Source organism: Rana temporaria, chromosome 10 (genome assembly GCF_905171775.1).
Source record: "Rana temporaria chromosome 10, aRanTem1.1, whole genome shotgun sequence".
NCBI classification, from domain to species: domain Eukaryota; kingdom Metazoa; phylum Chordata; class Amphibia; order Anura; family Ranidae; genus Rana; species Rana temporaria.
In genome coordinates, this window is record NC_053498.1 from 82,617,068 (window position 1) to 82,689,156 (window position 72,089).

At 43.2% G+C, this 72,089-nt stretch overlaps 1 protein-coding gene across 1 annotated transcript; it reads left to right on the top strand.

Annotated features, from left to right (window-relative positions):
* Positions 1-18,011: 18,011 nt before the first annotated feature.
* Positions 18,012-39,171, top strand: TMEM238 (transmembrane protein 238). The gene is made up of 2 exons (XM_040325627.1): positions 18,012-18,527; positions 38,978-39,171. Exon 1 carries the CDS (start codon positions 18,093-18,095, stop codon positions 18,522-18,524), a length of 432 nt encoding a protein of 143 aa, XP_040181561.1. The 5' UTR covers positions 18,012-18,092; the 3' UTR covers positions 18,525-18,527; positions 38,978-39,171.
* The last annotated feature ends 32,918 nt before the right edge of the window (positions 39,172-72,089 follow it).

Here is a 72,089-nt window from a genome sequence, read left to right on the forward strand (position 1 = left end):
GATCTCATGGTTAGTACAACCATGAGATCAAAATCCGCCAGAGGATTTATCCGCGGAAACGGACCTCCGGACCGTTTCCGCGGATCGATCCTCTCGGGTGTACTAGGCATAAGAGTTTGGAGGCTCTCCAGTTCCAGCAGTCAGAGGAGAATAAAAACTTCTCCTACAAGATTTAACCAGTGCTTGGCCACACACTTACAGAATTCACAAGACTGCTATATATTGCTGATGAGCAAAGATATTTAGCAAGTTATATTTACTAAAACAATTGCATTTTCATGTACTGTGGGAGACCAAATATAGTGAATGCAGGGTCCTGGGTTTAGTACAACTTTAATCACTTTTTATGTAGTTTTTACAACAAATTGTTCTAGTTGCTACATAAACATATGTTTGGTCTCGTAGTAGAGAAATCTCATTCTCTGCCATTGCTTCAGTTTGCCCCAGTGTGCATGTGCCAATGATATCGGCATATACAGGGGATATCTAAATCGTGCAGGTTTAGGAGATATCCTGGGTAGCTACAGGTAAGTCTTAATATAGGCTTACCTGTAGCATAAAGTGGTTGTAAAGGGTTTACAACTACTTTAAAGGCATGTCAAACAATTTACGGTTCTCCCTATGGATGGGGACAGAGCTGTCATCTATGACTACCTGTCATGTCTTGTCTCTCCTATTTCCTCAGTAGTCACTTGGGGCCAGATTCACAAAAGGGATACGATGGCGTATCTGCTGATACGCCGTCGTATCCCTGTTTCTATCTATGCGACTGATTCATAGAATCAGTTACGCATAGATATCCCTAAGATCCGACAGGTGTAATAGTTTTACACTGTCAGATCTTAGGATGCAGTACCGCGGCCGCCGCTGGGGGGATTTTGCGTCGTAAACCAGCGTCGGGTATGCAAATTAGCAGTTACGGCGATCCACAAAATGTTTTCCCGTCGTTACGTCGCCGCAAGTGTTAGTTTGCCGTCGCAAAGATAGGGCACCTTTTACAAAGTGTAAACTTAGTACACCATGTAAAAGTATACCCGTCTTTCCCGCGTCGCTTTCGATTTTATTTTTTATTTTTCCCGGCGCAAGTCTTTTTTACCCGTCGCGATTCACAAATCGTTGGCGCGTCGTAACTTCGCGCAAAGCACGTCGGGAAAATTTGCGACGGGAGCATGCGCAGTACGTCCGGCGCGGGAGCGCGCCTAATTTAAATGGGACTCGCCCCATTCGATTGGGCCCGCCTTGCGCCGGACGGATTTAGGATACACCGCCGCAAATTTCTAGGTAAGTGCTTTGTGGATCGGGCACTTAGCCAGAAAATTTGCGGCAGTGTAACCTAAATCGGTTACGTTACACTGCGCCGCCTGGCTGTGAATCTGGCCCTATGTTTTCACCCACCTTTTCTACCTTGCTGGATGGTAATTTTGGCTTTTTTTTTTAGGACTTCGGCCCTTAGGGAACAAGTTTCTCCTCTACCTGAAACTTTTCTCCCAAAGATAATGCAGGGCCTCCTCCTATTTCTCTTTTCATATTTCCAAAACGTTTCTTGACTGGTGGCTTTTTGAGCCTTTACTGATCAGAGTTGTCAAATGTCTTATGGGTCCATTGACCCTTCTCCCTTTTTTTCTGTGGGCCTGTTTGTTACCCATTTATATTACTATTTTATAATGTCCCATGATTTAAATCAATTCCTGTGTCCTGTACTTTATGATTAAGATATTAGGAGTTTTAATGTACCTGTAAATTCCATGTCTTGGAATACAGGACACGGGTCCTACTTGCTAAAAAACAACTGGAGCCTCATAGAGTGGGTGGGGTTATATAGGTACATTCAGGGGTGGTCCCAGCAAAGTTTTCCAGTCACCAGAACGTAGCGACATATAATCCATGGCCTAGGAATCCCTTTCTGTACTGTACTCCAAGATATGGAATTTATGGGTATGCCAAAATTTCTATTTTCTTTCATTCTCATTTTGGGGAAAATACATGTTGAGCTGAAATTGGTCTTGGCAAACACTCGCCTTCCACAAGTGTAAAAGTGGAGTAATGTCTTAAAATGCAATATAGCAAAACACAGAGAATACAGTAGGCCAACAAACTCGGTACAGAAACAAGAACTAAACACATTTATTTTTCCCTACAAGTCTGTACAGATTTGCTTGTGATGTATTTATTTATGACTTTTTATGCTATGCCATTTAATAATTAAGTGGTTGAAACTGAAATACTTTCTTCACAATCGATTAATCGTTGATTTTTTTGATTAATCAAAATTCTTTTGATTGGTACTCACCTCTCCGCCAGCTTCCGGGTCTTCAGGGAGTTCCGTCGGAGATCCGGTGATGTCACGGACACCGGCGGGGCTTGTCGTGTCCATCTGAAGGGCTCCTTTGCTGCCACACGCAAGGGCTGTTAGGCCTTGTACACACGGTCGGACCAAACCGATGTGACTGGTCCGTCGGACCGTTTTCATCGGTTCACCTCTGAAGTGGCCGTACGGCCTGATATGTGTACACACTGTCAGTCCAAAATCCGATCGGGTCAGAACGCGGTGACGTCAAACACACAACGTGCTGAATAAAACAAAGTGCAATGCTTCCAAGCATGCGTCGACTTGATTCTGAGCATGCGCGGGTTTTGAACCAATGCTTTTCTGTACTAACCATCGGTTTGGTCCGATGGGGCAGCGGCCCATCAGTTCGGTTTTGAAGCATGTTTTAAAATTTTGGACCGAAGGAAAACAGACAGATGGTCTATACACACGGTCGGTTTGGTCCGACCATGTGTATGGGGCCTAACGCTTCCCTCTATCACTTCCCTCTATCAACCTGGGATTCTACAGACATCCACTGGGAGTTGTGATAGTTCCCTTCAAGGGACATCTACATGCCGACGGACTGATGTTAACCCCTCTTCATCTGGATTCAGCAGTGGTATCGTTGTACACATTTTTATACCAGTATCATACTTGGCTACATGTTTTTTTTTTTTTTTTTTTTTAAATATGTTTATTAAGTTTTCACATTTATATAGGTACAAACATCTTCATGAAGGCATTACACATATTGCGATGTCATAAGAAACTTATTAAATAATAAACAACATAAATGCATGGAATAAATCATAACATGCAAAGTTAATCACCTCTATAAATAAAAGTAATGGAGGGGTGAGGAAGGGGAGAGAAAAAGGGGGGGGGAACTAAAGTGCACAAAGGGAGGGAATGTAATATAAAAGTTCAGGCATTAATAGATGTAGCAGAGCTTGCCTGGGTTTAGTAGACTAGGTGGTTAAAGATTAATAGTCTCCTTACCACTGTGAAAAGACCAATAAATAAGAGGATGTGACACAAATTCAGGATGTCATCAGCATATGATATTCTGTAGTATTCGTAAAATGCTTCCAGCATGACCACATATCATGATAGTCCTTGAAGGATTCATTTGATAGGTGTATTAGTTCTTCCATGTTGGCAATATGATTGATCCTGCGGAACCAATCTGAAATAGTCGGCGGGGAGGATTGTTTCCATTTAATGGGTATACATAGTCTCGCCGCGTTAACAAGGTGTATGACTATGGTGTTTTTGTAGGTTGAATGGGAGAGAGTAGAATGGTGTAACAAATATTGTCCCGGAGTGAAGTCTGGAGAGAAGGAAGTTATGTGTGTTATCAGCCTGTGGACTTCCGACCAAAATTTAGACAAAGCGGTGCAATTCCACCAGACGTGTAACAAAGTACCTTGTTCAATTCCACACCTCCAACACATGGGTGAAGTATCAGGGTTGTATTTATGGATGGTTGAAGGAGTTTTATACCACCTTGAGTAAATCTTGTATCCATTTTCTTGAGTTAATACATTTAGCGTGCCCTTATGTATTCTCTTGAAAATGGTAGCCCACTCTTCATTGGTTACAGATATACGTAATTCCCTTTCCCAAAATATACTGGCACTGTCCTTTTGGATATCAAAATTCGAGTTGAGAAGAGTGTACATCAAGGAAATCAAGTGTTTCTGGGGGGAATCCCTGAGGCATACAGATTCAAACAACGTCTTAGATCTACACCACCCTCCCATAGGATTGATTTTCTGGAGAAATCTAATGACCTTGTTAACATGTTTTTATGACTGCTTTTGCTACCGTTTGGTATTACTTGCACCATTTTTACAGTTTATGTAGCTACATAAATTTTTATCTCCAGTGCAATATTTATTTTGTTACCTACTTGAAGACTATAAAAGACTATGATGCCGCGTACAGACGGTCGTTTTTTGTGATTGAAAAAAACGATGTTTTATGTGATGAAAAAAAACGACGTTTTTCAAACTTCATTTTCAAAAACGATGTAGCATACACACCATCGTTTTTTCCAAAAGTTCTAGCAAAGTGCGGTTACGTTCAGCGCGTACGACGGCACTCTGTTCAATTCAAACTCGCGTCCTAACTTGCTTCTGAGCATGCGCGGGTTTAAAAACGTCGTTTTAAACGTCGTTTTAGCCTACACACAGTCATTTTTTATGACACAAAAAACAACGTTTGGAAAAACGACACAAAAAATTGAAGCATGCTTCAATTTTTTTTTTCGTTTTTTAAAAGACATAAAACGACGTTTTCCCCACACACGGTCATTTTGATTGAAGTTTTTAAAAACGTTGTTTTTTTTCATCACATAAAGTGATGGTGTGTACGCGGCATGACAGTTTTAATGCTATTCCCATCGAGCGCTGCCTTTGTGTGTTTTTTTTGTATCCTGCTATCAATTTTTCCAATGGTTGGTAGCTGCACTGAGAATCAGCCTGCAAGGAGATCAGCTAAAAGTAGTTGTATCTGTATGTGCGTTATAATTAATCAAAATTAGTCGAAAATTTTAATCAGTTACAGCCCTATTATTTCTATTTCAGTATTAGGTCCTTGAAGTTATCTTATTGCCTAGCTGTGAACATTGCTTGCAGCCAGGGCCGCTGATAGAAATCATGGGGCCCCGTACAGCCTACCTGACAGGGGCCCCCTTCAGCTCCACCCCTGGTCCCGCCTTTAGCTCCACCCCTGGCCCCGCCTTGAAACTGTCTCTGCAGCACGTTACGGATTGGCGGCATTGGTAGGCACCTGGAGCAGAGAACTGGGGGGGGGGGGGGGGGGGGCTGCCATCTGAAATTGAAATTGAGAAGCGGGAGGGGGGGCTGCCACGAATTGAGTAGCGGAGGGGGGCCCTTTACAAATTATTAAGAAAAATGAAAAAATAAAAATAAAAAAATATATTAAATAAATAAATAAACATTTATAAAAAAAAGGGGGGGGTTGCCATTCAGGGCCCTGGGGACCTCTGGGCCCTTTAATTAAAAAAAAAAAAAACATTTATAAAAAAAAGGGGGGGTTTGCCACATGGAGACCTCATGAGCCCTTTAATATATATATATATATATATATATATATATATACACATACATATATATATACACATACATATATATATATATATATATATATATATATATATATATATATATAAGGAATAAAAAGAAAAACAAACGAAATAAAATATGAAAAAAAAAAAATTATAAAAAAAGGGGGATTGCCATCCGCGGCCCTGGGGACCTTTAATAATATATATATTATTATTATTATTATTATTATTATTATTATACAGGATTTATATAGCGCCAACAGTTTACGCAGCGCTTTACAACATCAGGGAAGACATTATAGTTACAATACAATTTAATACAGGAATGATCATATATGAAATAAAAAAAATATATAAAAATGTATTTATTTTTTTATAAAAAAAGGGGTGTTTTCACCCCGGGCCCTGGGGATCTCCGGGCCCCTGGGGACCCCCGTACCCCTAAGAAAAAAAAATTGTCCCTTTAATAAAAAATAAAGAAATATATATATTAGAAAAAATATATATTTTTTTATAAAAAATAAATAAAAAAAATGGGGGGGGCCTTCGGACCCCTGGAGACCCCTGGACCTCTAAAAAAAAAAAATAGCCCTTTAATACAAATTAAAATAAAAATATATTAAAAAATATATATATATTTTTTATAAAAAATAAATAAAAAAAAGGGGAGTTGTCATCTGGGACCCTGTGGGCCTCCGGACCCCTAAAAAAATTTTTTTTTTTTTTTTTTTTAAAGGGGGTTGCCATCCGGGCCCCCCTACAACAGGGCCAATTGTACTGGCTTATCAGCGGCCCTGCTTGCAGCCCATACAAATAATTACTAGATTGAGATTAAAATGACCTACAGTATTTCTAGACACAATTCTGCATTAGTATATATCATATTTTATTTATACATTTGAAAAAAAAAAAAAAAAACACAATAGGCGTAAAGTAGAGGGAAAGGCAATACAAGCAGTTTTTACATGCTTCCTTCCACATTCTTATTTTTGCTTCTTACATTTGACAATATATCTAATTGAAAATAACTTTGGTCTCTATTTACAAGTGGTTAGATGCTTTCATGTACGTGAATGCTTTAGAGTGGTGATATGATATCACCGCTCTAAGGATTCGGCATTGTTGGCCTTTCACGCTCCCCAGAGCTTTTACGGTCATGTGACCACTTGTGTAAAAAAATAATAAACTGTATGCAGGAAAGAGAAGTAAGGAGGCACTACTGGGTGGTTGTATTGCCCTTCCTTCTACTTTAAGTCACTATGTTGTCATACTAGGATAAATTTCCCTTTTTCAAACAATGACAGTTGGCTCTTATTAGCAGGGCCCTCCTTACTGTCTTGTCCTGAATTGTATTGTAACTGTACTGTCTGCTTTTATTTTGTAACGTGCTGCACAAACTCTAAAAGCTATATCAACCCTGCATGATACTATAATTTTTCAGCCTAATGTTCGATGATTAGAATTTTATTAATTGAGCTTAATGCCTTTTTATCTATTTCAAACAGCCGTATCATAGGTTTTGATGTGGTTTACAAATACTAATAGGTATCATTCTTGTTCCTTATGTCACCTCTTCTTTTTCCTCTTTGCTGTCTCTTCTCACTATCTCTTCTCTTTCTGTCCCCTTTCCAGCTTCTCTTCCATCTAGCTGAACCTTTAAGCCTGCCATACAGTTCTGTAGGAAGCTGCCAAATTTTTATCCATGTGTGGAGACAGCGTTTGTCCAGAAGACATTTTACAGATTAACTTCTGTACAACTAGCCTGTCAGTTAAATGCCATTCGACTATAGCCGGCAGCACTGATCAGTGTATGCTGATGGTATGGAAGTACCAGGCCAGAGAAGAAAAGCTGGCCATACATAGATCGCAATTTGACTGGTTCAGCAGGGAGCGGACGGATTTCGACCCATATATGGGCATGTTGGTTGTACAGAAGTCGATCTACTTGTCAACTACTGTACAACCAGGCTATCAGATTTTCCCTGATAGATCAGGCTATAGCAGGCAATGTATTTTGTTGGGATTTTATGTGATAGACCAACACAAAGTGGCACATAATTGTGAAGTGTAAGGAAAACGATCTTTTTACAAATAAATATCTGAAAAGCGTGGCGTGCATTTATATTCAGCACCCTTTACTCTGGTACCCCTAACTAAAATCTGGTGGAACCGATTGCGTTCATTTTGAAAGTGACTAGGAGAAGCAGGTCTTACAGATTTGGCTGTTATGAAGTTAATCTAAAGTAGCAGTGGATTGGCACAAGAAGAACATCAAAGGATCGGGTGAGGTGAGCTGCAGATGTCTCCTTATGCAGGCTTGTGTCTAAACTGAGTGACAGTCAGTGTATACATCTCCTCCCACTCTGCTCCTCTTATCTGTGCACTGCTATCACTGGCCAGTCACTGTTTGCTCCCAGTACACTGATCTATTTAACCCTTGATACACCAACCAGTTTTACAGTTCGAGTTTAATGCTCCACGGATTAAAATACTGTACTGGCTCCAGAGCTTATACAGTGGCTGACAGACATACAGTATATTTATTCTCCCAGTCTCATGAAGGGAGATGAGCTGCTCAAACATGCATTTTCTGTTTACTAACCTGCTTACCTGCTAACTCCTTCTGACCCAGCAATATACTTCAGCTTTTGATTTATGTTGGTACTTCTGTCCTCTGCCACAATCTGATCAATACCTCCATGCTAACTACTGCAAATGCTGTTAAATACAACAGAGCATGCACTTATTGCTTGCACCTCTGCATATTGCTGCAATTTCCTTATCTCTGTGATCTACAGTATATGGCAGAATGCACTAAAATGCCACGTGACATCTATTTTGATCATTCCTGCTTGAAATTCTCATTCATAGCAAAGGTGTTCACATAATGTTTTCCTCATATAACTGGACATTAATACTCTGTATACCATATATGCCACATCAGTCTTCAGTGAATGAACTTCATGACACCTTCAGTTTGAGTTTGTTATTACAGTCATTCAAATTCCTATAGGCGCACTGTTACCAGGGAGCATTCGGTGCGCAAATATTTTGGAGTAATAAGAAGGAATTCCCTTTTTTTATTATCCATGATTAGTGTTGCTCACGAATATTCGTATTGCGAATATTCGGCTCGAATATGGCATATTCGAGTATTTGCGATATATTTCGAATTTCGCAATGAATATTCGCAATTCCGAATATTCGCATTTTTTCTATTTTATTTTTAAAACAGATCACATCCTATCGACGTCTAAAAGCATTGCTGGTATGATTAGAGACCCTGGGCTGAGTAGCTAAGCTGAGGCGATCCTTTTATGTTGCCGAATATAAAAAAAAAAAAATTGCGAATTTTCGCTAATGCGAATGCGAAAATGATTGCGAATTTTCGATAACTGTGGTAGGAGAACTCTGATTGTCTCTGATGCAAAAGGGGGGGGGCTTTGTGTATGTTTCTGTTATGAATATTTGTATGTTTGATATTATTTTTTTTTGTAAGAAGGAAAAAATTGCGCATACCTTAAAAAAAGGGGAGAATACAGCAGCAACTCAAAAATGTTATACAACATAAATTAATACAAGACAGAAAATGGAGTCGCTCTACAAGAATAAAAAATATGTCTAGTGACAAGACATGTGGGCAAATTATAAAATAAGCAAGCGCAAATAACTTGTGAAATACACAGTGAAACAAATATATAAAGAAATATAGTCCCAATAGTAGAAAAATAATCTTTCATAAAAATGTCTTTGATATGTGAAGTGAAAAAAAGTCCAAAGCATGCAGCATGAACGTGTTCAATCTTCAAGGTGTTTGATTGACAAACGGCTGTGACAGATGGATAGAGTAAAGAATCACCACCAATGCAAAACACTTTTTATTTTCTATTGTAAAATATCAAGAATATTCTGAGCCAATCAGAGTGCTCCTTCCGCATTTGCCGAATATTCGCAATTATTTTGTATTGTAAAATATCAAGAATATTCTGAGCCAATCAGAGTGCTCCTTCCGCATTTGCCGAATATTCGCAATTATTTTGTATTGTAAAATATCAAGAATATTCTGAGCCAATCAGAGTGCTCCTTCCGCATTTGCCGAATATTCGCAATTATTTTGTATTGTAAAATAACAAGAATATTCTGAGCCAATCAGAGTGCTCCTTCCGCATTTGCCGAATATTCGCAATTATTTTGTATTGTAAAATATCAAGAATATTCTGAGCCAATCAGAGTGCTCCTTCCGCATTTGCCGAATATTCGCAATTATTTTGTATTGTAAAATATCAAGAATATTCTGAGCCAATCAGAGTGCTCCTTCCGCATTTGCCGAATATTCGCAATTATTTTGTATTGTAAAATATCAAGAATATTCTGAGCCAATCAGAGTGCTCCTTCCGCATTTGCCGAATATTCGCAATTATTTTGTATTGTAAAATATCACGAATATTCTGAGCCAATCAGAGTGCTCCTACCGCAGTTATCGAAAATCGCAATTATTTTCGCATTCGCAATAGCGAAAATTCGCAATTATTTCATTTCGATAAAATATCACGAATGTTCGAATTTAGCGAATATATCTTGAATATTCGACTATATATTCGAGATATATCGCGAAATCGAATATGGCGTATTCTGCTCAACACTATCCATGATATGCATTGGTATATCTGGTTACAGCGACCACACATACATTTTGAGTTGGTGCTTAAAGTCAATATTGGAACGCTACTTACTGTATCATTATTGTTTTTCTGTATGTATCCTCCTGTAGGGGACCCAGGCACAGGAGGGGGACCAGACAGCAAGGGAATCAGTGCAGCAGACAGTTGAGGGTTGAGGGCCAATTACAGTACGATGCCCTGTGCAGCTCTCTGCAGCAGCTAAAAGCAAGCTTTTTACCATCTCCCTCTTATCAGCTTTCAGCTGCTGTAGGGAGAGACACATATGTAGAGAATTGTTCCTGTAACTGCCCCCCGCCACACTGATCCCCCTCTTTGTCCTACCCACATGTGATTCCCCCTGCTGTATGCCTCCTGTGTGCCCTGCATCCATTCCCCTTTCCTACAGGCTTCCCTGTCCCGCTGACTTATGCAGGTAACATGGGGATGTTTAGGGTGGAGAACAGAGAAAGATATGTCATTTACCGGGCTCTTCCTTTTCCGAATGGACACAGTGAGTGATCTGTACTGATCACTATCTGTGTTCATTCAACAAAAAGTTATTACCAGCGTTTTTTATCCAGCCTTTATTCCAACGTTTTTTTAGCTTAAAAATATGTTCATGGAGCGTAATACAGTTTTATCTTTTTGATTTAGTTAGACTTTTGTAAGGTATGTTATGTTTGTGTCTGCTAATAATGATTTTATTGTATTTTTTTTTTTTATTATTTTAAGTCCCTGGCTCTCTGGGCACTCTGCCTCCTCAGCCCCACCTCGTCCACCTCAGCCTATCACAAATCACCCAGTTCTGGTCCCTCGGATGGCCTGCCTGTGCAGTGCATGCCGGGAGAGGCCAATATGGCGCCGCCCATAGACTGTCTATAAGGAGAGGCGGCAGAGTATCCAGGGGAAGATGGAGCACAAGAGCCCGGTCTTAGCAGGATTCTGAGCTCAGTTCTTGGAGCCTACTGGCTGCCTTCATGATGAATAGTATCACTGAGAAGATGGGGGGCTGCAAATTCCTTGCCCAGAGCTGGAGGATGAAGGATTGGGTGAGAGAGTCACCGGGGACATCACTGGGGGAAGGAGGGGATACTTGGGGTGAGAGAAACCAAGGGTAGGGGAGATTGGGATACCTGGCAAGGCGGGGGCAGTGCAATATGTAGGTGGGGCTATGTTTGAGTGTAGTTTGAGCATGGGCGGGGACACAGGGTGCCCCATGATCTCCTATTGAACAGGGGCCCCATGAGTTGTCAGTCCGCCCCTGGTCGTAGCTGTACATCGGCCCTTTAAGACGCCTGTGGCATGCGCCTGAAGTGTGTCCCCAGAGCCGATGCGGACACCCACGATTACTCGTTACAGAACGAGAACAGGGATGTTAGTGTGTGCTTATTGCGATTTTTTTTAACTAAAAGTAGTAGAATAAATATCAGCCTAAACTGAGGAAACATTTTTTATATTTATTATAGCAAAAAGTACAAGATATTGTGTTTTTTTTCCATAATTGTCACTCTTCTTTTGTTTATAGCACAAAAAATAAACCAGGGAGCTTTATTTGTGGGGGAAAAAAGGACGTCAATTTTGTTTGGGTACAGCGTCGCATGACCGTGCAATTGTCAGTTAAAGCAACGCAGTGTCGTATCGCAAAGAATGGCCTGGTCATTGAGCAGCTAAATCTTCCGGGGCTGAAGTGGTTAAAGCAGGGTTAGCTTATAAAAAAAAATCCCAAGCTTTGAACATCTCACGGAGCACTGTTCAATCCATCATCTGAAAATGGAAAGAGTATGGCACAACTGAAAACCTACTAAGACATGGTCGTCCATCTAAACTGATAGGCCGGGCAAGGAGAGCAATAATCAGAGAAGCAGCCAAGAGGCCCATGGTAACTCTGGAGGAGCTGCAGAGATCCACAGCTCAGGTGGGAGAATCTATCCACAGGACATCTTAGGTCACAAATTTGGCCTTTATGGAAGAGTGGCAAGAAGAAAGCCATTGTTGAATGAAAACCACAAGAAGACCTATTTGCAGTTTGTGAGAAGCCATATGGGGGACACAGCAAACATGTGGAAGAAGGTTCTCTGGTCAGATGAGACCAAAAATTTAACTTTTTGGCCTAAAAGCAAAACGCTATGTGTGGTGGAAAACTAATATTGCACATCACCCTCTACACACCATCCCCACCGTGAAACATGGGGATGCTTTTCTTCAGCAGGGACAGGGAAGCTGGTCAGATTTTATAAGAAGATGGATGGAGCCAAATACTGGGAAATCTTAGAATAAAACCTGTTGGTCTGCAAAAGACTTAAAACTGGGGCGGAGGTTCACCTTGCAGCAGGACAACAACCCTAAACATACAGCCAACGCTACAATCAAAAGGTTTAGATCAAAGAATATTCATGTGTTAGAATGGCCCAGTCAAAGTCCAGACCTAAATCCAATTGAGAATCTGTGGGAACACTTAGAAATTTCTGCTCACATATGCTCTTCATCCAATCTGACAGAGCTTGAGCTATTTTGCAAAGAAGAATGGGCAAAAATATCACTCTCTAGATGTTCAAAGCTGGTAGAGACATACCCAAAGAGACTTGCAGCTGTAATTGCAGCGAAAGGTGGTTTCACAAAGTATTGATTCAGGGGCGCTGAGGACAAATGCACGCCACTCTTTTCACGAATTTATTTGTAAAAAAAAAAGAAAACCATTTATCATTTTCTTTCCACTTCTCAATTATGTGCCACTTTGTGTTGGTCTATCATATAATCCCAATAAAATACATTTATGTTTTTGATTGTAACATGACAAAATGGAAAATTTCAAGGGGTATGAATACCTTTTCAAGGCACTGTATGGGTGTTACATCTATTGTCAAATTCTTTTATTTTTATTTTTATAAATCTCTTTATTTGTTTTCCAATATACATTCACAAATTTCATCATCTACTCTCGCATGAGCTTCAATATATTTCATTAATAATTTCTATAATAAGAACAGATACCAACCGTACATTTATTCTTCCCCTTACCCCCTTATTCTATTGGTGTGGTTTTTCCCCTCTCTGTACCCTCTCTGTCCTTAGGCCGTTATAGGATTCTATATCCAACTTGCCCTTATTCTTCCATATTTTTCCTCATGTCCTCTATTACAGTACATCTCTCTGGATAATGGTAAATTACTGTTTACTAAATTTTTCCAATGGACCAATGAGGGAGCCTCTGCCTTCTTCCAGTTTAACACTATCATCTTTCTTGCATAAAAAAGCAGTAAGCCCAACTCTGTTCTTTTTGCTATATAAACAATATCCTTTCCTATTAATCTTAATAAGCAAATCTCTGCCTTTTGATCTAATGAAACTGTTGTTGTTATGGCAATTACTCTCAAAACCTCCATCCAGAATATCACTATCCTCGGACAGGACTAAAATATGTGAATAAAATTTCCCGGGATGTCAACACATCTCCAGCAATTTTGGGAATTTGATGGGAATATCCTATCCTATTATATGGTGTGTGGTAGCTCCTATGCATTATCTTATTCCTTAATTCTCCAAATCTCCCCCCAGTTCTCTACCAATTCAGGGATATCTCTTCTCCAACATTCCCACAGTTTACTCATATCTGATGATGTTGTTTTTGATAAATGTGTATACAAAACTGAAATTGAATTTCTTTTGCATTTTTTCCTGACCGTTTGCTCTAAATCTGATTCCATTAATTGTGGAATACCCTCAGGAAACTGAGCAGATAGAGCATGTATAAGCTGCCTATATCGGAATATATAACTCTCAGGTATGTTCCAGCCTTGCTTTATCTCTACAAATTAGATAATTTTATCTTCCTCTATTATGTGGGATAATTTTTTTACCCCAAATTTAGTCCAAGCCCCAGGATTCAAAATGGAATCCAAGTGTGCAATCCATGGATTCATCCATAAAGGAGTATTTAGAGATAAACCAGTATCCAAGTGTCCCTCTTTTGCTAGCCACACTCTCCATATCTTTACTGTTGTTCTCATTGAGGGGGTCAGTTCATACCTGGATTTTAACCCAGGAAATGGCAGTGCTTGGAGTGCTTCTACCGAGCCCAATACTGCGGCCTCCAGCATCGTAGCACAGTTGTATTTATCCAGGTTCAACAAACCCCTCACTACTACTAACTGTGCTGCTAGAAAATATCCATACAGGTCTGGGAAAGCCAGTCCCCCCTGTATTGTAGGTATCATCAGTTTGGTTAATTTAATTATAGCTGGTTTAGTCTTCCGTATAAATGTAGAAAAAAGGCCCTGCAGCTGTAAAAAAAAACCCGTTTAGGTAACCATTGTGGAGATTTTCTAAATAAGTATAAAAATTTGGGAAGAGTCTTAATTTTTATTAAATGTATACGTCCCAGGAAGGATAGGGGTAGTGCCCCACAGACCCTTAGTTTTTTCTTAACCACTTAACCCCCGGACCATATTGCTGGCCAAAGACCAGAGCACTTTTTGCGATTCGGGACTGCGTCGCTTTAACTGACAATTGCGCGGTCGTGCGACGTGGCTCCCAAACAAAATTGGCGTCCTTTTTTTCCCACAAATAGAGCTTTCTTTTGGTGGTATTTGATCACCTCTGCGGTTTTTATTTTTTGCGCTATAAACAAAAATAGAGCGACATTTTTAAAAAAAAATAATATTTTTTACTTTTTGCTATAATAAATATCCCCCAAAAATATATATATATAAAAAAAAAAATCTTTCCTCAGTTTAGGCCGATACGTATTCTTCTACATATTTTTCGTAAAAAAAAATCGCAATAAGCGTTTATTGATTGGTTTGCGCAAAAGTTATAGCGTTTACAAAATAGGGGGTATTTTTATGGCATTTTTATTAATATATTTTTTTTACTAGTAATGGCGGCGATCAGCGATTTTTTTTCGGTACTGCGACATTATGGCGGACACTTCGGACACTTTTGACACATTTTTGGGACCATTGGCATTTTTATAGCGATCAGTGCTATAAAAATGCACTGGCAGTGAAGGGGTTAACACTAGGGGGCGGGGAAGGGGTTAAGTATGTCCCTGGGTGTGTTCTTACTGTGGGGGGGTGGCCTCACTAGGGGAAACACTGATCTTCTGTTCATACATTGTATGAACAGAAGATCAGCATTTCCCCCGCTGACAGGACCGAGAGCTGTGTGTTTACACACACAGCTCCCGTTCCCCGCTCTGTAACGAGCAATCGCGGGTGCCCGGCGGCGATCGAGCCCGCCGGGCACATGCACGGGAGCGCCCCTAGTGGCCGCTCAAAGAGCCGCCGTATAGCTACGGGCTCTCGCCCAGGAGAGCCGACCTGCCACCATATAATGACGGTGGCTGGTCGGCTAGTAGTTAAACCCCTGTATTACTGGGTCTAAATTCAGCATTCGAAATTCTTCATCCCGTCAAGATATTATTATGCCGAGATATTTAAAGCGGATGTGCCACGGGAAAAATATATTAAAAGCCAGCAGATACAAATACTGCAGCTGCTGACTTTTAATATAAGGACACTTACCTGTCCTGGAGTCCAGCGCCGATCGCAGCAGGTGACGAGCCGATCGCTCGTCACCCTGCTGCTCCCCCCTCCATCCTCGGTGAGGGAACCAGGAAGTGAAGCGCTCCGGCTTCACTGCCCGGTTCCCTACGGCGCATGCGCGAGTCGCGCTGCGCCCGCCGATTGGCTCCCGCTGTGTGCTGGGAGCCGAGTGTTCCCAGCATACAACGGGGGACGGACGGGAAGGAAGGAAAAAACCCGTCCTTTGCCCGTATCGTAGGGCCGGAAGTGGGTGCAGATACCTGTCTGTAGACAGGTATCTGCACCCCCCTCCCCCCTGAAAGGTGTCAAATGTGACACCGGAGGGGGGGAGGGTTCCGATCAGCGGGACTCCACTTTAGAGTGGAGATCCGCTTTAAATTCTGTTACTAATTTTAATGGTATATTTATAGCAGCTGTTTCTCGTGCACCTTGATCTATGGGGAATAGTATGGACTTACCCCAGTTTACTTTAAGCCCTGTAAATATTGAGAAAGTATTTAGTAATTCTAGAGCTCCCTCCAGTGATGGACCTGCATCTCTCAAAACAGCATATCGTCGGCATAGAGGGCTGCCCTCTCCTCTAGCCCTCCTATGCGTAATTCTTGGATATTTGGGGATATCCTTAGTGCCTCTGCCACCTGCTCTATCCCTATCGCAAAAAGAGCCGGAGACAGAGGACAACCTTGTCTCATTCCTCTATGTAGCTGAAAAAAATCTGAAAGTCTTCCTCCCAATTTAACTGCTGACATGGGTTTATTATATATGGTTTGGATTCAGTTAATAAACATAGAAAAGGCCATTCGATAGTATCAAAGCCCTTCTCTATATCTAGGGAGGCAACCGTCCTAGATCCCTCATGTACGTGACGAGTATGTATATTTGTATACAATCTACGTAGGTTAACATCTGTCATTCTCCCTGGCATAAATCCTGTCTGATCTGAATCTGTAATGGTTTCCAATAGGGGCTGTAATCTCAGTGTTAATGTTTTTGTCAGCATTATTAAACAAAGATTTTAAGATACTATCGGCCTATATGATGAACATAATTTTGGATCCTTCATTTCTTTATATATAAGAGTTATATGTGCCTGTCTCATTGAATCTGGTAAGGTCTCTTTTAAAGCGGATCTCCCACGGCCATACAACATTTTTTATTTTTTGGTCATTAATTTCTTTGTAGCATACTATAAAACTACTCACGAGTTAGCTGTGCTAAGTCCCCCGCTTTCCGATTCCGTCTCTGATAAAAAGTTATATTATGCTAGTAGAGCGGATTCCATTTTGCTTGTGGGCATGAGATGCTGACAAGCAGCCACTTCTTTGTTGCCGTGAATGCGATCCCGCGCCCTCCACAGTTTGTTTATGTGATGGCGTCACTTCCGGGTTTCCGAAATACCGCGATACTTCATAGCAAGGCTCTGCAATGAATACTGGAAGCTCCCAGGGCACACTGTGGGTACGGGAAGTGACGCACTGCCCGCAAAATACCTGAAGCTTGGCTAGACAGGAAGCAATGTCTAAACAAAGGTATTGTACCGATTAAAAAAAAAAAAAAACTTCCATTTTAACTTGTGTGACAGGCAGCAGTAATAATGAGCTCATGTCTTAAATAGGGTGGAGCTCCGCTTTAATAACCCGTTCGTATATACTTCTGCAAGCTTTGGAGCTAATACAGATCCATATTTTTTATAAAATTCTACAGGGAATTCCATCTGGACCAGGCAATTTCTCCCCTGGAAACATATGTATAGTCTTCATAATCTCCTCACTTGTAACCGGGCGAGCCAATGCCTCTCTCTCCCTATCCGACAACCACCCAAGGGCTACCCGGTCCAATAGGTTACTCATAATCCCCTGGTGGAAGTTGGAGGGGAGAGAAGAGGCATATAGCGAGCTATAGTACTATCTGAAAGCTTCCTCTGGTTCTTTACCTTCCCTCCCCCTATAGTCTCTATTTGTCAAATTCAAATTTTAATCATTATAAATTTAACTCAATAAAATTATTATAACATGAGAATACGCCAGTTTCTCAAAACTAATTTAATGATCAACAGCGCAAGTGTGAGAACAGAATTATAAAATACAATAAACCTCAAAATCAAAGTTTGCCGAAGACTGAGATATGGTATCATAACAGCAGCAACTGCAAAACAGACCCAGGCAGTCAGTAAAAAAAACTGGGGAATGTGTCCTGGGTGACTTTCGTTTTATTGTGCCACTAAACATTTATTTGCAGTACACATCTACAGTTGTGCTGTCTCTATTAGATAGGAGCCAAGGCATGATTAACATAGGTGTGTCCACTATGCTAGGAAAAGGTTAAACAAAGACAGAATGAAAACTGATCCTTTTCACCTCCTCCCCTGCTTTTCTAAACCAGTCCAACCAGTTTCTACTTCCTTTTCTCAATCCATTGGCTTTTTTGTCTTGCATTAACACACCAACCTATGCAGCACCTAGTTTGAGTATTCTGTGACAGTACTAATGGCTGCAAATGGTTTAGACCGTTGTCGGCTTGCACTCCTTTTTGCTATTTTAATGGACTTGATTGGATTGGCCTCTCTACTTGTTGGGATCTTTGCAGAGCTACAGCTAAATGGTCAGGATTTTGGTGATTTGTTGATTTACACAGGAGCAATCATTGTTTTCTTGAGTTTAATAGGCTGGATCTTCTGGTACACGGGCAATATTGAAATATCAATGGAGGAACTACAGCAAGACTACATGATCAAAGATGGAACACTTGCTCGTCTGGCACGTAAAATCTCCCGTCACATTTCTCACCGTGATGTTAGCCATGGAACAAGAAGATGGAGGAATGATGGACAGCGTGGATCAGAAAAGCCAGACACACTACAGTTATCTAAACCAAAGTTCCCAAAACAGGATCTGTTGACAGAAGGAATTGAACCTTGACAAGTAAGTTGGAGATTTACATAAAAGAAAAAGGATACATGAAAAATATATGGTATTTAAGGTCTGTATACATGTCCTGCTTATTAGGCAACATGGAGCAGTGCCAGGTAGCAAGTCTGCCTGATGTTCACATTCATAGTACATACTTAGTAATGTTCATACAGATGTAGGAAGACTACACAAGCATATATATGTGGCCCTTGTATGACTGCTTACACTTTTACAAGTTGACACATGCCCAATGTCTGAACTAGTAAAATTGGAGAGCGTCATTGATTGCCAAAGCTATTACTGATTGGGCCAGGTTAGATGGCCGACTGCACACATACTATGAATACCCACAGACCCTATGAATACCCTATGAATACCCACAGACCTAAGAATTTTTTTTCCACAAACATGCATAATCGTTGTGTTGTTGTGTTGTCATTGCCTGAGTGTACATATTTAATGTACTGTTCAAACACCTCCGGTGAGTAGCTGGCAAACATCCATCCTTACTGAATGATAGTTCTAATAAGATTAATCAACACATGTATTTGGTGCAGAGCCCATAGATATATGATCAGTTTTCAATCTAACAATTTCAGCCAGTTCAGTTGAGGACTATTACATGTGTGTCGGTGCTTTGAGAAATACATATATTAACAATTGCTGTTGGTAGTTATGAAATATGCATACACTTGATCTGACTCCTGTGTGTCCTAAAATTAATATTACCATTTCTAAAAGCTGCATGTTGCTTATTCAAACTTAAAATTTTCTATGTATCACAAATGATACCAACTAAAAGTATGGGTATTTAATTATATTATTTTATGATAGATTACAATATTAATAAAAATATTGCAACAATATCAATAATATGCATAACCCCAAATGACCAGTCCTTAGTTACATTTTATTTGTATCACTAAATTAAAAATTGTTTTAAGGAAACCTTCGAGAAGAAAAGATTGCTAAATTGTGAAAATGCTAACCACCTATGTGTCTTCGACTTCAATACTATCTATTTAAAAAAAAAAGTCAATCGTTGCAACTTTCATTACATTTTTTAAGCTTTTATCCCATTATTTTCACCTGGTTATCCTGCCAGTAACACACTTCTCATCCCTTGCACTCACCGTACTGTATGGAGCATCACCCTAGCACAGGATTACAGAACACACCCCTATCTCTTCTCCACAACATAATATGGGTCTGTAATTTGTATTTTAAAATGGTGGGAACATTTTAATTATGTAAAATAAGGATTGAGGTGTCACTCCCATATAGATTAGGGATGAGCTAATGCACCAGAACCTTCGAACGGACCGAACGTTCGCACGAACATTTAGAACCCCATTAAAGTCTATGGGACTTGAACGTTCGAATTCAAAAGTGCTCATTTTAAAGCCTAATATGCAAGTTATTGTCCTAAAACAGGTTTGAGAACCCGGGTCTTGCCCCAGGGAACATGTATTAATGTAAAAACAAGTTTTAAAAACGTTTTTTTTTCTGGAGCAGTGATTTTAAAGATGCTTAAAGTGAAAAAAAAATTGAAAAATTCCTTTAAATATCGTACCTTCTGGGTGTCTATAATATGCCTGTGAAGTGGCACGTGTTTAGAACTGTCCCTGCACAAAATGAGATTACTATAAGAAAAAAGTAATTTAAAACTGCTCGGCTTTAATGTAATGTCTGGTCCCTGCAATATGGATGAAAATCATTGAGAAAAATAGCATGGGTTTCCCCCTCCTCCCCCCAGTTCATTACAAGCCCCTTTGGCCCTATATACTTTGAACAGCAGTATACAGGCGGTGCAAACAAGACAGGGACTGTAGGTTTGTTAAGTAGAATCTGTTTGTAATTTTTAACTGGTACTTTTTTAAAGTGTAGCTCTAGCCATAAAATCTATTTTTAAGCTTTTCTGAAAACATAGAGAAGGGTTATCACCCCTGTAACAACATTTTTTTTTGCTGTCTGTGTGCATCTGTTCAGAAGATTTCAATTCACTTTCTGTCCCAATGACAAATGATTTTTTGAAAAACATTTTTTTTTAGTGAAACAAGGATTGGTGATAAAACATCAGTGGACAGAAGACACCTCTTACAGAAGAGAATTTCCCTTTCTAGGGGTAGATTTTCTCCCACTTCCTGTTGTCTCCTTCCGTTTGCAAGTAGGAGTCATTTGTAAGTTGGATGTTTGAAAGTAGGGGCCTACCGTATATACTATGCATAAATTTGGGCCCTAGGTGTTGGTGTTGCCACAACACTGTAAGCCCTCACAGTTAGTCTTGGTGGGCGCTGGAACGCCCTGCTGTGTGAACTATTATATCAAGAATTGTAATTACATGCCATTGTTGAACAGTGGTAGAAAAATTTGGCCTTTGGTGCTGGTGCTGGTGCCACAACACTGTAATGCCCCGTACACACCATCACTTTATGTGATGAAAAAAAAACGACGTTTTTAAAAACGTCACTTTAATTGACCGTGTGTGGGGGGAAAACGTTGTTTTATGTCTTGTAAAAAACGACCCAAAAAAATTGAAGCATGCTTCAATTTTATGTGTCGTTTTTTACTTCACAGAAATTGACCGTGTGTAGCAAAAAACGTTGTTTAAAAAGAAGTTTTTACACCCGCGCATGTCCAGAAGCTAGTTATGAAGCGAGCTTCAATGGAAAAACGTGGTGGAACGTAACCTCACTTTGCTAGAACATTGTGAGAAAAACGATGGTGTGTAGGCAACTTCGTCTTTGAAAATTGAAGTTTTAAAAAGGTCACTTTTTACTTCACAGAAAATGTCGTTTTTTTCATCACATAAAGTGATGGTGTGTATGCGGCATAAGTCCTCACAGTTACTCTTGGTGGGCGCAGGAATGGGCCGTGCTGTGAAATTAGATCAAGAATTGTTATTACATGCCCCTGTTGAAAAGGGGCAGAACAATTGGGCCTTTGATGGTGGTGGTGGTGGTGCTGGTGCCACAACTCTGTAAGCCCTGACAGTTACTCTTGGTGGGCACAGGAATGGACCCTGCTGTGAAATATTAGATCAAGAATTGTAATTACATGCCCCTGTTGAACAGGGGCAGAAAAATTGGGCCTTTGGTGGTGGTGGTGGTGGTGGTGCTGGTGCCACAACACTGCAACTCCTCACAGATACTCTAGTTGGAGTGCAGGAATGAGCCGCTGCAAAGTATTGCATCAACAATTGTAATTACACGCCCCTGTTAAACAGGGGCAGAAAAATTGGGCCTTAGGCACTGGTGCTGGTGCCACAACACTGCAACCCCTCACAGATACTCTAGTTGGAGCGCAGGAATGAACCCGCTGCAAAGTATTGCATCAAAAATTGTAATTACACGCCCCTGTTAAACAGGGGCAGACAAATTGGGCCTTAGGCACTGGTGCCAAAACACTGCAACCCCTCACAGATACTCTAGTTGGAGCACAGGAATGAACCCGCTGCAAAGTATTGCATCAAAAATTGTAATTACTCGCCCCTGTTAAACAGGGGCAGAAAAATTGGGCCTTAGCCACTAGTGGCGGTGCCCAGAACCAAAAATGTTCTTACAAGCTATCAGCATGATCATTGAGGAGGAAAAGGATAGTCACTCAGCATAACAGGATAGTCACTCAGCATCAGCATAGGCAGTCTTGAAGGGATCTGACATTTAAAAAAAAAAATATTCAGTTACATCAGCATCAGGTGCTTGGTAGCTGGTGGTGATCCAAGCCTCATTCATTTTTATGAAGGTCAGTCGATCGACCGAGTCGTGAAGAGGCGCACCATGTGATCGGTTACAAAGCCTCCAGCAGCAGTGAATGTGCGTTCTGAAAGAACGCTGGATGCAGGACAAGCCAGTAGCTCAATTGCGTACTGTGCAAGCTCTGGCCAGTGATCCATCCTCAAGACCCAGTAAGCCAGAGGATTTTCGGTGGGAAAGGTGTCCAAGTCTGATCTTGCCCCTAGGTATTCACGCACCATGTAAAACAGACGCTGGCGATGGTTGCTGGAACCGGTCATACCTTGGGGCTGCGGACTAAAAAAATTGTCTGAACGCATAGGTCAGACGACCACCTTCTCCACCACTCCTTCTGCCAGCAGAGTCACCCAATGGGTAATGTCCCTGTCCATGCCTGCTGGACCATGAGTCAGTGGTAATATGCACCTTACCACTGACCACCCTGTCCAGCTTCCACATGCCGGTAGAGAGCCGGAATCGCCTTCCGTGAGAAAAAGTGGCGTTTGGGAACTTGCCACTGAGGTACCGCACATTCCACAAACTCACGGAAGGGGGCAGAATCTACCAACTGAAAAGGCAGAAGTTAAAGTGCTAGCATTTTAGCTAAGCTAGCATTCAACCGCTGGGCATATGGATGGCTGGGAGAGAACTTCTTTCGGCGCTGCAGCAGCTGGGGCAGGGAAATTTGCCTGGTACAATCTGCCATCGGTGTACCGATAGTAGATTGCCTGCATGTACTAGGCTGTGACACACCTAATTCTACACCTTCAGTCCTATCAGTGCAGGCTTCAGAGAGGACTGAGGCTATAGTGGGGTTGGAGATCCCAGCTGATGAGGGGCAAGGGGAGGTCCGCTTTGTTCTTTGGTGTGGGTCTTTGAGGTACGCTTGCCAACAAACTGCATGGCAGGTCGACATATGTCTGGTCAAGCATGTGGTGCCCAAGCGGGTGATGTTTTGGCCACGCATGATACGCTTGAGACATATGCAAATAGCAGCGGTGCGATCTGATGCACTTGTCTCAAAAAAGGCCCATGCCAAAGAACTTTTAGAATAACGCTGAGACACAGCAGCGCCCTGCAAATGCGAAGCTCTGCGTTGTGATGCAGTCGGTGTGCTGCCCTTAAGCTTGCCCCTGGAGGGCATCCTGCTTCATTGGAGATGTGCCTGTGCCTCCTCCGTCTCCCTCCTATCAGGCACCCACGTAGAGTCAGTGACCTCATCATCCCCTCCCTCCTCATCACTGTAGAAAACCTGGCAGTATGCTGCAGCTGGGGGAACATGACTGCCAGATTGCTGTCTTTCTTGGGCACCCCCTCTCTCTGGGCTCACGTCACTGCCTTCCTCTAGCTGTGTACCATCATCGGAGCCTTCAAAACGCTGCGCATTCTCATGCAGCATGTACCCAACACTGTGTTCAAACAGTTCGGGGGACTCCTCAGAAGGACATAGTGGGGCTAGGGAAGGAGTGACTGATGCGCCATTGAGCAGAGGGAAGAGGCCGCGTTGGCAGCTGCTTTGCCAGACAAAGTACCCTGAGCCTGGGTGAGAGAGGATGAGGAGGATGAGGACAGCTTGGTCATCCACTCTACCAAGTCTTCGGCATGTTGCGGCTCAACACGGCCAGCTGCCAAAAAAAAGGACGAGCGTGTCCCACGGCCACGTGCTGATGAGGATGCACCGTGTCCACGACCAGCACTGTTGCCTCTAGACGCAGAGCCTGCTTGCCCTCTTTTATCGGCTCATGACTCTCTGCCTCTCCTTGTTGTTCTTCCAGACATACTAATGGCCTGCAGAGGACACAGACAGTACACCACGTGAAAGTACTTGCAGCAATATACCCTGCCTGTAGTATTAATATGAGCAGATCCCTGCTTCTAGGAGTAAATATGAGAAACACCAGCTTTACGTTAGGTGCACACTGCAGAGGACACAGACAGTACACACACCATGTAGCTTTAGGTGCACACTGCAGAGGACACAGACAGTACACACACCACGTAGCTTTAGGTGCACACTGCAGAGGACACAGACAGTACACACACCACGTAGCTTTAGGTGCACACTGCAGAGGACACAGACAGTACACACACCACGTAGCTTTAGGTGCACACTGCAGAGGACACAGACAGTACACACACCACGTAGCTTTAGGTGCACACTGCAGAGGACACAGACAGTACACCACGTGAAAGTACTTGCAGCAATATACCCTGCCTGTAGTATTAATATGAGAAGATCTCTGCTTCTAGGAGTAAATATGAGAAACACCAGCTTTACATTAGGTGCACAATGTGCAGAGGATACGGACAGTACACACACCACGTAGCTTTAGGTGCACACTGCAGAGGAAACAGAGTACACCACGTGAAAGTACTTGCAGCAATATACCCTGCCTGTAGTATTAATATGAGCAGATCCCTGCTTCTAGGAGTAAATATGAGAAACACCAGCTTTACTTTAGGTGCACAATCTGCAGAGGACACAGACAGTACAGACACTACATAGCTTTAGGTGCACACTGCAGAGGACACAGACAGTACACACACCACGTAGCTTTAGGTGCACACTACAGAGGACACAGAGAGTACACCACGTGAAAGTACTTGCAGCAATATACCCTGCCTGTAGTATTAATATGAGAAGTTCTCTGCTTCAAGGAGTAAATATGAGAAACAACAGCTTTACGTTAGGTGCACAATGTGCAGAGGACACAGACAGTACACACACCACGTAGCTTTAGGTGCACACTGGAGAGGACACAGACAGTACACCACCTGAAAGTACTTGCAGCAATATATCCTGCCTGTAGTATTAATATGAGAAGATCTCTGCTTCTAGGAGTAAATATGAGAAACACCAGCTTTACGTTAGGTGCACAATGTGCAGAGGACACGGACAGTACACACTAAGTAGCTTTAGGTGCACACTGCAGAGGACACAGACAGTACACCACGTGAGAATACTGCAGCTAGCACAATCACCTGCCTGCCTGTCAGTAAATTAGGAAGAGCGGATCTAGCTAAACTATACAGTGTATAAATATATATACAACACCTGGGATGCATATATATCCTCAACACACTGTAACTTTAACTGACTAGCCTGCCAGCCTGCCTGCCTGCTCTATCTACCTACAAAAAATGACACTCTCTCTCTCTGTCTTCTCTTAACCATCGCAATACACTACACAAGGCCGACCTGCAGGCGGCCTTTTATAGTGTGGGGCGTGTACTAAACCCCCTGAGCCATAATTGGCCAAAGCCACCCTGGCTTTGGCCAATTATGGCTCTCCGTTTTTTGCAAGCTGTGATTGGCCAAGCATGCGGGTCATAGTGCATGCTTGGCCAATCATCAGCCAGCAATGCACTGCAATGCCACAGTGAATTATGGGCCGTGACACGCCACTCGAATTTGGCGCGAACGGCCCGTAACGTTCGTATTTCGAATGAAAAAATGCCTCTTAGCAAATAAATGAATAATAATAATAATAGAATTGGTCGTACCATCATCCAGGAGATTTAGTATATCGAGATCGGAGCAATGGTCCCCGAATCAAAACTCCAAAAAATGGGGGGAGTTTACGGGCAGTTGGACTATCACGGTACAGATAAACAAATAAAGTAAGGTATAAATGCACATATGTAAAAAGAATAGCTCAATTTTATTAACCACTTGCTGACGGCCGTACGACTTTGTACGGCCTCAGCGTGGCTCCCAATCTCTAACAGGCCGTCTTTTTACGGCCGCCCCTTTGCACGTTCCCCGCGCGCGCTCCCGAGCGCGCAGCGGGGAACTGCTGTGCTGGCCGTGTCCCTTGGACACAGCCAGTCACAGATCGCCGTGAACGGCCAATCGGAGCGGCCGTTTCCTAGGCGATCTGTGCGGCCAATGAGAGATGATCTCATATGTTTACATATGAGATCATCTCTCATTCCCGGCTCTCGCAGACAGCGGTGCTGTCAGGGGAGAGAGGAGACGGATCTGTGTCTCTTGTACATAGAGACACAGATCGGTCACCCCCCCCCAGTCACCCCCCTTCCCCCACAGTTAGAACACTAATTAGGGTACACATTTAACCCCTTCCTCACCCCCTAGTGTTAACCCCTTCCCTGCCAGTCACATTTATACAGTAATTAGTGCATATTTATAGCACTGATTGCAGTATAAATGTGAATGGCGCCAAAAATGTGTCAAAAGTGTCCGATGTGTCCGCCATAACGTCGCAGTCCCAATAAAAATCGCAGATCGCCGCCATTACTAGTAAAAAAAAAAAAAAATAATAATAATTCTGTCCCTTATTTTGTAGGCGCTATAACTTTTGCGCAAACCAGTCGCTTATTGCGATTTTTTTAATTTTTTTTACTAAAAATATGTAGAATACGTATCGGCCTAGACTGAGGATAAAAAAAAACGTAAATTGTCGCTCTATTTTTGTTTATAGCGCAAAAAATAAAAACCGCAGAGGTGATCAAATACCACCAAAAGAAAGCTCTATTTGTGGGAAAAAAAAGGACGTTAATTTTGTTTGGGAGCCACGTCGCACGACCGCGCAATTGTCAGTTAAAGCGACGCAGTGCCGAATCGCAAAAAGTCCTCTGGTCAGGAAGGGGTTTAAGTGCCCAGTAAGGAAGTGGTTAATATACAATTAATAAAAGACAATACATTCATATAAAATTAAAAGCATTTAGTGGCAGACCACACATATCACCAATAGACAAATCCCCAGGTGGGGGAAAAGTCCCAAATGGGACATGGGTCACGGTGGGCATCTCGACTAGTTTTGCGGTCTGAACCGCTTCGTCAGGAGAATGTCTGCAAATGATTGATAATTTAATCAGAGAACTATACAATGAACAAATTCAGAGGTACAATCTCATACATAAAAACAAGAAACAATGTATAATGGGGGGAAAGATTAGATCAAAGCTGCTTACCTAAAGCCCCTAATAGACCCGGGACACTGATGGTACCACAAATGAGGGGTCCCCAGCGGCGGACATGGGGGGACGTGCCATGGATGGACTAACTGTCCAAATGGTAAAAAAGGATGACAAAAATTATTATTAGGACAATTGATATAAATGACCCAAGGATAAGGGAAAGTGGGAGTGGGTAAGGGGAAGTGAAGTGTATTGTGGTTGGGACATGTGAGGGTGATACAAGGGGCATGTTCGTGTTCTTTCGGAAACGCCGTGACTCGTGACGCGCCTACGCAATACTGGGGGCGGGGCCTTATCCGCCGGGGGGAACTTTTTCTGAAAGGACGTCAATCATCTGGGCGACCTCCCAGATGAAATTCCTCCTCAGCATAGAAACGCCTACTTTTCCCGGAAGCCGGATTGCAAATATAGATTATAAGGTATGTACAGCCTAAAAAAAAAAAAAATGCGGACTGTACATGTTAGAAGTATAAAGAAGTTGGTCTGATATAGATGTTATTTGGGTGAACCTCCGCTTTAACTTCCATTATACAAGATCAGTGACTTAAATCCTCTTTCCTGGCCATCAGTTTTTTAAATTCCCTATTGTAGTACTTTGGTCAGCAAGCATTGACACAAATACATCTTAGCTAACTGTAATGGGTGGATCCAGGAGTCTTAAAGGGGAGTTCCAGTCAATATTTATGTTTATTAAAAGTCAGCAGCTACAAAAAGTGTAGCTGCTGGCTTTTAATAAACAGACACTTACCTGCTCCAGCGTTCCAGCGACGCGCCGGCCGGGGCTCCGCTCCTCTCCCCCCCTCCCCGGCCGGCGTCTTCATTGTCACTGTGGGCACCCGGCCGTGACAGCTTTCGGCTTCACGGCCGGGCACCCACTGCGCATGCGTGAACGGCACTGCGCATGCGCGAGCGGCGCGGCCCAGCGCTGCACTGTTTGATTGGACAGGCGATCGCCTAGGACCTGTCACGTGTCCTAGGCGATCGCCTACAGGGAGGGGCTGCCAAAAGGCGATTAAGCTTAATCGCCTTTGCAGCCCCTCGGCGGAAGGAGGAAGTGGGACAGGAAGTCCCCTTCTCCTGAAGCCCCCACTCCCCCCCAAAAAAAATTACATGCCAAATGTGGCATGTAAGGGGGTGAGGAGTGGGATAAGCGGAAGTTTCATTTTTGGGTGGAACTCCGCTTTAAGCCCCATACTAGTTTTTTTTTTGCATTCATCCCAGCAGGCTGAATTGAAAAAAAAACCTGAGAGCTCAGGCCAGAGCCAGTGTACTAAAAATCCGATGTTAATACCGTGATCTCCCCTACTGTGCTATTGTGTTATGATAGGGGGACTGCCCCCCCTTCCTGCCAGAACACTCCCAGCTATTGGCAGACAGCACCTCCACGGAGCCAGTCAGCAGACCTAGCAGACCTATTTTCGTCTACACATGCAGGCCAAACGTCAGACGGTTTCTATTGAACCGTCTAATGTCTGTGCTGCCCACTGTACCTAAATCCATTTTCTGCTACACCTGCACATACGCCCAAAGCCCTTATTTCTGCCCTCTTCTTTACCCACATATGCGCCCACCGTGTCCTTATTATTATTAAATTATTATTTGTTATTATTTATTGTATTATAATTTCTGATTTTGTGTTTCAAACTTTATCATACCCGAGATGTCTACTAGACTCTTGTTTGGACAGATTTAAGTGAGTTATTCCTCAGAATTACAGGCCTACAATGTAAAACGCCAAATTTCCATGCAAAATAATTGCACCGCTTTCAGCACCCAAAATCTGAAATAACCTCCCTGGCTGTATGATTAACTTTTATTTTTTTTCAAAGATGGGTTTCTAAAGAGGAATCACTCCTGAACGTTTCCTCGCTACAATTTTTCCTGTTTTACCACTTTTTTTCCTTCACTTCATCATCACAACTTTCCTTGTCAACCATTTATAAATTGGTATAAAAACATACAAAATGTTTTGGTAAAATGAAGAGCTACATGTCTGATATTTAAAAATGGGTATCTTTTTAAAACAAAGAAAAAAAGAAGACACTAAAATATTTATTGTTTACAACTATATATACAGTACTGTGCAAAAGTTTTAGGAAGGTGTAAAAAAAAAATGCTATCCTGACCAAATCACCAACCTTATTTGCCCCAAACTTACAGGAAATCTCCACCATGCTTGCTGACACTCATTGTACCGCTCTCCTGCCCTTCTGCAAACAAACTGCCTCCTGCTACAGCCAAATATTTAACTTTTTGACTCATCAGTCCCCAGAGCATCTTCTGCCATGTTTCTGAACCCCAGGTCCTATGTTTTTTGCATAGTTGAGTTGCTTAGCCTTGATTCAATGTCGGAGATATTGCTTTTTTGGCTGCAATTCTTCCATAAAGACCACTTCTGGGCAGATTTCTCTGAACAGTAGATAGGTGTTCCTGGGTCCCACGGGTTTCTGCCAGTTCTGTGCTATTGGCACTGCTGAACATCTTTCGAAGTCGAAGGGAAGTAATCGTGATGTGTCTTTCATCTGCTGCATTAAAGCCTGGTACACACGATGAGCTTATCAGACGGATGAGTGTCCATTTTTCTTTTTTTTTACAGTTAGTCTTCATAACAAAAATGAAGAGGTTACTAAAGTTACACAAATCCTTCTTATGACATGATAACAATTTGGAAGTGAAGTGAGAGAGAGGGAGAGAGAGATTGATTCCCAACTCACTTGCCAGCCTGCAACAAACTGAATTGACCTTGTCTAATAGTTCACATGAAAACCAATTTGTTTGTACTGTTGGTAATGGATGAGGGGTGGGCATCCTCCAGACATACCTTCCCTTAATTTATCCATCAAATCCATTTGTTCGTATTGTTTTATTACCTGCTACATTCCTGTTACAAGAAATGTACTTTGTAAGGAAGATGGGAGGCTAGGCATTTCTAGCCCGACACTAAGGTTGCCACCTCATCCCTTTAAACACAAACACATATGAATTACATGCTAATTTAATGCACACAAGGTACCAAGTGAGTTTAATTACCACCTTAATCAGCCACAGAACCTGTGTAATTAATATGTGTTTGGTTTTAAAGGGATGAGGTGGCAACCCTACCCGACACACACCCTTAGGCTTGTCTTTCTGTTGGAGAATGCAGCTCACCCCTTGTGACACTGCCATAAACATCAGAGGATGTAGACACGGTGCCTGCACCACAGGCCTCGCATATGGAAGAATTATTTTTGGCTGCATACATTTGCAGCCAATCACATGCTTAAAATGCTATATTTTCTGTGAAAAATCTGCAACAAGTCCTGTTAGAAACCTTCTGTTTTTTGGAGCCTCTGTGCTCCAATATGGCCCTTTAGAGCCGGTTTACACAGGGCGACTAGTCAGGCGACTTAGCCGCCTGACAAGTAGCTATCCGTTCTGTACTATGGAACCGTACTAAGAGGAGCGACTCAAGTCGCTCCGACTTAGAAAAAGGTTCCTGTACTACTTTGGGACGACTTCAGGGCGACTTGCATTGACTTCAATACAGAAGTCATTTTGAAAGTCGCCTCTGAAGTCGTGGGCAGATCACCTTGCCGAGTCGCTCGGCAAGTCATGCTGCTCCAGTGTGAACCGGCTCTTAGTCTACATGGTAAGTTTGTTTTGAAAGAAGTCCTGCCAACAACAGCAAATATGCAGCAAAGCTGTTCATTTAAGTTGGTAATGTTTGTTGGCAGAAATCCCAGTTCTGGCAGCCAACTTGTATGGGACTCACAAGGTATTTACTGGCCAGCTGACAATAATGTCTAGCATTACACTCAACTCCCCTGTCTTCCTCTGGATTCCCCTATTCACACTAAATACTGTGCCAGCTCTCTACAGACCTATTTTATAGCAGTATATAATTTGCCCATAACTGGACTGCGTTTTCTTCTTTTAAATTCATTATCTTTTAGAGCAGGGATATGCAATTAGCAGATCTACAGCTGTTGCAGAACTACAAGTCCCATTAAGCAAAGCAAGATTCTGACAGCCACAAGAATTACACCCAGATGCAGAGGCATGATGGGACTTGTAGTTTTGCAACAGTTGGAGGTCCGCTAATTGCATATCCCTGTTTTAGAGCATACAGTCAAAGATTGGGCTTAAATTGTACAGAAATGCATGAACTATTTGATGTCATGTAAAAGCGGTTTAACCACTTAAGGACCGAGCCTCTTTCTGGGATTTGTTGTTTACAAGTTAAAATGGCGGTCGTTGCAATACTTTATGTCACACCGTATTTGCACAGCGGTCTTACAAGCGCACCTTTTTTGGAAAAAATACACTTTTTATGTAAAAAAATAAGACAATAGTAAAGTTAGCCCAATTTTTTTTATATATTGTGAAAGATAATGTTTCACCGAGTAAATTGATACCCAACATGTCACGCTTCAAAATTACACCCGCTCGTGGAACTTTTACCCTTAAAAATCACCATAGGCTACGTTTAAAAAATTATACAGGTTGCATATTTTAAGTTACAGGGGAGGTCTAGGGCTAGAATTACTGCACTTGCTCTACTGATCACGGTGATACCTCACATGTGTGGTTTGAACACCGGGTTCATATGTTATCCTCTATGTTATTTTATCAGTATATGTACACTGGTTTGTTTATAGTCATTTCTAGGCAGTTGTGTTTAAAGGGTTTTTCTTGAATCCCAAAAAATCTGTGTTTGGAGGCAGTTGAAGCGCTAAGCACGGCTAAACAAGGCAACTCATGTTTAGCAGCGTTTCGTTTACAGACATTTTTCATTTTAACAAACGCTAAACGCGGCACGTAAACACGACTAAATGGCCGTTTTTAGACACTGGTTTCTGTTAGGAAAGACCGAGCCCTTCATAGGGTCCTGGCTGGTCACTTGTAGTCCCTGTGTGGACTTCTGTCTCTACCTGTCCGATGTTAAGGTTTGTCAGTCAACGTCATCGCTGTTATCTTCCCTTGACATGCGCATGGAGAATTCAAAACACCACAGGAGACAAGTATGATGCTAGAATTCTGCCTGTATTGTATTTTTGCTACAGCATATATAATAAATCACATCATCTGAGGCCTGTTATGGGGCCATGTCTTTAGACCAATTAGAATACAGATCATTTGGAAACTCCCAAAACTTTACTGATTAATTATCCGTGACTTCACTTAGATTCCTGTTTGTTAATTCTGCTTATTTATTCAAAGTGGGCTGTTTAAAAATGCCACGCTACCCCTGAAAATCCTAAGTCCTTATCTAGAAGTAAATAGACAAGTATGTCATCGGTATGAAAGTCCCTTCTAAATATTTTTACCTCTAAACAGATTTTCACTATAATTTCTAAGATAGATGCTGTATAATCAAAATGAAGTAGGTATTGTCAATTATAATCCAACCGTTTCTAGCTGTCAAGTTAAATTGTTTAGGAGAGGTTGAACAACGTCCCGTGTACACAAAGCCTTAAAGTATTGGTACTGGGGGGAGGGTTTCACATCTTCAGATCCAAAGGGGTTCACGCTTGGACCTGTAGCCAGTCACTTTATTTTGAGGGGGTGGTTGTCACATCCCCCAAAAGTGATGGACTACAAGTCCCAGCATGAACCCCTGGTATCTAAGGATGTGACCCCATAGATTTCACAGGTTCATGCTGGGACCTGTAGTCCTTCACTTTAGGGGAGGGGTCACATGCCCCAAAATTTAAGGACTACAAGTCCCAGCATGAGCCCCTGTGATTTAAGGGTGTGACTCCACAGATTTCACGGGTTCATGCTGGGACCTGTAGTTCTTCACTAGTTGGGGCAGTGGGGGGGGGGGGGGTCATATCTTCAGCTCTGAGGGGTTCATGCTGGGACCTGTAGTCCTTCACTTTGGGGGGTTTTATACCCCCAAAGTGAAGGACTGCAAGTTCCAGCATGAACCTCTGATATCTAAGGATGTGACCCCCCCCAAAATTGAAGAATGACAATTTACAGCATGAACCCCTGGGATTTAAGGGTGTGACCCCCATAGATTTCACAGATTCATGCTGGGACCATAGTTCTTTACTAGTTGGGGGGGGTATCACATCTTCAGCTCTGAGGGGGTTCATGCTGGGACCTGTAGTCCTTCATTTTTGGGGGGTTAACACACAGCGGGCGGCCCCTCAGCCTCATCTCCAGTGACAGCTCGGATCTCCACTGTATTCCGGGACACTATATTGTCCTGGAATGAAGGTGCCCGGGTCCTGGGACAGACCTGCAAAATGCGGGACTGTCACGGGCAATCCGGGATATGTGGTCACCCTAGGAGGGGGGGGGGGTATAGAGCTGCACTGCGTTTTATTTCCTTTAATATCACGCTATGCAGATTTCACATATACAGTATATATAATGTTTTCAGCATTTTCCACATTATTTTTGTTCTCTTTTTCTTAAATGTTCTTCTGCATTGTTTATCTTTGTCTTTTTACCCTCTCTCTGTCTCTCTCTTATACTTTCAATGCCAATAAGGAAGGGAAAGGGACTTTAAATTCTTTATACCTACGTGCTTTATTCAGTTTATTATATCAATTAACTTACAAACGCATATTCATGAATGAGTGTATATCCAATGCAATTCAAAAACTGGTACAATTCATACCTCAGTTTCTGGTAGAGGTGCCCCCCTTTGGGGGTCCCCGATCTACAGTGCCATACTTTTAATATATAAAAAAGAGAAATAGAGCAGAGTGGGACTTTAACCACTTCCATACCGGGCCTATTCTGGCACTTCTTTCCTACATGTAAAAATCATAATTTATTTGCTAGAAAATTACTCAGAACCCCCAAACATTATATATATATATATATATATATTTTAGCAGACACCCTAGGGAATAAAATGGTGGTCATTGCAACTTTTTATTTTGCACAGTATTTGCGCAATAATTTTTCAAACGCCTTTTTTTTTCCATGAATTAAAAAATAACAAAATAGTAAAGTTAGCCCAATTTTTATGTATAATGTCAAAGATGATGTTACGCTGAGTAGATAGATACCTAACATGTCACGCTTTAAAATTATGCACACTCACGGAATGGCACCAAACTTCGATACTTAAAAATCTCCATAGGCAACGCTTTTTTTTTTTTTTTTAACAGTTTACCAGTTTAGAGTTACAGTACAGAGGAGGTGCTAGAATTGTTGCTTGCGCTCTAATGCACGCGGCGATACCTCACCTGTGTGGTTTGAACAGCGTTTACATATGTGGACGGGACTTGCGTGTGTGTTCGCTTTTAAACGCATGCTACCGGGGACTGGGGCGTTTTTTAAATTTATTTTACTTTTTTTGTTAAACACTTTTATTCCTATTGCATGGAATGTAAACATCCCTTGTAATAGGAATCTATCATGACAAGTCCTCTTTATGGAGAGATGCAGTGTCAGCAAGACCCCACATCTCTCCTCCAGGCTGTAAAGCATGAGATCGAGAAAAATGTACAGATATACTGTACATTTTTATGGATTGTACCAGTTCTTTGAATTGTGTTGGATATACACTCATTCGTGATTATGCGTTTGTATGTTAATTTATATAATACACTGAATTCTTTATACCTATGTGCTTCATTCAAAGTCCCAATCCCCTTTCCCCTCCTTTTAGACATAAAGATAAGGATAGAGGCAATTGACCTTACCAGGTCACCGCCTCATATAAAATCCCAATTGTTCTCCTTTCTCCTATACTTTCAATGCCTTCCTCTCTCTTTGCCTCTCTGCTTTATTCTCTCTTATTTTTCCTGTTCTCTCTCTCTACTTGTTTCTTCTTGATTTTGTTCCTCCTCTCAGATGCTTTCTTTCTCCTACTCTTTCTCTTGGTGATTGAAAAAAGTCAAAGACCTTGTGGAACTCCATTAATGTCATGTATGTATTTTACCATCTAATAAAATTTGAATGATGCCATTATTCTGTGTTTTGTTTGCAAGCAGTCTAGAATTACCACATTAGCTCAACAACCACAGCGGTCAGTTTCATTTAGTTGATGCCAAAAGGCTGAAGAGAAGTCAAACTTTAGAAGTGTATTCAGTAGAGCAGTGCAAAGTACAAATACAATATGTAAAGAACAGTAACCCACAGAGAACACAAATTGTATTTACAAGAATTACATCATTGTTAGGAGAATGTTGATTTGCTGCTTCTTGCCTTATTTATCAAGGCTATGTATAACACATCTTCTTGACCAGTGCCTGTAGTGTCCACAGGTTTATAGCTGGATTCAGGTAGGGCGGCTCACTTTTGAGGCGGCGTAGCGTATCGCATATACGCTACGCCGCCGTAAGTCAGAGAGGCAAGTGCTGTATTCACAAAGCACTTGCCTCCTAAGTTACGGCGGCGTAGCGTAAATGGTCCGGCGTAAGCGCGCCTAATTCAAATGAGGATGAGGGGGGCATGTTTTATGTAAATTACTCATGACCCGACGTGATTGACATTTTTTACGAACGGCGCATGCGCCGTCCGTGGACATATCCCAGTGTGCATTGCTCCAAAGTACGCCGTTCCGATGTGAACGTAAATTACGTACAGCCCGATTCGCGTACGACTTACGCAAACGACGTAAAAAAATAGGCCTGTTCCGACGTCCATACCTTGCATGGGCTGCGCTGCCTAGGGAGCAGCTTTATCTTTACGCCGGCGACAGGCGCACGCACGTTTCTGAATCGTCGTATCTAGTCATTTGCATATTCTACGCCGAACTCAACGGAAACGCCACCTAGCGGCCAGCGTAAATATGCACCCTAAGATACGACTTGGTAGGAGACTTACGCCCCTCGTATCTTAGCCTAATTTAAGCGTATCTGGTTTCCAGAATACGCTTAAATTTACGACGGCGTAGATTCAGAGTTACGACAGCGTATCTACTGATACGCCAGCGTAACTCTTTGTGAATCTACCTAATAGACAACAATCAGACAGTCTGCAGGGTACAAATGGCTGCAATGGAAAACCTTTGCTTTACTCTGTAAAAGTGTGTCAGCTAGGTTGGACCTTTTTCTCTAACTCCTTATTGCCTTCCAATGTTAGTGCAAGATACATTAGTACTCGTTTAAATCATTATTGTTAGACAGAATTTAGCTACAACAAAACTCGGTGAAAAAAAATCAAAGGCAAGCCTTCATACAGTGCCTTGCAAAAGTATTCACCCCCCCCCATAGGGGCAGCTGAGTGTTGTAGTCCAGCTGACACCCTGCCCAGCCAGGGCAGGAATTAACTTGGATGGGATAAGGGAATATGGGATGCCCAATGAATTGCAGAATATTTACATGGGATTAACTATATACACTTCTTGTATATACACTCCAGTCTCCCAGCACAACACTTGCTTGCAGACTATTCCTCGTTAACACCTCCAGCATATCACTTGCTTGTACTTCCAGGACTAACTAGCACAGGATTAGGCCTGATACTGGCTCAGCCAGGCCTTGCAACTTCCCTTTGCGGGTAGGGACCTGGGATCCCTATGGTGTAGCAAATAGCAAAAATTTGACAGTCCTTGGTGCTAGTTGTCCTAAATATGGCTACTGCCCCCAGTACCACCTCTTCAGGCCCTGCCAACCAGCATGGTTGCAGCTGCTTGTCTCTCCTGCTCATTCTTCCACAGTCAACTCTTCTGTTTCTGCACCCATTCCAGACTGCTAACTCCCAGTCCTCTCAGGCATGCCTCCCCAGTTCTCCTAACTGTGCATTACTCACCAACCCTCCCGGGTGCGACCTGTTGTTTCTCCCTGGAGACTTGCCTGGCAGTGCTCTCTCCCACTGTCCTCTCCTTGCTCCTGTGCCTCCAGTCCAGTGTTTCTCAACTCTAGTCCTCAAAGCGCCCCAACAGGTCATGTTTTCAGGTTTTCCATTGTTTTGCACAGATGATTTGATTTTTCACTGCCTTAGTAATTACCACAGCCGTTTCATCTGCGGAAAATCCTGAAAACATGACTTGTTGGGGGGCGCCTTGAGGACTGGAGTTGAGAAACACTGCTCCAGTCCAGGACACCTCCACCTGTTCTCAGAGGGTCCTGTCTGCACCCAAGCTCAGGCCCAAGGTCACCCCCCCCCCCCAGACTGGGGAGGTCTCTCAAAGGCCACCGACAGCCTAACACTCCCATCTCCTCATGAACAACTCTCCCTCAGTGTCATAAACTACGGTGAACGAGAGTGAACCACAACTGCGGGTTGGGAGAGATTTCAATGCACCTCTCTATGTGATGTGAATTTCAGTACTGGACCCCAGACGTCACTCCAATCAGAGAATAGGAGTTTGGGGTTCACTACATCATCTCTGTCACATACAAGAATGCGTTGAGCTACTAAGGGTGCAGGTATTACCACATACCTTCAACCCTTAGCCTTAAAAGGTTACGATAAACGTGAGTGAAGCACAACTACATTAAAGATTTCAATGCACTTCTCTATGTTAAGTGATTATCAGTACCGGACCCCATGCGTCACTCTAATCAGAGAAAAAAATTTGGGGGTTCTCCACATCATATCACTCATATAGAGGAATGCATTGAGCTACTATGGGAGGAGGTAACATACCTTCATTCCTTAGCCAAAAAAAGGTGCAGCGAACATGTTCAGTATTTAAGGGCAGAAGCCCGTATACAAGTAACAACGAATGTCAAGCACGTAGCAAATGAAAATACTGTATGCAATTAGCAATTACTTGAGAGAGGCAACTTTAGCTTAATTGTTGTGAGAGTGTATGTCCCTTTAAGATATTCCACAGCTGTCACCTAAAGACACACTAAGTAATCCCAAGCAGCAGGATAGTATTAATAAAGCCAGATTTAAATACAGTACTTTGTAAAGGCTATATGTGAAGCAGGTAGTTCTAGAGCAGTAAATGTAACGTAGTGATGGTACTTATCCGTTTGCAGAGGATGAGTGTTCTCCAGTAAGCAAAGTATTGTAGCAGCAATGGGATTCTGTAGTGCAGGGTCTCCTGGTGGAAGATATCTTAGGGTGTCCCCGTCAACAGCAGTAAGAAAGGCAGGCTGGATGTAGGTAGTGGATAAGTTAGGGATGGCATAAATCTGGGCTGTAGTGACATCCAGGTTGAGGGGATATTGCCTGTAATTTGATTGTAGCGGGGTCTGGCTACGGCCGACAATAATAGAACAGCTTGTATAACACACGCTGTTCTGTTTATAGGAGCCAGGCATGTGTGCAGAGTGAGCGGTGATTACGCTGGCAATTCCGCGTTCCACGCTGGAACGCACGTGGCGCCGGGCGATGATGTCAGTGCGTGGTCGCTGTATGCGTTCCAGCGTGGAACGCCATATGGCCAAGAGAGCGCCGATTACACTCAGCTGGGCTGACCCTAGGTATTTAAGGATCTTAGGTATTTAAGGAGGCCTGCCAATCCAAGTTGAGGATTGGTCAGGGCTCCTTAAAATACCACAAGCAGCTCCACCTCCTCTTCCAGAGAACACCAGAACATTCCAGACAGAAGTGGGAGGTCCTGGTGATGCTTCTTGTGAATCACCCAGCTCTACCCTGAGTCACTCCCAGACCCAGATCAAAACACACCCAGAGTTGGCTGGCAGCCAAGCCTGGAAATTTACCTGCTTAAAAAAACATAGAACTACACTTTTAGCACACTATAGGGTGCTACATAATAATAATAATAATAATAATAATAATAATAATTCCAGGTACCTAGTGAAGGTTAGGAATTAAGGGAAATAAAAACAGAACAAAAATTATCTTTTCATTTTTAGATTTTTTTAAATCATTTTTACATCCCTCATTATATTCAAATTTTTTTTCTTCTTTTTTTAGATTGCACAGAGATTCCAGCCTGTTAAAACTACAATGCGGAGACGTATTATGACTATTGGAGAACATTTTACGGAAGAAGAACTGGACCAAAACAGATATACAGATAGATTTTTAAATAATCTATGTAAAATGGAAGAATGTTATATTTCCGTATATATACTTCAAGTCTATTAAAAGGCTGCATTATCTTTTCATTGCATGTAAAAAATATAGATAATATATTGACATAGTAAGACGGACAAAACCAGTTAAAGCTGAAGTTTAATCTGAGTATATTTTGCCTTTTCCAATCCCTTCTGCCCTCATTAATTTGCTAATGATTAAAAAAAAAAAAAATCACTAGTAAAGATGGCGTGGCTGATACCCGGAAGAATAGAAGTTTTACAAAAGCAAAAAAAGGTATTTCAAAACCTTGTTTTAGTCACCTTTCAATGTGTAAGGCTTACAAATACATTGTTGGATCATAATATTTTAAAAAATATAAAAAAGTCCCGGGTTTACTTTCTCTTTAAAAGGGGCTTTCAGATTCCGATAACCCCCCCCCCCCCGCCCGCAGACCCCCACAACCACTGGGCAAGGGTTGTGGGGATGAGGCCCTTGCCTGTGCCCCCCACCCCAAAGCACCCATCCCCCCATGTTGAGGGCATGTGGCCTCTTATGGTTCTGGACGGGAGGTGCTCTCTCGTCCCCCTTCTTTTCCTGCGGCCTGCCAGGTTGCGTGCTTGAGTTAAAGGTCTGGTATGGATTTTTGGGGGGACCCCTATGTCATTTAAAAAAAAACTTTGCCACAGGGTTCCCCTTAAAATCCATACCAGACCTAAAGTGTCTGGTATGGATTTTGAGGGGGACTACTATGCCATTTTTAAAAAACAAATTGGCACAGGGTTCCCCTTAATATCCATACCAGACCTGAAGGGCCTGGTATGGAATTTGGGGGGACCCACACACATTTTTTTTTATTTTGGTTCAGGTAATGGACTGGGGGGGGGGACCCATGCTGTTTTTTTCAATGGCTTTTATCTGTATTGCCGAGATCCGACAATTCATTACAGCCATGAGTCGTTTTAACCACTTACCCCCCGGAACATATTGCTGCCTAAAGACCAGAGTACTTTTTGCGATTCGGGACTGCGTCGCTTTAACAGACAATTGCGCGGTCGTGCGACGTGGCTCCCAAACAAAATTGGCGTCCTTTTTTTCCCACAAATAGAGCTTTCTTTTGGTGGTATTTGATCACCTCTGCGTTTTTTATTTTTTGCGCTATAAACAAAAATAGAGCGACAATTTTGAAAAAAATGAATATTTTTTACTTTTTGCTGTAATAAATATCCCCCAAAAATATATAAAAAAACATTTTTTTTCCTCAGTTTAGGCCGATACGTATTCTTCTACATATTTTTCGTAAAAAAAATCGCAATAAGCGTTTATTGATTGGTTTGCGCAAAAGTTATAGCGTTTACAAAATAGGGGGTATTTTTATGGCATTTTTATTAATATTTTTTTTACTAGTAATGGCGGCGATCAGCGATTTTTTTTTCGGTATTGCGACATTATGGCGGACACTTCGGACATTTTTGACACATTTTTGGGACCATTGGCATTTTTATAGCGATCAGTGCTATAAAAATGCATTAGATTACTATAAAAATGCCACTGGCAGTGAAGGGGTTAACACTAGGGGGCGGGGAAGGGGTTAAGTATGCCTGGGTGTGTTCTTACTGTGGGGGGGGGGGGGTGGCCTCACTAGGGGAAACACTGATTTTCTGTTCATACATTGTATGAACAGAAAATCAGCATTTCCCCTGCTGACAGGAACGAGAGCTGTGTGTTTACACACACAGCTCCCGTTCCCCGCTCTGTACCGAGCGATCGCGTGTGCCCGGCGGCGATCGCGCCCGCCGGGCACACGCACGGGAGTCGGGGGCGAGCGGGGAGCGCGCGCGCGCGCCTCCGGCGGCGCGCACGCGCCCCCTAGTGGCGGCTATACGATAGGACGTATAGCTACGGGCTCTCGCCCAGGAGAGCCGACCTGCCGCCGTATAATGACGGTGGCTGGTCGGCTACTAGTTAAATTACTTTTTTTCCTTTAGAAATGTAATTTTGCTGCGGGGCTGGTCTACACACGGGAACAATTTGCTACTTTACAGGCATACTATAGACACCCCCTAGGCACGAAATTTAAAGGAATATTTCACTTTTATTGTTTCACTTTAAGCATTATTAAAATCACTGCTCCCAAAAAAACTGATGTTTTTAAAACTTTTTTTGCATTGATACATGTCCCCTGGGGCAGGTCCCGGGTCCCCAAAAACGTTTTATGACAATACCATGCCTTTAAAATGAGCACTTTTGAGTTTTCATGTTAATCTCCCATAGACTTTTAAACGGTGTTCTGCAAATTGTTCGCAAATTGTTCACTATTCGGCGAACAGGCAAACACCCGATGTTCGAGTCGAACTTACATTTGACTAGAACATCAGGCTCATTCTTAATTACAATTACTGAAATTCAATGAATGATAGGCTAGGGACAGTTAAGCTGGGAAAGAAAGTACTAGATGTTGCTGAATGTTTCCCAAACAAAAAAATGAGGTAGGCTCTATCTGACTTGCTGCACTTTCTATTGCACACTGTGGGAGGTTCAACGTGTACAGTGAAATCTGATTAAGTCATTTCAGTACAGGAGAGGAGCCTGTACAAATGTGTAAGACTTAGTTTCAGATTAAATTCAGCTAGAATCATAATTTTAGGATGAGTTTCATAAACCACAGAAAGGACTCGGCACTCATTTTCAGTCACTGATTGTGTTGCAACTTTTATTTTTGTAGAAATAAGTCCAAAGTGAGAATATAAAAATATTACAATTGCATATTGGTTGAACATTAGTCCAATACTGCAACTGTTTTTTTTTTAATTGCTGGGAATGTGCAGTGGGATGTTAGGTGTTGGCATTTCTCTAGGCATGCTTTAGATAATAATCTTCTGTAGTGCAAAGATATCTTTAGGGGGAGCACATTCTCTTTAAATCTACCTGTGGGACAAATTTTCAGGTAGTTGTTGAGTACTCGGGGACAGAAGTGCAGCGTCCAGCTCCACTGCTAGCAGCCTTATAAAATATGGACGTGGCTGGACACTGTACTTGTATTTAGGGCCATACATGTTCAGGGATGTATGCCCCAAACTCAGGAATTCACTTGCAATCTAGGTCTTCTTGTGCAGTACATGACCTCACAAAAAATGTTTGAATGAAAGAGCAAACATTCCCCCCAAATCTTGCGGATAGCATCCCCAAAAAAAGTGAAGGATGCAAAGTGGGGGTGGAGGGAATTCACATAAATGCCCATGTTTTTATAGTAGGATGTGCAACAAGCTATGGTTAGGTTTTAACAACATGTTTGCCAGTTATATTGCTAGATGACACAGATTCCAGTGTCTGAATAAAGTAGAATTCAAGGCAAACCCTAACTAGTCATAAAAATGTTCCCTCCCCATCCTAACACCTATGCTTACTAACCTCTGTAAGAGGTGGCTGCGGGGAGAGAGCACAAACATTAGATGGGGCCTTTGGAAGCCTATGGGTGATATCATTGCTCCCAGGCATTGCCAGTTGTTATCAAGTACTCATTTGACAACAACAGGACCTACCTGAAAGTAGGTAAGAATATAAATCTTTCTTACACAGGTTAGTCAGCATAGGTGTTAGGAGGGGGGAGGGAGCATTTTTAAGACTAGTTGGTAGTAGCCTGGAATTCCACTTTAATGTTCCAATAAAATCTATAAAAAATGAAACATGTTATGAAGAGCCTCAGTGCTTTCGCACTGGGGCGCTGCGCTGGCAGGACGTTAAAAAGGTCCTGCAAGCAGCATCTTTGGGGTGATTTAGGAGTGGTGTATACACTGCTTCTAAAGTGCCCCAGCCCATTAAAATCAATGGACAGTAGTGCTTTGCGGGTGCTTTTAAGCCTTTATTGGGCCACTAGTGAGGGTTAAAAGCGTCCAGCTAGCGGTCTAAGCTAAAACTAGCGGCGCTTTACCACTAACTCGGCTGCACTGTCAGTGTGAAAGGGCTCTAACAAATGTGTGTCTTGTTTCTTGTGCTGGTTTGCACATTGTGGATAGCTTTTGAACACTGCCAGGATAGTTATCATTTATTCAGGGCTATCAGTTAAATAATCTTAAAAGAATATTAAGAACTCTTCAACTTTTCTTTCCAATTACATGAAATAAAATCACATTTAACATTTAATTTAAGTTTTTGGTGGGGGTCTGCACTACTCATACCTTCCCCAGTAAACTGCCCTTGGGTTATTTAAGACGCCAAATTGGAGAACAGGGAAAATCCCCTTAAAACTGAATATGTAGTAAGTCAACTTTAAAACCAGGAATTTAGCAGACCCTTCTTTAAACTCATGTTAGTGCCTAGCTGAATCAAGTGAAGAGGCTTTAGAATTCCATAAGGGTAATTATAATTGCGAAAGCAATAGTTTTCTATTAGTATCGGTTATATGTGCACACACCTACATGAATTTTACATGTAATCTTGTGATCAGTGCAATTATTGTGTTTTGTAATAATGATTTTACTATTTGTTGTACAGTTTATTTCATGAAATCCACGGAAGTTTGCCAGTTTCTGTTTTTAAGTGTAATTTGAATAGCGTGAGATGCTAAAATAAGCAACACATATCTGTAAATAATTTTTATAAGGCAGATACATTTTTTTAATGTGTGCAATTTTTGTAAATCTAAACTAAAGACTTTGTTTGAAAATATACATGTGTTTGTTATTCTTATTTTCTCTATGCAGTAATTCCTTTTAAATGTCCTAACACACACACACGTTTCAATGTTCTTTTTATTTGTTTATTTACCCACTGACTGTAGTTGTTTTGTCTCTGATCCTAAGGCTGCATTCACACCTGAGCGTCGGTCGTTTTTTCTGGCGTTTTGTCGCGCGTATTCATGCTTATTTGCGCGTTTGCATACATCGTCGTCCGACGTTTTTTATTTTAGCCAATAGGAAAAATTATCATCTTTTCATCACTTGTTGCTATGTTGGTAGATTTTTTTAATCTTCTGCCTGGGTGAAATGTTCTATTGATTAAAGCGACGAAACGCCCGTAGCAAACTCTCGTTGTCGCGCTAGTCGGTTGAATCGAGCGTTTCCATTACTTTCTATGGGAAATGGAAACGCTCAAAAATGACCAAACTGCCCGATACGCGCGACAAAAAAGGGTCCGGAACTTGTTTGAGCTTCAGGCGTTCGGCGTCAGGCGGCTTGGAGTGGAAATGTGAACCATCTCCATAGGGAATAATGTATTTTTTCCCCTCTAGCGTATTTGAGCGTCGCGCTTCAGGCGACAAAATGCTCAGGTGTGAATGCAGCCTAAGCTTCCATATTAATCTACTTGCCGTGGCCATTACAAACCATTTACTTTGTTGTTTTTTTTTAGTTAATGTCTATGATGGCATGTACGTCAATGGGAGACTTTTCCTTCAGCAGATGTGAGATTCCATTGCATAGCTTGGAACTCTAGCAGGTAAATCTTACTGCTAAAGACTCTGGAACATGTAAGAAACCCGTAACGGATTTAACACATACATTTCCTAAAATATAAGTTATGGGTGCAATGAGTAATGCCTAGTACACACCATCGCTTTTCCCGTTGGGAAAACTGCCATGTTTTCCTTTGGCCGGGAAAACCGGACGTGTGTATACTCCTTGGCAGTTTTCCCGACAGGAAAACTGCGGATTAAAAAATGAGAACACGTTCTCTTTTTTTTTTCGCTGCGAATCGCAGCGTTTTTTTCCCGCAGCTTTCCTATGGGACACACTGCAAGGGAGCATACACACGACCAAAGTTCTCCTGGCAGTTTTCCTGTCGGGAAAAATGTCTGTGTGTACAGGGAAAAAGGGACCGAGCCGGTTCCTGGTTTTCCCCTCTGGTTTTTCCAGCAGTCTTTTGACCGTCGGGAAAACCGATCGTGTGTACTAGGCATTACAGTTTTAACCAAAAAGTAGTTTTCTTTCTTGTACATCACAGGACACAGAGCAGCCATATATATTACTACCTGGGTTATGTGCCACCTATCGGTGACTGGACACTGGTAGAATAACCAAAAACAGGAAGTGATCCCTATATAACCCCTCACATAGAGGAAGTACTCCAGTTTTTTTGCCAGTGTCTAAAATGGTGGATGGTCAATTTTGAGCTCTCTGTGAACTTCCATGCTATAATCCCGCACAGGTTCTAAAGAATCAAGGGACAGCATTTCTAGATCTGATCCATTTCAAAAAGCTACTATGCCAAGATAAATCTTACCTGAGCCTTGTAAAGAAGATTAAAGGATCAACAATGAAGTTTTGCCTGTAATGCAACCTTCGGGTGCTGGACCCTGCATAGTGGAATCCTGGACAACACAACGTTAAGGCATATCTTGGCATTTTGATGACCATGTTCAATAACAAGTTTGGCCGGACACTGTTGATCTAAAGAGTCTTTGCCTGGTTTCAGAAGCATAACTATGAGCTGAAAATTAAGGGGGAGCAAATGGATCTGAGATTTATTTATAGTACAAGGCCATCAGGGCCTGGGGTTTTCTGCATTTTGAGAGATGTGATTGCCCTGAGGACCTCTGAGATTCAAAAACGATTCTAAAACTTTTCGAATCGAAAAACTTTTCAAATTCTAAAACTATTCTAAATTGATTTGAAAACTTTTCGAATCGATTCGAAAACAAATAAGCTGAATCCCGAAAACGAATTAAACAAATGAAACAAATTTAACTAAACAAATTTATGTAAATAACGAATCGAAACAAAAACAAAACAAATGTTTTTGTTCTGCACATGCCTATCTGGCAAGATGGTCTTGTGGTTACGTGCAATGTCTTTGCCTGTTTTAGAGAGGGCTGTGGTTTAGTTTCTACCCATGTTATTATTAAAAGATGTAGCTGATGTAGAAGAAATATGTAGACAATGTAGTCAGGAGTGGTTATCCTTTCACTTGGTTAGGTTTGGTGAGTAGTTAAGGTGTTGTCCTGAAGAGAAGGTCATTGAAGGGAGAGCTCGAGGCCCGTGTAGTACAGAGCACTGATAAAGTATGGAAGGTAGCCCCCCCTCGTGAGGAAGTAAGCACTGGAGTGAGGGGTGAGACGTTGTGATGAGTCCCACCATAGGTGTGCGCACAGGGTGTGCCGGGTGTGCCTGGGCACACCCTAATCACCCCATGTAAATTAACATTATCCAGGGACGGCACCAGGTGGGTGGTTGGGCATACCAGTTGCCAGTGTAAATGCCCCCATCAAATTAAAGGCTAGGTTCAACTTTAGGAACACGTGACACATTATATTTAGGGTGTAGCGTAATATGCCCCCAATCAACTGTCTCCCACCACCAGAGCCTCCTTCCTGTGACAGCAGGTGGCATTCATGTGTGTTTGAACTTTGGGGTGCTGCACACCCTAATGCAATAGGCTGCGCACACCTATGAGTCCCACAAAGATGAGTGATGTGTCAAGAGGTGAAATTAAAGAGCACTGTTCTTCAGGTCTGAAATCTGAGGAAATTTATGCTCCAAAAATATGACAGAAAAGGACAGAGGCTTGTGAGATGATAAGAGCAGTTTACTGATTCCTTTTAGAGACATCTAACAGGTGGTGTCACATTGATATTTCGTTATTATGTTGTACAGTGAAATTTTGGATTGCGAGTAACACGGTTAAAGAGCGCTTCGCAATACGAGCATTGTTTTAAAAAAAATCCTGACTCGATTTGTGAGTGTTATCTCGCAAGACGAGCAAGATTCAAGCCACAGCGGTGTGCAGTACTGCGTTTTGCCTAAGGTGGGGGGTGCCGGAGTCGAGCGGAGCCGATCGTACATGCTCATAAAAACTCGGAAATACTCTATTCCTGAGCCTCTCCAAGGTTTTCTGAGTTCAGCCGAGCTGTCCCCGTGCCTTTCTGAGTGTTTCTGAGGCTTTCCGCCCCCCCCCCCCTCTGGCCACATGCGGTATTGCAATGCGGAACAAATTATTTTCATTTCCTATGGGGAAACTCGCTTTGTTATGTGAGTGCTTTGGATTACGAGCAGTCTCCTGGAACAGATTATGCTCATAATCCAAGGTTCCACTTTATATGATAATCAGAGTCTCAATAGGAGGGATAGAGACCATATCCGTATCACAGTTGTGTTTTTCGGTAACGTTTTTGTAACGTATTGAATAGAAGATAGTTATCTGTATCTCAGGGCTGGTATGGTGCTCCAGTGATAATAATGATGACACTTTGTGTGTCCACAGGATCTTTCTGGGTACAATTTCCTTCAAGAGCCCTCTGCTATGATGGAAACAGTGGTCTGGCTCTTGGTGGGAGTTATGCAAGTATACCAAATGCCTTGATGGGTAGGTGTCAGTCTGGAGAAGTGGGCATTGCTAGGCTGGCTTCAATTGCCTACAGTCTGCTCTAGATAACACCCACATATGATGCTGTGCCTCCACGATTGAAAGAACTAAAATAAATTGAATGAGAGGGATGGTCCAGGGACAGTAAGGCTAGGGAGGAAAGCACTAGATGATGCTGGACATCATCCAGCCAGGAAATTAGGTGGGCTGCACCTCCCTTGCTGCAGCTTCCAATGCACACTGTGAGAAGCTCACAGTTCAACTTTAATGATTAAAAAAAGATGCAGACAAGATGTGACAAGGCAGTGGCTCTGAATCTTTTTAACAACCTACAATCTTACTGCAATGGCCCGTGTAAAAAGTATAGTGACAACGCCATCTGGTGGTTCTCTAGAGGAAGACCTGCATTGTTCATTATTATACATTTAAATAAACACCTTGCTTTTTTGAGCTGTCAGAAAAGTGATAAAATACAGTCCTGATCAAAAGTTTAAGACCACTTGAAAAATGGCCAAAAACCATATTTTACATTGTTGGATCTTAACAAGGTTTCAAGTAGAGCTTCAACATGCAACAAGAAGAAATGAGAGTGAGACAAAAATTTTTTTGAGCATTCAATTTAATGAAAACAACCAATAAACTGAAACTCAAAAAAAAAAAACTAACCCCCTCCCCCCCCCCCAAAAAAGGAAATCCAACTTCCAAACATGAACTCAGTAATGAGTAGCTCCGCCATTATTGTTGATCACTTCAAAAATTTGTTTTCGGCATGCTTGATGCAAGCGTTTCCATGAGGTGAGTGGGAACATTTCTCCAAGTGGTGAAGACAGCCGCACGAAGGCCATCTACTGTCTGGAACTGTTGTCCATTTTTGTAAACTTCCCTTGCCATCCATCCCCAAAGGTTCTCAATTGGATTTAGATCAGGGGAACACGCAGGATGGGACAAAAGAGTGATGTTATTCTCCTGGAAGAAGTCCCTTGTCCTGCGGGCATTGTGTACTGTAGCATTGTCCTGTTGAAAAACACAGTCGTGGGCCCTCAGTCATGAGGAATGCTCTCTGCAACATCTGGACATAGCCAGCGGCCGTTTGACGCCCCTGCACTTCCTTAAAGCGGGGGTTCACCCTTAGAGGGCACTTTTCCCCCTTAGATTCCTGCTCGTTATTACTAGGGGAATCGGCTATTTATTTAAAAATAGGTGCAGTACTTACCCGTTTACGAGACGCATCCTCTCCGTCGCTTCCGGGTATGGGCTTCGGGAATGGGCGTTCCTTCTTGATTGACAGGTTTCCGAGAGGCTTCCGACGGTCGCATCCATCGCGTCACGATTTTCCGAAAGAAGCCGAACGTCGGTGCGCAGGCGCAGTATAGAGCCGCACCGACGTTCGGCTTCTTTCGGCTACGAGTGACGCGACGGATGCGACCGTCGGAAGCCTCTCGGAAGACTGTCAATCAAGAAGGAACGCCCGCTCCCGAAGACCATACCCGGAAGCGACGGAAGAAGATGCAGCTCGAAAACGGGTAAGTACTGCACCTATTTTAATACAAATAGCCGATTCCCCTAGACCGAACGAGCAGGAATCTAGGGGAAGAAAAATTTTTTTTTTAGAAATGGGTGAACTCCCGCTTTAAGCTCCATTGTTCCACTGAAGGAAAAAGCACCCCAGACCATTATGGCGCCCCCTCCACTGTGGCCTGTAGAAAACATCTCAGGTGGGATTTGCTTGTCATGCCAGTAATGTTGGAAACCATCAGGACCATCAAGGTTACATTTTTTCTCATCAGAGAATAAAACTCTCTTCCACCTTTGAATGTCCCATGTTTGGTGCTCTCTTGCAAAGTCCAAACGAGCAGTTCTGGGGTGTTCAAGGAGACAAGGTTTTTGAAGACGTTTTTTGTTCTTGAAGCCCTTCAGTCTCAGATGCCGTTTGATGGTTATGGGGCTGCAGTCAGCACCAGTAAGGGCCTTAATTTGGGTCGAGGATTGTCCAGTGTCTTGATGAGAGACCCTGCTTATGCAGTTCAGCAACCCGACCACGTTCAAAAAGGGAGAGTTTTTTGCCTTTGCCATCACAACGTGTGACTACCTGACAGAAAATGACAATGAATCCACATCTTTTCACAGATTTGGCATTTTAAAGGCATGTGGTCCTAAACTTTTGATCAGCTGAAAAACAGCCTGTTTCAGTTTAATTGTTATTTTCAATTAATTGAATGCTCAAAAAATGTTTTGTCTCACTCTCATTTCTTCTTGTTGCATGTTGAAGCTCTACTTGGAACCTTGTTAAGATCCAACAATGTAAAATATGATTTTTTGCCATTTATCAAGTGGTCTTAAACTTATGATCAGGACTGTATAACCAACTTTTATTTTAAAGGGTCACTAAAGGAATTTTTTTTTACCTTAACTGCAGTCCTGGTTTCATGTCCTCATTGTTCGTTTTTGCTCTGATGTTGCTGTAATCCTTCTCTGTTCTGAACACTTCCTGGTTGTCTGTTTCCTGATGAAAAAAGTCATGGGAGCTTTCTCTCTGTGGTCACTAATCAAGGAGGTGTGATTACTGTGTGTCTAAAACCCCTTAACACCAATCAGTTTTGTTTTACAAACCATTACTGCTCTGTATTGGCTCTGAGTCTCTGTACATCACAGAAGCAGGAAACAACATGCAAAAACGAAACTGAAACGGTAGGTACATTATATGATTGATTTGTATCTATTTTTAATAATTTTTAAAAGGAATCAGTTAACTATTATGTCTCTATAAACAGTCATTTCAGCAACTCCTTTAAGGAGGTAATATTGTATTTCACATAATTTTAGTGTAAAGCTTTGAGGTTCTTGTTAGCCATCCTAACTATAACTATTGCCGCGTACACGCGATCATTTTTCGGCATTGAAAAAAAAACGATGTTTTTTGGCATGTAGAAAAAACAATGTTTTCCAACTTCGTCATTAAAACGACGTTGCCCACACACCATCGTTTAAAAAAAATGCTCTAGCAAAGCGCGGTGACGTACAACACGTACGATGGCACTATAAAGGGGAAGTTGGGGCTGCTTTAGCTGATTCCGTGTTAGTAAAAGACGATTCACGCTTTTCTGTCGCGTGATGAATGTGCTTATTCCATTACGAATGGTAGTTTTACCAGAACGAGCGCTCCCGTCTCATAACTTGCTTCTGAGCATGCGCAGGTTTTTAACGTCGTTTTAGCCCACACACGATTATTTTTTATAACCTGAAAAACATCATAGTTTAAAACGTTGTGGTATAAAAAATGCTGCATGTTCGAAAAAAAAAAATGTTTTTCAGAACCCGAAAAATGATGTAAAGCCCACACATTTTTTAATTTTTTTCTTTCAATAGATTTTTATTTTTCAAATAAAGGAAACAACCACACACGATCATTTTAAATTACATTTTTTTAAAACAACATTTTTTTCGTGCCGAAAAATGATCATGTGTACGCAGCATAAGGTCAGCAAGAGCACTAAAACATTTCCTTAAAGTAGATCTTCACTGCATCTGAGCACCACAATCCAAAAACACACTTTTTTTTTTATATTTAAAGCAAACTCCCCATCCATCCACGTCTCAATGTTTTATTTTGTGGAGAAATCAGTTTGAAAAACACCTTCCTAGCATTTCTGGCCATGACCACCTTGAGTAAGTGCAAATGAATCATGTAATATTTACTTCCTGGAATCCATCTGCCCTTAGCTCAAGCATGCACACAGAAGAGTGTGCTTAGCTGAGTAACCCCTCCTCTCCTCCTTTCCTGAAGACTCCTGGGATGTATGACATCATTTGCCTAGGCAAGAACCCAGGAAGTAACTAAGGAATTATAAAAAAAAGTTTAAAACGGGTAATTATTATTTAATTTCCTATCTATTTACTAATGTTCGCAGCATAAGCACTAAAAAGAATCAGTGGCCCAGATTCAAGAAGGTTACGCAGCGCAAGTGCTTACTTGCTCCGGTGTAACGAGTGCTCCTGATTCAGGAACCTCGTTACACCGACTGCAGGCTAAAATCTGCGTGGCATAAGGCTCTTATGCCTCGCAGATTTTAGGCTGCATTCTTGCGGGGGCCGCTAGGGGGCGCTCCCATTGTGTATCAGCGTGTAGTATGCAAATTGCATACTACCACTGATTCACAAGCTTGCGCGGACCCCGCGCAAGCCAGGTACGGAGTTTCCGTACGGCTACTTTTAGCGCAAGGCTGTCCCTTCTAATAGTAGGGGCAGCCAATGCTAAAGTATAGCCGGCCTTCCCGCGCCGTGAAATTTGAATTTCACGGCGTTTGCGTAAGTGAAACCTGAATGGCGCTGGACGCCATTCACGTTCACTTAGAAGCAAATGACGTCCTTGCGACGTCATTTGCCGCAATGCACGTCGGGAAAGTTTCCCGACGGAGCATGCGCTGTGCGCTCAGCGCGGGAGTGCGCCTAATTTAAATGATTCCCGCCCCCGGCGGGATCATTTAACTTGCGCACGCTTACGCCGGGCAAATTTGCCGGCGCGCCCTCGCAATTCATGGAGCTACTGCTCCGTGAATCGAGGGCAGCGCAAAATATTAGCGGGGGCGCAGGGCAAAATTGGTGCCCTGCTCCCCCGCAAATATCGCGCAATTCTAATTGAATCTGGGCCAGTGTTGATTGGGAGAGCGAAGTTCCACTTTAATGTTAGACCACTGCAAGGCTGTAAGTCACTCTCCTGATATGGCTACAGGGACCTACCTTCCCTATAGTGGTAATCGCATCTGTGTGTACAGCACCAGAAAGATCTCCAGATCACAGGAAATATAATATTACATGTGTAGCACTACCCCCGAAGGAGCTGCTGGTTTGTTTTGGGTCTACACTCTGGTTATCAACCCCTGAAATTGGCCCAAACCCTCCCTTGGCACAACTGGTATAGTGGGTATTGTGAACCCCAATAACTTGTTGGAGGGCACAATATCCTGTCACACCACAGTAAATTATGTAAATTGAGGGTTACCTTGAGTTGTATGATTCCCGTAGGATGACAGAGAGAAAGTACACAAATCTCAGCTTGACCAATGTAACTCTATACTTGGTAGGATAAAGCAAAAGAAACAAAGGCAAAGCAGTAAAGATTGCTTGCAGAGCCCTGCAAGAGTCAGAAACAGAAATGACAAATAAATACACGTTAAATTATAATGGCTATGCAGACCTGTGTAAGCACACAGCAAGGGGATTCCCTCACTAAGGCATCCACATTGAAGCACCTCCTTGCCAAGCTTCACCCAGCTCTCACTGTTAACAATACTCACAGTGTAATAGAACCGATTACTCGATCAACGAGTATGGAAATGGATATCCACAGTCTACAACAACTAAATAGGCAGTCTTTAAATAGTATACCTAACTAACATGGTTTGGTTGATTAGACCAAACCTCAGTTCAAATTATCCCAAAGTCCATGTACTGATGCGTTGGCATGCGGTGGCCCCGCGAGGGGTAAATTGTAAATTGTAGGCCCAAATAGTCAAACCACAGTGGCTAATGTGAACGATCCACCCTTCAATAACACAGTCAATAGGTATTGGGCAGGTTCCCGTCTCATCCAAATAGTTCAGGCCTTGTCCTTTCCGAAACACTCTGTACGCGATCTCCGATCACAGTCTTTAGGATGACAGCCTCCGGTTCTCAGACAGGTCACAGGGGTACTGGAAGCCCGTCCGATCACTCCGTCAGAGGTTCTGTCTCTCCTCCTCAATGGCGCTCCGCCCGGGCTAGATGGGCCGCAATTCCAGCCTAGACTTGCGGGAAGACACCTTGCACAAGTGTCCTCCTAAGTTGAAGAGGCAGTCCAGAGAGAGCACGCCAAACACATCCTCTCCCTTAAATTACCTCTCCCAGCAGGCTGTGCGGGGAGCAAAGCATTCTGGGATTGTACAGTTGCTCTCTGGGTAACATAGTCTATAACAAGCCAGGGCAAATGGAGTCTCTTTTCTGCCTGTACTCAATTTCCCAACATTCTCTGCGGTATCAGGACAAAAAGTAAGCAGCAGGTGGTTATAACACAATTCAGCCACAGGAGGGAGCTGAGATCTTTCTTGATCAGCAGATGGTAGTCTTTTATATCACATAAAAGGGTGATATCCCGCTACACATGTTAATATGATTCCAAACACTGAGAACCAGAGGAAATATGTTACTTTAATTATTTAAGTTTTAAATATAATGGAGCCCCAAATGTAGAGAGAAACTATAAATAAATAAATGCATACTATATTATATTTAAATAGGTTTTTAAGTTTATATATTTTCTAACTAAAGTTTTATATTATTTTTACTGTATGAGTTAAAGCAGTATTATACTCAAAAACAAACATTTAATATATTGCAGATTAGCATTTTTTAGATGTGATGGCTGACTTAATTTTCTTTTTTGGGCTTTCATTTCTCTATTTTCATCTGGGAAAATGGCCAGGGACTCAATTGTTTTTCAAAAGCACAAGCTCTCCAGCACAATGTATCAGTATACATGGATGAGACAAACCATTTAACACTGGCAGGGGTGCTTAAAATGATCAGTTTTATTTATTCATGTAAAACTGTTATCCCAAAAGAGAAAAACTGTTGCTGTAACTGCTTACAAAGTGCATGCTGGAGTTTTGCTTAAATTTGTTAGTGTATTTAAATCTACCAATACATTTAACACTCCCCTCCCCACAGACTGGCAACGCTGCTGTACCTTATGTTCTCATTATGTCCCACTAATACAGAAGGGCCCAGATTCACATACATTTACGTTGCTCCTGGGCAGCGTAACGTATGTGATTTACGTTACACCGCCGCAGGTTTACAGGTTTACAGCCTGATTCTCAGAACACTTACCTGTAAACTTGCGGCGGTGTATCGTTAAATCGCTCGGCGCAAGCCCGCCCAATTCAAATGGGGCGGGCACCATTTAAATTAGGCGCGCTCCCGCGCCGAGCGTACTGCGCATGCTCCGTCGGGGTAAATTACCCGACGTGCATTGCGCTAAATGATGTCGCACCAACGTCATTTGCTTAGACGTTAACGTAAATGGCGTCCAGCGCCATTCACGGACATCTTACGCAAACAACGTCATTTTTTTAAATTTCGACGCGGGAACGACGGCCATACTTAACATTGGTTGCCCCTCATAAGAGCAGGGGCAACTTTACTCGTCGGAAAGGCTACGGAAACGGCGTAAATTCTCTGCGTCGAGCGCGCGTACGTTCGGGAATCGCCGTAATTTGCTAATTTACATAAGCGACGGGGAAAACGACGTCCGCGACACCTAGCAGGGGGAAACAAAATTGAATTTTAGATCTGACAGCGTAAGAGCCTTACGCCTGTCAGATCTAATGGGTATCTATGCGTAACTGATTCTAAGAATCAGTCGCATAGATACCCGGGGCCAGATGAGGAGTTACGACGGCGCAAATGGTTTTGCGCCATCGTAACGCCTTTGAGAATCTGGGCCAAGGTGTGTTACTGGCCATATAACCAGGTGAAAACAGAGGGGGAAAAGCCAAAGGAAAGAAAACTGATGCAGCCACCACATCTAATGATTGGTAAGCTGCAAACTATTTACATGTTTTGTTTTGGGTTTAATAAAGCTTTAAATTATTATTATTATTATTTAAATACTATTATCAGCCCTCAAAATTTCCACTCGCCTACTAGCATTTGGCGAGTGTATTTAAGCTGGGGGCGAGTGATGACAGGGCTGCATGACCAATCTCCCTCCAATCTGTGCCTACACTTAGAGTCCCGATGAGATTGGCGGCCGAAGAGGAAAGGTGCATGCTCAGGAAAAGTAGTCTGTTGAGCCGCGCACAGGCAGAGCAGTACACAGGTGCTCTGTTTACAATTCTCATTAAGCCATGGGACCTAACAGTATGACCTCTCTGAGCCTGCCCCCCTCCCCCGGGCCCCGACCAATGTAGCTGGAGAGCAGAAAGTAATGAGTGAGGTGGAGGATTCCAAAAATTACCACTCCGGTGCAGCGCTCACTGAAAGTTGCCCTGACGGCAGCCTTCTAGTTTGTGCAGTTTTCTTCTCCTTGTGCTCTATGTAAGTGTCCAACAGTTTAGCCTGAGCACTGTGAACAGACTGGTCTCAATGTGTGCTGTGCGCTGTCAGTGTGCGCTGTGCTATGGTGTCAATGGCTGTGCAGTTGTGTGGATCTCAGCGCTGGATTGTACTCCCTCCCGCTGTGCTGCAGCTCCTCTCCTCTCTGCCAGCCTGAATAGAAGGGGGAAGTGGGGACATGCAAGCGTGGAGCCACACACACAGGCTCCTGATGATGAGATGAATGGGAGAGAGAGAGAGGATGGATGGGAGTTGCAGAGGAGACAGCATGAGAATGGGGAAGAGACCCAGTTCTAGTGCCCTGTCCCTCTGGTCTGCCCCCAGTGCCCTGTCCCTCTGGTCTGCCCCCAGTGCCCTGTCCCATTTTGTTAAAGTTGTTGTTGGTAATATTTAATTTTGTAACTTGATTCTGCATAAAACATTGTCATTCCATGAGATAATCTACGAGGGCGTGTTTACGGGTGCAATTAGGCGCAGGGCAGTGTATGAATTAGGTGGGGAAACTGGTGGCGAGTAACTCTTGAGGCCTGGCTAGTAGCTCAGGACTTGAAATTTTGAGCCCTGCTATTATTAAATATTATATATATATTTTTTAACAAATACACATTAATTACAGGGTGTACCAATGCCTTGGGATTTAGGATGAAATAAGGGTATTTTAAATAGCGAGGAGTCAGGGCAGCATATGCTATCTGGTTTAACAACTGCCATACTACTTATCTGAGCAAGCTTTTAACTACATCTTAGGAAGAATAAAAACCCAGGATTTAATTACCTGTTCAAACCCCTCTTGTACAATACATTTAAGTTCTGATGAATGGGAATCTGTGCAGAACCCCCAAATGCGTTAGCTGTTAATGACAGACACTTTTATTGTGGCAAATAAAAATGACATTAAACCAAGCAAAACTACTTGGCTTACTATAGGGAAATCAATACCCCATTCATCATATAACAAAACATTTAATAATATTGTGTTAAACACATCACTTAAAGGTAAAGAAGTACTAATTGCGCTTAGTGTAAAAAAACAACCAAAGAAAAAAAAAACTAACAATTATATGAAACCAATTAACATAAATTTACCACAGCCCCGTTAGATTTTACCCCCTTCCTGACCAGAGCACTTTTTACAATTTGGCACTGCGTCACTTTAACTGGTAATTGGGTCGTGCAACGCTGTACCCAAACTCAATTTGCGTCCCTTTTTCCCTTTCTTTTGGTGGTATTTGATCACTTCTGCGGTTTTTATTTTTTGTGCTATAAACAAAAAAAGAGTGACTTTTTGCTGTAATAAATATCCCCAAAGATGTTTTTAAAAAACAAATTTCTTCATCAGTTTGGACCAATATCTATTCTTCTACATCACAATAAGCGTATATTGATTGATTTGCGCAAAAGTTATAGCATCTACAAACTAATTACACATATGCAAAGAATACTTTTTTTTGTCATTCCTGGTGGAAAACCTGGGTTACCCAATATTGGAGTCAATGGCCCTGGGCATGAAGATACATGGGGCCAGATTCTCAAAGAGAAACGACGGTGTATCTCCTGATACGCCATCGTATCTCTGAGTTCTGCCGGTCGTATCTATGCGACTGATTCATAGAATCAGTTACGCATAGATATTCCTAAGATCTGACAGGTGTAACTGTGTTACACCGTCGGATCTTAGGCTGCAATTCCAGGCCGGCCGCCAGGTGGCGTTTCGGGTTTTTTACACGACGAATATGCAAATGAGGAGTTACGCCATTTCAGAAACGAACGACCGCCCGGCGCTTTTTTTTAACGTCGTTTGCGTTCGGCTTTTTCCGGCGTATAGTTACCCCTGGGTCTATGAGGCGCAGCCAATGTTAAGTATGTCCGTTGTTCCCGTGACAAAATTTGAATTTTTTACGTTGTTTGCGTAAGTCGTTCGCGAATACGGATGGACGTAATTTATGTAAACGTCAAAACCAATGATGTCCTTGCGACGTCATTTGGAGCAATGCACGCTGGGAAAATTTCCAGACGGCGCATACGCTGTTCGATCGGCGCGGGAACGCGCCTGATTTAAATACTACACGCCCCCTAGCCGTGGAATTTGAATTCCGCCGGGGGATTTACGATACGCCGCTGCAAGTTTTGAGGTAAGTGCTTTGTGAATTAACCACTTGCTTCAAAACTTGCGGCGGCGTATCTTAAATCAGATAGGTTACGCGGATCTAAAGATCCGCTAACCTATGTAAATCTGGCCCATTGTATGTTGTGATAAATTTGTCCCATACATATAACAGAGATGAAATCAAAGGCGTTACTTGTGTTGAACGTGGCCAATCAATAGGAAGAAAAATAAAAAAGTAAATCTGCGCTATCAGGGTAAAAAAGCAGCTACATACAATCCAGTGAAAATAGGAAGGAAATACAAACAAAAATCGAACAATGCAGCGCTAAGAAATGACTGATGAAAAGACAGTGATGTCTATGTTAAACACACATATAAATGAACAAAAAAATGTGAGTCCATGATAAGTGAATAATTCGTATAAATAAATAGTGTGATGAGACACCATAGACCTGAGTCTAAAATGTTTATAAGATTAAAAGTCCATAAGGTGAACGTGAAATCAGAAATCAAGATGGTCAATCAAACGACAGTGATGAGGCACCCACGGTGATTCTAATTAATCTGTAATGTTAGTGATAACGCCCACCACCAGGAGGGAAGGCTTACCAGATGCGATGGATCCAAATGAGCTTATGCCCAAAGGATCAGTAAAGCTTTGTATATACAATGGAAGGATAAACCAGGACACACCAAACAGAGCGACCAGCAAGTAACGGTGGAGTCTTCGCTTAGTGATAGGTGGAAGGGATAACCTCAGCTGGGAGATGATTCATGGGAGTTGGAAAACTTGCCCAAAGTATGTGGAGGAAAATAAAAGGCACATAGCTTGATACCGTAAAAACGGGAAAGGTTTTAATGCCGGTTAAAAACACTTACAATTTGGTTGATAAAAAGGACATCATTGTGGAAAAGTGCATGGCAGCAGTAGAGTCCCGACTAGTTTCGCTATAACTAGCATCATCTGGGGTAAGACTCTACTGATACCACCATGCTTAAATGTAAATTGTGACCTCCCTAGGATCACTCCCCTGGGGGGTCGTCCAATGAGAATGCACTTCCGGGTCACTCTGATATATAATACATTAATTGAGTGTGTGAAACAAATTGTATAAAAACTATGCCCAAAATAAATAAATCACTTAAGAGTGGGTCGTTTTTGGGAACAGACTAACCTGGTCCGTGTGTGAACTGTGGTAAAGAGTCAGCAGTATAGGGACTTAGTAGAGTCACATAGTGTGGTCACGTGTGTCTAAGCCGTTAGTTGGGGCCAATCACACGCATCCACGTCATGGGGAAACGCCATGGATCAGCCGAGTATTCGGCATGTATTATGTGGATTAGCGGTCACATGACCACGCTGTCAACGGACGCATAAACAAAGCGTCACTTCATACGCCGTCAAGCTCGAACGCTCTGGCTGGCGTAGCATAGTAGGACGACGCCCACATTGTGCGCGCCACCAATGATTAAGATCCTCCACACGTGAGTGCACGTGGATGTACACGCACGCTGCGTGCCAGAATGGAACGCAGCGCTGCGCTCCATCCTGCGTTCCAGGATGTGAACATTGTCTACCAGCCCTAACCTTACAGATATTGTCCGGTGTGATTAGACAGCGGAGGAAAAGAATGATGGGTAAAACATTGACAGTCACCCAATGATTACAATATATTTAAGCTGACTAATTAAACATATTAAAAACAATTAAGACATGCCTAGTTAATTGTATCATAAAAATTAAAAAAGGGAGGGGGAACATGAGGGAATCTTTATGGGGAAACGCATATTGACTAATGATGTCAATAGGAATGTGTTTCATTTAAATGGATGTATATCCAGTCAAAAAATTAAATTAAAATCTATATATATATAAACAAAAGAGGCACAATAAGTCCAGAAAGTGACTCTACACTGGACGAACCCCCATGACAAGCTGTAAGATACAAAATTATACAGTACATTCTGTTATATATATACAAAGAAGAGAGATATGGAAATTTTGGATTAAAAATATATATGATATATATATATAAAATATATAAAATTGAAAGAAAAGAAATAAAGTTACCGCACAGAAACATATTAAATAAGACGTAAATTAAAACGTAAATTAAAGACTAATATGTTTCTAATGGACACTGAATATGTCAGAAAATTCACAAATATGGAACATGAATTTGGGACGTCATGTACTTGTTAAGATTTGTTGATAAAAGAGTTGATATCCCACTCTACATTGAGACCTGATGGTGTATGTGTGCCCAACTCATATATCCAGAATGCAAATAAATAGGAAGAAGACATGGGAGAGAAGTCAGTGGTATAGGCACTAAATCGGACTCAAGTGTAACCCACTGCTTGAGAGATTCACGTCGAATTTTGAATTGTTTTTTTTTGCGTAAGTCGTCCGTGAATAGGAAAGGACGTAACTCACGTCTAAGTTAAAAAAATTACGTCGGTGCAACGTCATTTCTCGCAAAGCACGGCGGGAAATTTCAAAACGGAGCATGCGCAATTCAATCGGCGCGGGGACACGCTTCATTTAAATGAATCACGCCCCCTACCCGCCCAATTTGAAATACGCGCCAAGAGATACACTACGCCGCCGTAACTTATGGCGCGAAATCTTCCTGGATTCGACTTAGAGCCAGGTAAGATACGGCAGCGTAGCGTATCTCTGATACGCTGCGCCTGGGCAATTCGATGTGAATATGGCCCATACAATTTATAAAGTTGTCTAGGTATCTGAATCCCCAAATAATTGATAGAAAACTGGCCCCATTGGAACGAAAATTTATTAGCAAGAGAAACTCCACAAGAGTAATATTTAGACAATGTGATTTTGCTGCATTAATTTTAAAATGGCTTAGAGTACCAATTCCTTTAACCACTTGCTTACTGGGCATATATACCCCCTTCCTGCCCAGGTGAAATTTCAGCTTTCAGCACTGTCACGCTTTGAATGACAATTGCGCGGTCGTGCGTCAGGGGCTCCCAAACAAAATTGACGTCCTTTTTTTCCCATAAATAGAACTTTCTTTTGGTGGTATTTACAAACTCAGGGATAATGGTGGCAACCTAATAACACACCCTCAGGAAGTACTGAAGATTGTCACTTCTTTCTATAAAGACCTTATGTCCTGCCCCAAAGACCAGCCAAGAGCATCCTCCAAATCCTGGCTGGATGGCCTTCAACTTCCTTCTCTTGACCAACAACATATTGACTCCCTTAACTCCCCCTGTACAGAAATTTCCCAAATCATTAAATCCCTTAAAACCTCTACGGCCCCTGGCCCGGATGGTTACACATCCTCCTACTATAAAAAAATTTCCCCCCTCCTGGCCTCATGACACTATTAAATCATATATTAGAAGGTAACAATTTCCCGGAAGAGATGCTTCTAGCTAATCTTTCCTTGATCCCCAAACCTAACAAGGATCACACTCTTCCCCAAAATTTTCGCCCTATATCGGTTTTGGATAATGACCTCAAGATCTTTGGTAGACTTGCAAAAGTTATATCCCCCCCTAATTCACATTGATCAGTCTGGTTTTATACCAGGCAGGCAAATTACGGATAACATTAGGCTGGTTACCAATATTATTCAAGATGCTAAACTACACTCGCGTCAGGCCTGCCTTCTCAGCCTGGACATCCACAAGGCTTTGACAGCGTCAGCTGGGCCTATTTAAACAACCTTTTAACCAGGTTTGGGATCTCGGGTAAATTTCTACTGGGTTTTAATGCTCTTTATTAATCCCCTCAGACTCGCATTAGGATTCCTGGTAACAACTCAGAGTTTTTCCCTTTGGGAAGGGGAGCGAGACAGGGATGTCCATTATCCCCGCTCCTATTTGCACTGGCTATTGAACCCCTAGCGCATACCATTAGAAACAACCCTGATATTAAGGGGTATAATAAGGATCACCTTTTCTTACGGAACCCCTCACATCTATCCCCTTCCTTCTTAAGGAACTTGAAATTTTTCACAATATTTCTGGCCTTAAAATTAATTTGAATAAGTGTTCGGCCCTACCACTTAACCTCCACCTAAATATGCAAAATCTACTCCAAACCAACTTCCCTTTTGTTTGGAACACACATTCCATTAAATACTTGGGGGTCAACATTACTTCCTCACATAATTGTTTATACAAGGCCAATTACCTCCCCCTTTTTACCCACATTAGCTCACTTCTTAACACTTGGTTCTCATACCACATCTATTTCCTTGGCAGGATCTGTGCAATTAAAATGAACATAATCCCCAAACTTCTATACTACTTCCGCACCCTCCCTGTCAATGTCTCGAAATCCAAATTAGAATCTCTTCAAAGGATCATCAACAAATTCATCTGGGCAGATAAAAAACCTAGATACAGTTACGCCCTCCTACACAGGCCACAATCCAGGGGTGGTTTGGGCCTAACTAGTCTATGGAAATATTTTCTTGCCGCTAGGCTCTCCCAACTGTCTGTCATGGTCTTACCTCCTTGCTGTCCTCCTTCGTTTGACATGTGCTGGCGGCCATCTTGGTTTCTGGGTTTCTTGTAGCCTCCCACCCTGCGGCTCCTCCTTCCCACTGGGAGGAGCTGGATGCCTGGCTCATATATATAGGAGGTCTGTGGCTTCAGTTCCTTGCTTGGTCCTCCTGTGTTCACATGCTTCTAAGACTGCTGCTGCTTCTGGTTCCGATCCTGGCTTCGTCTGACTTCCCTGCTGGTTCCTGATCCTGGCTTCGTCTGACTACCCTGCTGGTTCCTGATCCTGGCTTCGTCTGACTACCCTGCTGGTTCCTGATCCTGGCTTCGTCTGACTACCCTTCTGGTTCCTGACCTCTGGCTTCGCAAGACTCTGCTTCGGTTTCACCATCCGTTTGGACTTTTGCTTTACAGCTTGATTTTTAATAAAGCATTCTTATTTTCACTTATCTCTTGTTGTACGTCTGGTTCATGGCTCCGTGACATTAGGACCAAGCCATGAATTCTGACGGTACAGGGCCATCCTCGCTACCCACGCTGGTTGCCAGACTTGATCAGCAGGATCACCTGTTGGGTCGGTTCGCTGTGGCGTTGCAAACCCTGCTTGAACGCACGGCTCATTTCGCTCCCGTTGCCGATGGGTCGGTGGTCGCTCCTGGGCCCGCTCCTACTGCCGCTCCGGTTTTTGCGCCAGAGTCTACCCCGACACCTGTTGTTGCGCCTGCGGTGTTTCGGGGTATGACCGGTTCTGCCCCCCTTCCACAGCGCTTTGGGGGAGAGCCAACTCAGTGCCGAGGTTTCCTTAACCAGGTGGGCATTTATTTCGAGTTGCTGCCACATGCCTTTCCTACTGAGAGATCAAAGGTGGGCTTCTTGATCTCGCTGCTCTCGGACAGGGCCTTGGCCTGGGCCAGCCCTTTATGGGAGAACAACAATCCGGTGGTTGCCGAGTTTTCCGGTTTTGTTGCTTCTCTTCGGAAGGTATTCGATGTGCCGGCTCGCGCTGCCTCTGCTGCGAAGCTCCTTATGTCCGTCAGACAGGGTTCACGATCCGTAGCCGAATACGCCATTGAGTTTCGTACCCTGGCAGCAGAGGTGGGCTCGAATAATGAGGCTCTGGTCGCTGCTTTCTCTCATGGTCTCTCGGATGCCTTGAAGGATGAGGTTGCCAGTGGAGCTCGAGGCTCTTATTTCTTTCCTGATTTTGATTGACACCAGACTCAGGGAGAGACCTTCCTTTAAGGAGTGCCTGCAGAGGCCTCCTAACAGTTTGGCGCCTAAGTTTGCTGTCCCACCCGTGCCTCCCTCTCCTCCCACGCCTCCTGGGGGTGAACCCATGCAGCTGGGGTTTGCTCGCCTGTCCGAGGGGGAGAGGGCACTCCGGAGACGCGAGGGCCGATGCATGTACTGTGGTCTCGGTGGTCATTTTCGGTTGGCATGTCCGAACCGTCCGGGAAACGCTCGCACCTGAGATCCTGTCGGGGGCAGATCTTGGGTGGAGTCTCCTCGTCCCCGGTTTCCCATGTTGACAAACCACTGATCACTGTTGTCCTCTCCTGGGTCGGGGGCTCGGTGATGACCCAGGCGTTGGTGGACTCTGGTGCTGGTGGTTTGTTCATTGATAGTGTGTTCGCTGCCGCCAATTCCATTCCTCTGCAGGCTCGAGGTTCCCCGCTGGCTCTTGAGGCGATAGACGGCAGACCCCTCCAGCCGTCACACGTGACTCATGAGACCCTTCCAGTGCGGATAGCCATTGGTGCCGTTCACAGAGAGTCGGTCTGCTTCCAGGTTATTTCGTCTCCACACTACTCGGTGGTCTTGTGGTACCCCTGGCTCCAGAAGCATAATCCGACTTTCGATTGGAGATCGGCCGAGATCCTCTCGTGGTCACCGCAGTGTGGGGCTAGTTGCATCCATGGGCCTGTCAAGTTGCTGTGTACTTCCTCGGACTCTCTGTTGCCTCCTGAATACGAGGAGTACCGGGATGTATTCGATAAGGTGTGCGCGGTTGCCCTACCTCCGCACCGCCCATACGATTGTGCCATAGAGTTACAACCTGGTGCCGTTCCTCCTCGTGGCAGGGTCTATCCACTGTCGGTAGCGGAGAATGAGGCCATGGAGGAGTACGTGATGGAGGCGCTTTCACGCGGGCACATTCGCAAATCCTCGTCCCCGGCAGGGGCTGGATTTTTCTTTGTGAAAAAGAAGGGCGGTGAGTTGAGGCCTTGCATCGATTACAGGGGTCTCAATCGCATCACGATCAAGAACGCTTACCCGATACCCTTGATTTCCGAGCTGTTCGATCGCCTTAACCCTTTCACGCCGAGCGTACGCATATATGCGTCCTCGGCTTTCAGGGGTTGTACCGGGATGATGCCTGCAGCCGCAGGCATCATTCCGGTACTGTTGTTTAGAGCGGGCGATCGGCTTTCCAAACATAACAACCGATGCGGCTAAAAGCCGCTCGGTTGTTATGCCGGAGGAGCGGGAGGGGACATCCCCCCCCTCCCGCCGCCTCTCGCCGCTCTGACCGGGCCTCCCGTCCCACCGGGAGACCCGATCCACGATCCGGCGCCTCCAGCGTCTCGGCGCGCTCTGAAACAAAGCCGTAAATGGCTTTGATTCAGTGTGCGCATTGAAACCACGGAAGCGGCGTCATGACGTCACTTCCGGGTTTCTCGGCTGTCAATGGCGCCGGATTTAAAAAAGTACACAGTATTCAGAATCGCCGTTTTCGGCGATCTGAATACTTTGAAGTGCAAAGGAGGGCTCGGAGGTCTTTTAGACCCCGATCCCTCCATAAAGAGTACCTGTCACGACCTATTGCTGTCACAAGGGATGTTTACATTCCTTGTGACAGCAATAAAAGTGATCAAAATGTAAAAAAAAAAAAAAAAAAATGTAATATTAGAAAAAATAAATAAATAAATAAGAAAACAAAAAAAAAAATTTTTTAAAGCGCCCCCCTCCCCGCGAGCTTGCGCAGCAAAGAAAGCGCATACGGAAGTCGCGCCCGCATATGAAAACGGTGTTCAAATAACACATGTGAGGTATCGCCGCGATCGTAAGAGCGAGAGCAATAATTATAGCACTAGGCCTACTCTGTAACTCTAACCTGGTAACCGTAAAAAAAAGTTTAAAGCGTCGCCTATGGAGATTTTTAGTTACCGTAGTTTGTCGCCATTCCACGAGTGCGTGCAATTATAAAGCGTGTCATGCTTGGTATCTATTTACTCGGCATAACATCATCTTTCACATTATGCAAAAAAATTGGGCTAATTTTACTTTTTCATTTTTTTAAAATTCATGAAAGTAAATTTTTCCCAAAAAGTTGTGTTTAAAACACCGCCGCACAAATACCGTATGACATAAAATATTGCAACAATCGCCATTTTATTCTCTAGATTCTCTGCTAAAAATATATATATAATGTTTGGGGGTTCTAAGTAATTTTCTAGCCAAAAATATGGATTTTAACTTGTAAACACCAAATGTCATACATAGGCATAGGCATGAAAGGGTTAAAGGGGCCACGGTCTTTACCAAACTCGACCTGAGGGCTGCATATAACCTGGTAAGGATCAAGGCGGGCGATGAGTGGAAGACCGCGTTTAACACCCGGACCGGTCATTATGAATCCTTGGTTATGCCCTTTGGGTTGTGCAATGCGCCCGCAGTCTTTCAGGAATTCATCAATGATGTTTTCCGTGACCTGTTGCAGCAGTGTGTGGTGGTCTATTTGGATGACATCTTGGTATATTCTGAATCCATGGAGGCCCACATTCTGGATGTCAAACGAGTGTTGCAACGGTTACGAGAGAACAAGCTGTTCGGTAAGCTTGAGAAATGTGAATTTCACCGATCCCAGGTAACCTTCCTAGGTTACATCATTTCCGCTGAGGGGTTCTCCATGGATCCTGAGAAGGTTTCGGCTGTCTTACAGTGGCCCCAGCCCAGTGGTCTTCGTTCCCTGCAGCGCTTTTTGGGCTTCGCCAATTATTATCGGAAGTTCATCAGGGACTTTTCCATGCTGGCCAAGCCTCTCACGGATCTGACCAGGAAGGGCAGTAATTCCCAGGTCTGGCCGCTCGAGGCCATCCAAGCTTTTGAGGCCCTAAAATCCGCCTTTGTGTCGGCTCCGATTCTGTCGCATCCCAACCCTGGGTTGCCCTTTGTCCTCGAGGTGGACGCGTCTGAGACGGGAGTAGGCGCTCTTCTGTCTCAGCGTAGAACACCAGAGGGTCCTCTGCTTCCTTGTGGGTTTTACTCCCGGAAACTGTCTCCCGCGGAGTGCAACTATCAGATTGGTGACAGGGAGTTATTGGCCATCGTGCAGGCCCTTAAAGAATGGAGGCACTTGCTCGAGGGCTCGGTGGTTCCGGTTCTCATCCTGACGGACCACAAGAATCTGACCTACCTTTCTGAGGCCAAGAGATTGTCACCACGTCAGGCCAGATGGGCTCTGTTCTTGTCACGTTTTAATTACGTGGTCTCCTACCTACCCGGTTCCAAGAACATCAGGGCGGATGCCTTATCACGGCAGTACTCCGAGCTGTCCAGGGAGGAATCGATTCCGACTTCTGTCATACCGCCGAATCAGATCCTGGCCGCCATTCGCACCAGCCTGACCTCTCCCCTGGGTGAGCAGATTTTGGCGGCTCAATCTGGTGCTCCCTCTGGGAGACCCAACGGCAGATGTTTTGTGCCTGAGGAGTTGCGCACTCGGTTGTTGCGAACCTACCATAACTCCAAGACCGCGGGGCATCCTGGAAAGAATCAGCTGTCCTGGGCTGTTTCACGTCTGTTCTGGTGGCCTTCCCTACGTTCCGACATCGCCGCATATGTAGCGGCATGCTCCGTTTGTGCCCAGAGTAAGTCCCCTCGGCACCTTCCGTTGGGCCTTCTGCAACCCATAGCCACCGGGGAGCGCCCATGGTCGCACCTGGGGATGGATTTCATCGTGGACCTCCCTGCATCCCGAGGCCATACGGTCATTCTCATGATTGTGGATCGGTTTTCCAAAATGTGCCACTGTGTTCCTCTCAAGAAGTTACCCTCTGCACAAGAGTTGGCCACGATTTTTGCCAGGGAGGTCTTCCGGTTGCACGGTTTGCCCAAGGAGATTGTGTCGGATCGGGGGAGTCAGTTTGTGTCCAGGTTCTGGCGCGCCTTTTGCTCCCAGTTGGGGATTCATCTCTCCTTCTCCTCGGCCTACCACCCTCAGTCCAATGGGGCCGCAGAACGATCCAATCAGGCCTTGGAGCAATTCCTTCGTTGCTATGTCTCCGATCACCAAGACAATTGGGTTGACCTCCTGCCTTGGGCTGAGTTTGCCAGGAACACGGCGGTGAACTCTTCCTCTGGGACGTCTCCCTTCATGGCCAATTATGGGTTCCAACCTGCCGTGTTACCGGAGGCATTCTCTCCCCAGGATATTCCGGCTGTGGAGGATCACCTTTCCGTCCTACGTGCTTCTTGGGTACAGATCCAGAAGTCCCTTGAGGTCTCTGCGCAGCGCCAGAAACTCAAGGCTGATCGCAGACGAGCGCCTGCTCCTTCCTACCAGGTCGGAGACCGTGTATGGTTGTCCACCCGCAACCTCAACCTTCGTGTGCCCACTCCCAAGCTGGCTCCTCGCTTTGTTGGTCCCTTCCGAGTGCTTCGCAGGGTAAACCCGGTAGCCTATGCCCTTGCGCTTCCACCTGGCATGCGGATCTCCAACGTGTTTCATGTCTCCCTGTTGAAGCCACTGGTGTGCAATCGCTTCACTTCCTCGGTTCCTCGGCCTCGTCCGGTCCAAGTGGGCAATCATGAGGAGTATGAGGTGAGCAATATCCTGGACTCACGCCTGGTCCGCGGTCGGGTGCAGTTTTTGGTCCACTGGCGTGGTTATGGTCCAGAGGAGCGTTCCTGGGTTCCCTCCGCAGATGTCCATGCTCCTGCCTTGCTCCGAGCCTTCCACGCACGCTTCCCTCAGAAACCGTTTTTTGCTCCGCGGAGGAGGGGCCCTTGAGGGGGAGGTACTGTCATGGTCTTACCTCCTTGCTGTCCTCCTTCGTTTGACATGTGCTGGCGGCCATCTTGGTTTCTGGGTTTCTTGTAGCCTCCCACCCTGCGGCTCCTCCTTCCCACTGGGAGGAGCTGGATGCCTGGCTCATATATATAGGAGGTCTGTGGCTTCAGTTCCTTGCTTAGTCCTCCTGTGTTCACATGCTTCTAAGACTGCTGCTGCTTCTGGTTCCGATCCTGGCTTCGTCTGACTTCCCTGCTGGTTCCTGATCCTGGCTTCGTCTGACTACCCTGCTGGTTCCTGATCCTGGCTTCCTCTGACTACCCTGCTGGTTCCTGATCCTGGCTTCGTCTGACTACCCTTCTGGTTCCTGACCTCTGGCTTCGCAAGACTCTGCTTCGGTTTCACCATCCGTTTGGACTTTTGCTTTACAGCTTGATTTTTAATAAAGCATTCTTATTTTCACTTATCTCTTGTTGTACGTCTGGTTCATGGCTCCGTGACACTGTCCCAATGGTTCTCTCCCTCTCAAGGTATTCCCTGAAAGAAATTTGAATCCACATCAGTTTGTCCACTACATCTTCAGGGCATATTGTGGTCCAACTATACCCTATACCGTAATCTCCTTAAGCAAAATATTATAGTGGCCCACCTTTTCCAATTCTGGATCAAGGTAAAAGATACTGTCCTCGCCCATCTCACCACTCACTTCCTTCCTAGGTGACCCTAGGTTTAATTTAGCCTATAATAATAGATCCCTATTTTCCTCTTGGATAGACAATAACCTCACCACCCTAACCTCATTAAAATATAAATGGAAATTCAAACCCTTTGCTTTACTGCAAAGGGAATATAATCTCCCATCTTCTGAACACAAACGATATTTACTAATTAGATCCTTTTTCTCCAAATACTTCTCACTATCCTCTCAATCTACCAACACAGTATTTGAAAGGATCTGCCTGACCTCATCTAGAGACAAAGGAATGATATCTCGTATATACCACTATCTCAATAACCTCACCACACAAGACAAATCCAAACCGATGCTACAATGGGAAGAGGATCTTGGATACTCAGCCCCACCAGATACTTGGAACTCTATGTCCGAGAACCTTCGCAAGTGTAATAGAGCCATTTCATTTAGAGAAACCCCAATGAAACTTTTCTCCAGGTGGTATCTCAACCCTTCCAAAATCAATTTTTTCTATCCCTCTGTATCCCCCAACTGTTTCAGAGGTTGTCCTGATGAGGACACAAAACCCAAATTTACTCTCACCCCTCAGATATGCTTTCTATACGCTAAGATATCGGATGTCCCTCCCCCTTGCACTAGATTATTTCATTCCCTTTGCAGCTTCATCTAATGGATGATAGCACTCAATTGGAGATCTAATACTATACTATGAAAAAGATTCTTAAGCACTGATGTAGTGCGAAACATGTCGGCTGTCCCTTTCTGTGGCTGTGTCTTGCTGTGTATGCCAACTTTTATTGAATAAAGACAACTTTCCGAAGTTTATCTGGAGTGCGGCTGTCCATTTTCTCCCGAATCTTCTTCATTTGCCTTGTGCATTGCCGGCACCTTGGTCTCCTGAGAGGTCACTAATTGCTCACAAGATCCACCTGGAGCGGTGACTCCTTTTCTCTAATACTATACTATGGTCACAGGTATTGGATAGAATGGAAATGCTTAAAGGGGTTGTAAAGACAAAAATATTTTCCTCTTAAATTAAAGTCTGACAGTAGCTAATAAAGTAAAAAGTAATGTTTTGCATTATAACTAGTTTGATACCTGTTGAAATCGAGCTGTTTTATTCACCTCCAGCACTCCTGAATTGTTATTCTCACTGACTTCCTGGTTTGTTGTGCACATTCATTCTTGCTACATCACAGCCTAATGGGAACTACAGTTCCCATTAGGCTTAGCCTCCATGCCTGTGAGGGATAACAGAGCATCTTCATGCAGGGCTGTAGTCATAGGGAGGGGGTGAGCACATTCTGCTTTCCACCATGCAAAACGGCTCAGGTGCTGGTGGAAAGCAAGAAGAGGAGAGACAGGAAATGGAATTTTCAAACCTGGATTACTGTATTTTGGAGGTCAAAAGGAAAAACGAGGTAAGTGATATTTAAATGCTCTAGTTTACAGCAATCAATTGATCTAATAAAAAACGAACCTTTAGTGTTCCTTTAAGATATCAGAAAGAATCTACCATACCCTTAATGACAGCCTCCATCTATTTGACCTCAAGTGGTCATACTGGAACCTCACGCAATAATCCTGCTACCTTTCCACACATCATTCCTCAGTCTGCTTCTCCTTACCCCTCCTACCTCTGTTTCATTAGGGGCCTCATTTCATATTCTCCTTCCTCACACTCCGCTCAATTTTGATACACATTGTTATTTCGCTCCATGGTGTATATGACGTGTTCTATATTATCCCGTTGACGTATTATTGAAGATATTGTCATTCTCTGCATGCATTTTTTTTTTTTTTATACCTACAATAAACTTTTGTAAACAAAAAAAAGAAACACACACTAATGCTGTGTACATTGTACACAAGGTTGAAATTTCTGTCAACAAATGTTCGATGCAAGCTTTTGGTCGGATATTACGACCATGTGTATGCTCATTCGGACATTTGCTATTGGAATTTCCGCCAACAAATGTTTGAAAGCTGGTTCTCAATTTTTCCGACAACAAAAGTTCTTGTCGGAAATTCCGATCATCTGTATGCAATTCCGACGCACAAAAATCCTATGACACAAAAAAGTGTCAAAAGTGTCCGATCTGTCCGCCGCAATGTTGAAGTCCCGCTAAAAATCACAGATTGCTGCCATTACTAGTAAAAAAATAATAATAACAATGCCACAAATCTATTCCCTAATTTGTAGACGCTATAACTTTTGCGCAAACCAGGCTTATTGCAATTTTTTTTAACGAAAATATGTAGCATGCATATTGGCTTAAACTGATGAAGAAATTTGTTTAAAAAAAAAAAAAAAATGTTATAGCAAAATAGTAAAAAAAAAAAAAAAGTTTTTTTTTCTCAAAATTCTCACTCTTTGTTTTGTTTATAGCGCAAAAAATAAAAACTGCAGAGGAGATAACACCAAAAGAAAGCTCTATTTGTGGGAAAAAAGGGAAGTCAATTTTGTTTGGGTACAGCGTTGCGCAATTGTCAGTTAAAGCGGCGCAGTGTCGTATAACAAAAAATGGCCTGGTCATTAACTTCTTCCCGTCCGCGCTATAGCCGATCCCGATCCCGGCCCCTTACGACAGATGACAGCTGATCACGTGATGCAAACAAAAGATCGGTAATCGGTTTTTTCTTCTCACACTGACAGCGTGAGGAGAACAAAAAGCCGATCACCGGCCTCTGTGTTCTGAGACATCGGTAGAGGAAGAGGCATGGCCAACTCATCTGTGCCCACCAGTTGCACCTGCCAGTGCCCACAGTTCATATCAGTGCCCACCAATCAGTGCCCACCAGTGTATATCAGTGCCACCTATCGATGTCCATGAGTGCCACCTATCAATGCCCACCAGTGGTGCCAATCAATGCCTCATCATTGCCACCTAGCAGTGCCGCCTATCAGTGTCACCTACCAGTGGCTATCACTGCCACCTATCAGTGCCAGTTATCAGTGCCACCTATCAGTGCCCATTAGTGCAGCCTCATTAGCATACATCAATAGGAGACAAATTACCTGTTTGCATAATTTTAAATATAAAACTGTTTTGTATTAATTTTTTTGGTCTTTTTTCAAAAAAACAAAACAAAACAAAAAAAACATGGGTAGTCAAATACCACCAAAAGAAAGCTCTGTTTGTAGGAAAAAAATCATAACATTTTCATTTGGGTACAGTGTTATATGACCGCACAATTGTCGTTCAAAGAGTGACAGCACTGAAAGCTGAAAATTGGTCTGGGCAGGAGGGGGGTTTAAGTGCCCAGTAAGCAAGTGGTTAAGGGGGGAAATCTTCAGGGGCTGAAGTGGGTAAACAGCCTA

Coding starts and splice junctions, on each gene's coding strand:
- TMEM238 (XM_040325627.1), top strand. CDS start 18,093: ATGGCTGCAAATGGTTTAGACCGTTGTCGGCTTGCACTCCTTTTTGCT.